This window comes from Centropristis striata, chromosome 17 (genome assembly GCF_030273125.1).
Source record: "Centropristis striata isolate RG_2023a ecotype Rhode Island chromosome 17, C.striata_1.0, whole genome shotgun sequence".
NCBI lineage: Eukaryota > Metazoa > Chordata > Actinopteri > Perciformes > Serranidae > Centropristis > Centropristis striata.
Genome location: NC_081533.1, coordinates 6,602,600 through 6,673,485, shown reverse-complemented (window position 1 = coordinate 6,673,485; position 70,886 = coordinate 6,602,600). Strand labels below are relative to the sequence as shown.

The 70,886-nt window shown below is 40.9% G+C and overlaps 3 protein-coding genes across 3 annotated transcripts in view; 2 read left to right on the top strand and 1 right to left on the bottom strand.

Moving 5' to 3' along the window:
• Positions 1 to 11,437: 11,437 nt before the first annotated feature.
• LOC131989822 (uncharacterized) lies at positions 11,438 to 17,892 on the bottom strand. Its single transcript, XM_059355158.1, has 9 exons — positions 17,626 to 17,892; positions 17,469 to 17,516; positions 17,310 to 17,357; positions 16,958 to 17,136; positions 16,497 to 16,593; positions 15,756 to 16,103; positions 15,503 to 15,653; positions 15,071 to 15,198; positions 11,438 to 14,542 (listed from the first exon to the last, which is right to left on the bottom strand). Exons 1-9 carry the CDS (start codon positions 17,818 to 17,820, stop codon positions 14,192 to 14,194), a joined length of 1,545 nt encoding a protein of 514 aa, XP_059211141.1. The 5' UTR covers positions 17,821 to 17,892; the 3' UTR covers positions 11,438 to 14,191.
• Positions 17,893 to 30,751: 12,859 nt separating this feature from the next.
• Positions 30,752 to 37,595, top strand: eif4e2rs1 (eukaryotic translation initiation factor 4E family member 2 related sequence 1). Its single transcript, XM_059355627.1, has 7 exons — positions 30,752 to 30,906; positions 31,150 to 31,243; positions 31,332 to 31,466; positions 31,623 to 31,727; positions 31,841 to 31,993; positions 35,232 to 35,368; positions 36,592 to 37,595. The coding sequence occupies exons 1-7, from the start codon at positions 30,890 to 30,892 to the stop codon at positions 36,629 to 36,631; spliced, it is 681 nt and encodes a 226-aa protein (XP_059211610.1). The 5' UTR covers positions 30,752 to 30,889; the 3' UTR covers positions 36,632 to 37,595.
• Positions 37,596 to 50,064: 12,469 nt separating this feature from the next.
• The window catches only part of LOC131990212 (retinal guanylyl cyclase 2-like), a 72,175-nt gene continuing 51,353 nt past the window's right edge, over positions 50,065 to 70,886 (top strand). Inside the window, exons 1-5 of the mRNA XM_059355616.1 lie at positions 50,065 to 50,308; positions 50,401 to 50,631; positions 54,382 to 54,537; positions 54,616 to 54,758; positions 56,016 to 56,171. Of these exons, the coding sequence (XP_059211599.1) occupies positions 50,065 to 50,308; positions 50,401 to 50,631; positions 54,382 to 54,537; positions 54,616 to 54,758; positions 56,016 to 56,171 (930 nt within the window). The remainder of the gene's footprint in view (positions 50,309 to 50,400; positions 50,632 to 54,381; positions 54,538 to 54,615; positions 54,759 to 56,015; positions 56,172 to 70,886) is intronic.

Genomic DNA, 70,886 nt, shown 5'->3' with positions numbered 1-70,886 from the left:
ACCACAGATGAGAGAGAGGCTGCCTTCGCCTTGTGAAGCTGTTCAGTCACAGCGAGAAGGGCAGTCTCTGTTGAGTGGCCCTTCTATTTATGGGTAATTTTGTGTCTTTTTTGTCATTTTTTGTCTTTTTGTGTATTTTTTGGTCATTTTATATCTTTTTTTAGTCATTTTGTGTCTTTTTGTCATTTTGTGTCTTTTTTGGTCATTTTGTGTCTTTTTAGTCATTTTGTTTCTTTTTTGGTCATTTTATGTCTGTTTTTAGTCATTTTGTGTATTTTTTTTGTCATTTTCTGTCTTTTTTAGTCCTTTAGTTCAACATAAAATGTGATTTTGAATCTTTTTTTTACTTTCAAAACACTATCATGCTCAATAAAGAATTTTAAATGTTGCAAATGTGAACAACGATGTCAAATACAACATATAAGTTACATCCAGTTCTATCACTTTATACTAAATCTATTTGACCTTGTCTCCAGTTTTACTTGGTATATCATCATCAAACTGAAACTGGCCTCATGGAAATATTGTTATGTAGAACTGTTCAGTGAAGGACCATCATCATGCTTGACAGGTTTGAGGCGGATTGGACAATGTATTAAGTTATACATTCTCATGTTTTATGCCAAAGCGCCATATTTTGCCGGCATGCCACGCCCACCCACACACATATAGTGTGACGACTGCAAAGCTTTTAATAACTTTTGATCTCAAAAGCCTTTTGATGGTACTGAACAAGTCCGAAGTCGATCTGATTAAATCTGTAGGAGGAGCTTGTTAAAGTAAGCAGCGTTGAAATTGCGAAAAACGCATAAAGCGCCATTTTTGATCCAAGATGGCCGACTTCCTGTACGTTTTTGGGTATTGGTTCTTCTTACATTTTGGTGCGTCTTCCCATGATACATGTATGTACCAAATTTTGTGTCTCTGTGACAAACCTGTTTAAGGGGCTCAATTATAGTGGGTGCTAGCAGGTCAATTTGCCACGCCCATTTCTGAAACTAATGAAATACGTCAATTTTCGAAGGGATTCAATTTTGTCCCAAGTTTGGTGGGCCCTAAAAATGGACCCTAAAAATGTGAAATTATATATCAATGTGTTGGTCTTGACGTGTCATAAAAGGTGAAAAAAATAGTTAATACATTTTTCTACATGTCCTGAAACCAGTCTGATGCCACAGGGTCCTTTCTGACCCCTGAGGACCATGGGTGTGTAGTCGACGGGTTAGTTAGACGAACAAGGGTTAAAGGGGATGAAAACGTATGCAATCATTTATTTTACCTTATATATTTTTAATTCATTGACATTATTTTGTAAAAATCTGTTTTCACTCAGCACACCGTCTTCATGACGTCACGACGTAAAAATGTTCAGCAGCATGTTTCCCTGCTGTCAGCTGAACTCTAAAGCTTTGGCTTTTCCACAAGTTTACATGTCCAATTTAATGCATCAACTCTTTTTCACCAAAGGTAAAAAAAAAAAAAAAACACCTCGACCTAGTGTAAAGTGTTATTTTTTTTCCTTTTTTTGCAGATATTTTCAAATTCTGCAGTGTTCACTCAGCATTTTTAATGTTATCTTTTGTGTTTAAGGTTTTTTTTTGTGATTTTTGTGTGTGTTTTATGTGTGTTTTTATGTGCGTTTTTTAAAATTTTTGTGTGCTTTTGTGTTTTGTGTGTGTTTTTTGTCATTTTTTTGTGTGTTTTTTGTAAAAACAAAATTATATGTTTTTCGGTGAATTTTTGTGTGTCTTTTTAAGTGTCTTTTTTGTGTGGTTTTTGTAAAAAAAGTATATGTTTTACAGTGTGTTGTTTGTGTTTTTAATGTGTTTTCTGTGTTTTCTATATGTGTTTTTTTGTCATATTTTGTGTGTTTTTGTGTGTTTTATGTGTCTTTTTTGTATTTTTTTGTTAAAAAAAAAAGTATATGTTTTTCGGTGTGTTTTGTGTTTTTGAATGTGTTTTTATGTCTTTTTTGTAAAAAAAAATGTTTTTGTGTGTTTTTTGTGCTTTTGTGTGTTTCTTTGTCATTTTTCTGTTATTTTGTGTTTTTTGTCATTTTTTGTATGTTTTTTCATTTTTGTGTGTTTTTTATGTGTTTTTTTATGTCTTTCTTTGTGCGTTTTTGTGAGTGTTTCTTGTAATTTTTTGTGTGTTTTTTTTGTCAGTTTTTATGTCATTTTTTATGTGTTTTTTGTCTTCAAAATGTTGATCCAGTAAGTCAAAATGAAAAAATGATCAGGTCATAAAGGTTGTGCTGGGAAAAAAACGATGAGTGGTTTATAGAGGCAGAATGAAAAGGAGTCAAAAAAGACCCAAACTCCAAAAGGTTAAAGAGTTGTTATTTTCTTAATTCTTTTAATTAGACCAAATGATATTGACCATGATTTCATGTGGAAAAGCAACAAAAGGGTGAAACATCCAAAGGATCAATCCTGTTCTCTGATTATATTTCATATATTTAGTCATTCATGTTCACACTTCATGCAACAACCTGCTTCACCTGTTTAACATGCTGATATATTTTCTCTAATGTGCAACATCTGCAGCAATCGGGAAAACAAACAAACACAAAAATAAATATATAACTACAAAATTTCTAAAGAAATTTTGATTGTGTGCTTGCCTCTGGACCGTCATTCTCGTGGCTTAAATCAGCAGTTAAACAGGGACTCTGTACTGAGTTCACAGACACCTCAAAGAAGTATCTAGGACAAACGGTTCATTAGTTAATAAAGGGGGCGCGGCTAATCAAAAGGGGCGGGACTTTATGAAATATTGTTATGTAGAACTGGTCAGTGATGAACCATCATCATGCATGACAAGTTTGAGGCAGATTGGACAATGTATGGTCAAGTTATAAGTTCTCATGTTTTATGAAAAAACGCCATGTCTGTTGAGTTAGAGCAGTATGGCGTCATACTTGAGTCAAAAGTCGCGCGATCGATAACACATCTGCACACGCATTTATTTCGTGTCACGCGCGCAGATTTCAACTGCCGCGCGCACTTTTTTGATCTTCGCGCAGCAACTGAGTGAAGCAGATTCTCCCCGTGCTCGCTCGCGGCGGAGCTCTGCTCGCGCTGAGCGAGGACTTTTTACACATTGGGGGCGTGGCCAAGGATGACCCAAGGCCTCTTATGATTGGTCATTTTCCAGCCCTCCACGTGGGTGCCTTTTCAGTTTACTGCTGACAGCTGGTAGCGGCGGCATCATCTAAACAACAACAACAAGGGTTATTTCATGACGTTCACGACCACAACTCTACGCTTCATCACTGATAATAAAAAGGTAAAAAAAATGCTGTTTCTTGTTTCTAAATGATGATACAGTAGTTAAAGTGTCACGCCTGGATTCCACTGGATGCGTAACGGCTGCAGATCCGTCGTCGGAGCCGTTACGCACCCATTATAATCAATGTGTGAGATTCCACCGACTGCAGATCCACTGCGTAATGAGTCCGACGACGCATGGCCATCCGACAGCCCTCGCAACACTTGCGCAGAGCTTCTATTTTTGTCGGACGACGGAGCACGACGCATAAATTCAGCACAGAACAGATCGTTCGGGACAGGAAATCTTGCACAGACACAAAATAAAACACCGGTATATTTTCAAAATAAAATACCTCGGGTTCGCTAATGAGGTCGGCCGGCTCGTTAACAAGCCGGCCGACCTCGTTAGCGCTCGTTAAGACGGAGTCGCTGGATTTGTCTCCAGTCATTAACGAGGAGATGTTGATTATCTTCCAGTTATATCAATTGATTAGGCGTGAATTCGCGAGATCTCGTGCGTCCTCGGGACTCTGCTGTCCGCAACAGCTCTGACACAGACGGATCTGGTTGGTGTTGACGGACTACGTAGATACGCAGCCGTTGCGGACAGACCCCTGTCGGAGTCGTTACGCATCCAGTGGAATCCCGGCGTGACCTGGACCATACCATTAGGGATGGGTACCGAATTCTGTACTTTTATAGGTACCGACCGAATTCCGTCGGTACTACTGAGTACCGATTCATGTCAAATCAAACGGTACCATGTTTCGGTACCTAAACGGCTTCCTTTAAATTGATCATTGATTTCAACCTATTTTCATTGGAGTTCTTTGATTAACAAACGCATCCTTGTCACCGTGAACGCAGCATTGCACGCACAAGAGCGTCATGACGTCAGTAGTCGGGGGTTCAGTCAACAAAGCAAGCATGGCTGAGAGAAAGCGCTCGAAAGTATGGCTCAACTTTTCAAAATGCGATGCAGATTACGCTCGCTGCAATATTTGTGACGCAAAGTGCAAGGCCAGCAGCGGGAATACTTGTAATCTGAGGAAGCACCTGGTTAAGCACAAGATTTTTCTCAATGCTGAAGAGTGCACAATTTTCGACAGCCTCAGATCAACGGCTACAGCTCCTGCTTTCGGCACCGTTAGCACGCTTGCATCCGTTAGCAACTCGTCATCTGCAGCCAGCAACATGGGAGAAGAAACATTTGGTGATGGCAACAGCGACAATGACGATGCAAGTGAGGCATCATCATCTTCGTCTGCTCCAGGTAAATAAGCCTAGTGTTTAAGATTATGTTAGCTTGGCATTTTAACTTGCATTAGTTATCATCATCAGCTCAGTTCCTCGTACTTTGTAATGTTAATGTAAATGCTTGTATTCATATACAGGTCCGTTGGACACATTGTCAACCCGCCCTAAAGTTAAAGTGAGAGCTGCAACGGTGACGCCCTTTACAAAAGCCAAGGAGACAGCTTTTTCCCGTCAGCGGGCAGATGTTTGTCACAGGGCTGTGACTGCATTTGTGGTAAAAGGAATGTTGCCCTTTACAACAGTGGACACCCCATGGACATCCATTTTAGGTAAATTATTACTCTGCATAAAATTAGTGTTCATGTGTGTGTGATGGAGCAAGCCCCCCAACAGAAGGGATATTTGCAACACATTAATACCAGCTTGGTATAATGTTGAAAAGCTTAATGTGAAGGAGGAGCTGAAAGCTGTAGATCATGTTGCAGTGACTGCAGATGCATGGAGTAGTGTGGCTCAAGATCACTACATCACAGTCACTGTCCACTATGTAGTGGAAGCTGAGCTGAGAGAGAAAGTCCTCCATACAACAGCAGTATATGTCTCCCAGACAGGGTCTGCTGTAGCTGAAGAGATAGACAGCATCCTAGATGACTTTGAGGTGAAGTCCAAAGTGGTAGCTATTACCGTTGACAACGCTGCCAACATGGATGTAGCCGTTAAAAAAATGCACGTTATGAAGATGGGGTGTTTTGCTCATACCCTGAACATAGCAGCCCAAAAGCTGTACAGTGTGAAAAGCATTGCTAACTGGTCAGGAAGGATACGGGCTGTTGTGCTTTGGCTAAGAAGAAATAGTCTTGCCAAGCCTGTCCTTAAAGAAAAACAGAAACTCCTAGGTAGGTAGAAGGTTAATAAAACACATGGAGTGTTCCTGTCTTTACTATTTCAGACATGTAAATGATTTTAAATAATTCCACCGATTTCTACATTATTAATATTCTTACAACTATGTTACACTGGGGCAATTGTATTTGTATGTAATGTAATTTTTTTCTGTCTTGTCAAAGGCCTTGATGATCATTCCCTCATACTGGATGTGAGAACCAGATGGAATAGCCTCTTCCTGATGGTGGAGAGGTTCATAGAACAATACCCTGCCATCCAGGCTGCTTCGAGGGACCCACGCATCAAGAAGGCTATGGACAGAGACAGGTATAGAAAATTGATCTAAAAAGTTGTGATATAACCAGTGAAAAAAATGAATTACACTTCTGCTGACATAAAACATTCTGTATCATGTTGCACTTTGGATTTCATTCCCAGATTAGAGAGTGTCAGATGATGACATTAGCAAATGTGAGGACTTTGTGGACACCATGAGGGTCCTTTACACGTCCACAATTTACACAGCCACTGCTGGGCAGATCCTCCCCATCCTGGACAAACTGAAGGCCAAGTTTGAGGTGAAAGATGATGATTCTGCATTCAAGAGAGCCATCAAGGAGAAGGTCTGGGCAGACCTCTCCCATCGTTACTCAGTATGTACTTAATTGATACTTTCAATTGATTGATCATTTTGTTAATCGTCAACTTATTGGCGCAATTACTCATACTTAAAATGCATTATACAATTTTTTTATGTTTAATGTTGATAGAGGGAAACAAACAAAGAGCTTCAAGAGTTCCTTGAGGAGGCTACTGCTCTTGATCCTCGTTTCAAAGTCAAGGTTCATGATGAGGCTGTTTGGACCCGCCTAGAGAATGCAGCTGTAGCCCTCTTAAGTGGAGACAAGGTTTGTTCATTGTGATTTTAATGTGGACAACTGGACATATGTGTTCTGTTCTAATACAATCATATTATTTTAATTACTTGTTGTATATGCTTTATTTAAAGGTTGGAGAGGTGACCCAGCAGGAGGAAGAAAGAAGAAATGAGCAGCAGGAGGAAGAGGAGGATATGTTTGAAGGAGAAGAAATGGTAGCAGCACCTGTAAAGAGTAAGAAAAAACTTTCAGCTCTTGGGGAGCTCTTTGAGGATGAAGACCAGGCAGTGCTACTACAGACTGAGGCAGACATCAGTGCACCTTCGTTGGCTGAAAAGGCCAAGAACGAGCTGCAGATCTACCAGAGCTTTCCAGCAGTCCTCAGCTCAGTGCATCCCCTCTTGTGGTGGTGGAACAAGAGGGATCAGATGCCTATGTTGGCCAGCTTGGCCAAAAGATATCTTTGCGTTCAAGCCTCTTCCACTCCTTCAGAGCGAGTTTTCTCCACAGCAGGGGATACAGTCAGTGTGGAGCGGGCTCGGCTCTTGCCCGAGAAAGTTGACCATGTTAGTGTTCTTGAAAAAGAACTGCACAAGAAATGAAGATAAGCAGTAAATGTAGTTCACAGCAAAGAAGTCTGCTTCACTTTCATTTTTAGTTTGTAATACTTTTTTTGTAAAAACAAAATTTGTAAAATATATTTTCCTTTATTTATTTTTTTAATCCATCCTCTTTTGCTCATTTGTTTTAAACTTATTTGCCCTCCAAACAGTTGGATGTTGTTTTGATATATTTTTTAAAGTTTATATTGTTTATATTTTAAGTTTATATTTATATATGAGAAATAAATATGTTGAATTGAAAATGTTTGAGATTTTATTATTAAACAAATTAACATTTATTATCACATAAACAAAGGCAAAAGTACCGAAAATTGGTACCGTTGAGTACCGGTACCGATTCCCGGGTACCGAGTATCGGTACCGTATCGGTTCAAATGTGAAAGGTACCCATCCCTACATACCATGCGTGGTGAAGCATGTGTAACAATTGTTCGCACATTTGGAGTACTGTGCCGGGAGGAGGACGTGCTGTCCCTGAAGGATGTCCGAGCTGAAGGATGTCCGAGCAGAGACACCGGAGCGTCCTGTCAACAGCAGGTAACTAGGTCAAGCTAACTAACGTCAGTAATCGCCGGTGGTTTAACGTAAAATATAATAAATAAACGCTATAGTGAGACGGGAATATGATGGAGAAGATGCGAACAATGATTCCATTTTCAGTAGTTATCAGACGAAAACGTTTTGGTTCATGTCGCTCCATGCTAACGGTAAAAGCTAATTACTAGCTAACATTAGCGTTAGCTAACAATGACATCAAATGGCCGGCTAGGTTGAAAGAACACGTTTTCTTGTGGACAAAAGAGTGTGATGCAAAACATGTCTGAGAAGTCTGGGTGACAACATGATGGCACATGATGCATTGTTTGGCTTGTTTGTTTATCTTGTATGGGCCAGCACGTTATGAGGAGGGGAGGGGGCAGGAACATTTGTGGTAACAGCACCAGCTAATGTTAGGTACAGAGCACCATATACAGGGACTGTCACCCTATAAATTAACCTTATATTAGCTATTTGCACAACTACACACAACTATTTTATGAATGTAATAATTTGAGACAGCATGACTAGTTCTGGAGTTGATATGTATGAATACATGTGGTAAAACTAAATCTAACCAATTACATATTTTTATCAGCCTCTTTAGGTTGACTGCATCCAGGCAGTTAACTCTTTGGGCCAGGGGGCATTTGGGGAAGAAGAACAGGATCCTGATTCCAGCCTGTCATCAACTCCATAAGAGCGGTTTCCCCCTGGTATATCATGGGTTTGAGTATACTTATGATGATTTATGAATGTTGCATGAAATTGATTGGCATTCTGAGGGATGTTGAACATAATGATATTAATGTCACATTCTTTTAGAAGCCAGGGTATTATTCTTCTGTGACTATCAAAAGTATCAATATGCAGTTACTTCTAACATTTATGGACAATCATGCACCTTACTATATTAGCAATAACCACCTGACTTCACTTATGTACAGTGCATAACATATTAACATCATTGTGCACTGTACACAGCACATAGTGTAGCATAGTTATGGTTATATCCAATTATTTTTCAAAACATTTTCCATTTGCATCAAGTACTGTATAATGTGTTATTAATGGTTTGTATTCTGCTCTTCACTTTGTTTTCTTTTTTTACTAAGTGATGTAAAAGTTGCTAGTAATAGTTATAGAAACTGATTATGATAGAATCTCAAATACAAAAGCTGGAGTAGGCTCAAATACTGAAAATTCGCCATGTTGATTAATATAATATACTTGGTATACTGACGCTACTATTGGTTCATGTTGTTGAGCTGTCAGAGCCAGAGCCAATCAGAGGCAGGATAGGGCGGGTCTTAATGGAACACGGGGTTCAAAGGTCAAAGGAACCCATGTGACCTAAGGTCAGCCTTTTTTTTTTTAGCTAGCTACTGTCAATACTTCTGTTGAGTAAAATATTTTTCCAAAAGTAAATGATTGTGCATTGTTTTTGTTCGTGTTGGCAAAGCTTTTTTTTTATTTTTAAAATCTGCCACTACACATGGATTTGAAGCAGTTAGGCCAAGTAAAGGAATAGCGCATGCTAAACTGCACGCATCACAAGAATATAGCCTGCAAAATGTGGTGAGGGAGGTCGCAGAATTTAGGATAACCTGACTGACTGACGTGGAGAACGTGGAGTCACGGTAAGAAATAATAAGTAAAAATAATCATTTCTTTAGAGGTTTGCATCAGCTGTGAGGAGCTCCACTGGCCAAGGAATTAAATTATGTTGATATGGAATTATTTGGGTTTTAAGACAGGTGTTTTTTTTTATATTATTGTGGTTACTTTTTGACAGTCATTTCAGACCAATCCTGAGCTGCAGATATGTTCATGTTTAGGCTCAGAGTGGTGAGGGTATTTATGAGGGCTGCTGTTTGAGGTGAAAGGTGTGTTTAATAAGAGGCTCACAGAGGGAGAGTCGGACAGCTACGTTTCAATTATTGTGTTTGTGTATACGGTTTGTTTTGGAGTATGGACATAGTTGATGACTTAATACCTGCTGACTTAACTTGACCTGTCTTACTGCTCTCCGAAGTTTGTGAAAATGGACTGTTTTGTCCTCGGCCTTAACTCTGTAAAACTCATTTTACACCCCAGTACAATACAGTAGTGTCCTCCTTTCTTTCTTCTCATCTCCTTTGGCTCACCAGTCTCCATCGTTCCCTCTGTTATCCCTGGATAACAGAGTCCCTGGATTTGTCTCCAGTCATTAATGAGATGTTGATTCTCTTCCGGTTATATCACTTGATTACGCGTGAATTCGCGAGATTCACTGATACACTGCACTCTGTTGGAAGAGCATTTAATTGTTCTGCCTCTCACTTCACGCCGCTCACTTAAGAGTACCGCGGAACAGCGGTTGGGAATCACTGGATTGGAGCACAGTTATGGGGCGAATCTGATTGGCTCCTTGTGTTTTGGCTTGATGTAAATCCTGTCCGCTGGCGGGACTCGGCCTCTCTGGCTTTTCGTCTGAGGTAAGAAGACGTGTTTTGCTAGCATACTACCGTTACAATTGTGCCTTACAATGTTAACATTTTCATATTTGAACTTTTAAACTACTGTCGAAAATTTTGTGAAATGTAGTTGCAAGTTATGAGTTTCAATTGGACGATGTTTGTCATTTTATTTTGCTAATTTATTCGCGGCTACTGGTCTTAGGTCTGAGCTAGCACTCTCCAGCGAGCTAGCTTTAGCATCATGTCGAAGCAATTTATAAATGGTCCGTCGAGGCAGAATATCTTTACAGTTACTCCATGTTACAGTTACCATGATGCTAACAGTTGTTATAACAGTAGATGTTTCCGGTGTTAGCAAACACTATTGATTCTAAGAGTGCATTGCATAGTTTGACTGATTTGATGCTACTGACAGACGGCCTATAATGCATTGTGGGTTGATAATCTAGGCCACAACAGTTTATGATTGCTGTGTTTTGTCTTGTGTCTATCTGGGAAGGTGTCATTATGCTAATAATAATATAATAATGCTAAAAAATTACTATCTTATGCTATTTTCCTTGATTAATGTTGTCTAAATGCCATTTTTAATGTAGGGTTTGTGTACAATGTTGGCCTGACTAATTTTTTTTTTAACTTTGATATGTAGCTAATTGTATGTGGATTTTGATGGTAGCTTCTTGATAATAGTCCTGTTTTTTTGTGAGGATGTTTTGGTATTCTTATGTAATAAGGTGTAATAGTAATACCAATGTCATACCCATCAATGGCTAAATTTGAACATTCGGTGTATTTGGACAATATGAAACTGAAACTCATGTCACTTGGTAATGAGAGGTTAAAAAGAAAAGATAATCATGGGGATATACATTTAACCATGGAGTCAGGGCTGTAAAAAAAATACTGTAATGATGAACTGGTAGTTTACTACACCATTTAAGATTTACATTGTGTCAATGTCAATGTTACTCACTACTGTTAGCAGACTATTACCCAAACTATTACCATTTCTTTTTTCCAATTTGTCATGTCAACTGGTACCTGAAGTATGTGCTCCAGTGACTAATATTAATGTACTCTGTGTGTGTGTGTGTGTGTGTGTGAGAGAGAGAGATTTATTGGAAGTTGAAAATGTAGGCTTAAACAGCTTTGGATAAATTCATGTATGTGTGTGTGTGTGTGTGTGTGTGTGTCCTCAAGTGGTGCTGTGAAGCATTTTCGTTGTAGGCTTTAATCCTGTTTTCTTCTGATATTTCAGAACAGATGTGTTAAAAATAACACATCATGTGTTCATTTTTAACACATCAGCGTGTCTAGTTAAGGACAACACATTTTGTGTTGCTTTTAACACAATCAGTGTGTAAGCACATTGAACACATATTGTGTGTTCAAAATGTCAACACAAAGATGTGTTAAAAATAACACAAAGATGTGTTGTTTATACTTTTTTTCTAAAATAGGATTTATATGCTTGAAACCCACTAAACCACTCATATTTTCATTCATTTACAGTGACTTTTATTCAAAATTCTGTCACAGCAGAAAATTTAAGGAAAAACAGCTCATGGCAAACATTCAAATTCCATTAAAAAAAAATCATCAACATTCAAACAATTAATCAACAATGGGATAACCTGTAAATGATCGCTGCAGGGGACATCAGGTCACACCGTCATTAACTGCATGACCACAAAGCAGGATAAACCATTAACTATTCTTTACACGCAAGTGACTGACTCAGGTGTGTCTCAGGTAAAGCTTTTCACAGTAATGCAAATTTAAACAATCAGTTTGTATCTTGGATTTACATATAGTGCATTTCCACTGAAAGATGACAGCAAGTCTAGTGGTCTGATGTCTGCTACATCTTTTACATTCATCATTTCATACTCTTCAGTCCGCTCCACCACATATGAAAACAGATGGTCATTAAAATATTTCACAGTTAAAATTTTGAGAAAAAATAGCACCTCCTCCTTTTCACAATTGGGAACCATGTGTACAATCTCTCCAAATAGACGCTCACCTCTTGCATCACAGTTTAAAGCAAGAACACAACCAGTTTTATATGTCTGACCAAGCCAACAGACAGAGTGAGCCACATGAATTGTGTTGCAAGTACCAATATCATACCCATGTGCTTTCAGATTTTCAATTAACAGATTACTTTTTTCCAAAGATCCAACCATCACTGACAAGGCGTTTGGGACAGTCATTTTTTTCATCAGTGGGTCACTAAATTTCCAGTTATACATACTTTGAACTTGATTCTTGTAAGCTAAAGTCTTAGAAATATTTATGAAATTACACACAACATGGGCATGTCTTTTCAGGGGACCATGCTTACTCTCAAATCTCATGCACCATAACTTCAAAAGTGGGCCAAACTTTATCATAATGCGCCAATAGTGAGTCATAAAATGATGTTTCGGGGTAAGTGGTCTGTCTGGATAAACAATCTTGAACAAATTATGGTGATCTATAACCAACTGCTTTAAAAAGACAGAAAGTCCAATGCTGACAACTGGGGCAAATATTATGCTACAGATTTCTCTGAGGAGAAGGAACAATTTCCAATGTTGATCATGTTCACTTACAAAATCTCCAATTAGAAAGGGTAAAAAGAGCAAAAGACACCACATCTGACTTGCTGTTTGTTTTATGGGATTATCTGATGTTCTCAAGTTAAGAATGACAGTTGGTTTGTTTTTTTCATTTGCAAAACCGTAATCGAATCTTACCAATCTGTCATTAAACTGCTCTAATGTGAACAACTTTTCATCGTAGATGAAATGTTTTAACATCAGTTTTAATTCAACCAAGGCAACACCCTCTAAAATGTCGTGCATAATGTCTACACAAATATTTTCAGTCACGTGAAAGTAATTCAGTGAGTTTAAACAGGAATCCCCTTTTATACCTGTTAAAGTTGGATCGTTATGCACAACATGTTCTTTATAGTTTACTTTGTTACGAAATTCCTGGTGATCATCATCAAACACATACTGGGCCGCTTGTTTGTCAGTTAGACAAAAATGGCAAAATCTGTTTGCTGAAAAGCTTTCTAAAAACCCTCCAAGTGAATGGCATGCAAGATTATCTGCAGTCAAAAGGCAGACAGTACCATGGAGAAGAGAAATCTGACCCTCAATTTCAACGTTTATCCCATCCGTTTCAAGAGATCGAATGTCATCCAGCAAAGGTGCAAATATTTTGTCAAAGCCATACACTTCCCTGTCTATAGAATTAAAAAGTAGACAGAGATGGATGTTCGCAAGGGAGGAGTTGAATTCCACAGGCAAGTTTCTCAAGCAAAAGTAAACAGCTCCCATTTTGTGAACTTTAGTTTTTGACCCCAAAGGATTAGTCGTTTCCAAGTCATCAAAATATAATTGCATTTGTAGGGCATTGGGATACCTGCTATATAATGTATGATTTGCAAACTGTGTGCCATCACAATAATCGCGCATTTTACCATCAACACTTTTGTTTGATTGCTTATAGAGTTTCTGCATCTTTTCACTGCCAAAGAGAAACTTTATAGTATCAACAATAGAGATATACTGGCAAGTGTCTGCAGCCAGTACTTGAGTCAATTTACCCTGCTTTCTTGCTGTGTCACCTCTGTATCCTAAGAAAATTTCTGTAGGCTTGACAAGGGAGTGTTTTTCAGAAAAATATTTGCACATTTTGTAGGGCGTGTCTACCTCTGAAAACATATTTTGTGCATTTTCAAAATCCTGCATCAAAAATTGGACAGCTTCATCATCAATTGAAATGGTGTAGCTATTAAACACAGATGCAGTTTTCTCCTTTAAAGAGTCCAACGTCTTCTCTAGTAGCTCTTTGGTGCATGTAATGCTTTTCTGTACATCAGTTAAGGTGGAATTTGATGAGGAATACATTTTGGCAACATACGATGCTGCACAGTCACGCTGGTCTGAAAAATGAACACCCATAGGGGTGTCCAAATCAGTGTCCAAATTACTTTTAGAAGGATCCATAGCATGAGAGCAAGATGGCATAGAAACATCCTCCAATACATCACTGAAACTGCCTTGTTCAAAATGTTGTGGATTAGCAACTGGAATGTGTCCCCTGTTGAGATGTCTGGTGTAAGAATTTAAGTTATGGTATGTTCTTTGACAGTGGTTTTGACTACATACAATTGTAAAGTCCTGTCCATCAGAAATGGCATGAACTTGCCTAAGATGTCTGATTAGTGTCCTTACTCTGTTTGAAATTGACTTCTTGCACTTGGGACACGTGTACATCCTAACTTATACAACTGCTTGAAGCTTGGCAATTAACTCCAAAACCTTTGACCTCTTTACACACGAGATTGGTAAGTCATAAACATGCTCAAAAAAAGAATACACTGAGTCAAGTTGGGCAGGATAGGCTATGTTACAAACCCACAACATTTTGAACAACTTGTCCAGTGCGCATGTCAATCCTTCGTCTTCAAGGGGAATGGCGACTTTGTCATTCTTTGCCACAAGTATGTACTGAGCTGTTGTTGCACTGGGATGTCCTAAACACACAAGCCTGGGCTGGTGGACTCCCATTTCTGCTCCTCTGGCTGCTGCCACCAATGGTCTTTGTAGAAGGCTGGGGATGCTTGTTCCAGTCTGAGAAAACACAAATGTCACATGTTATTATGAAAACGTAAAAAGTATTTTAGTATGTAAATAGTTATTTATTCTGACAGGTTCATCAAAAAGTATTATGTCTGTGTAAACTAATATGTAAATAGTAATTTATTTATTGAGATAATTATTGTATTTATTTATATATTATTTATTAATTAATTTATTAATCCATCCATCCATCAAACATTGTATGTCACACATTACACCACCAAAGTAAATACTCAGTCTGTTGGGGAAGGACTGAGTACTGTAGCATTAATCTCCTTACCACGGACTCAAGTATGAATTAAATCAATCAATATCAAAATGTGGTTTTCCAAAACAAAGCAGATACTACTGTATCCTTTGTATCATACTACCACTATATTTCATGATTTATATTCAAATAGTTATGTTGAACTAAAACACATTACTGAATTATGTGACGTTTCATTTTTATTATGTGTGAACAAAGATGATGACAGAGAAGGTCAAGGTGCAAAATCAGAGAAGAAAGACAAAACCTACTGGTTTCACTTCCAATATGTAGGACAGGGCTGATTTGACACTGCATTTTGTCCACCCTTTGTTCCTCCCTGATGCAGTTGGAGGTAGATAACGGGTGAGTAACTTCAGGGCTCTGAAGCAAACTGACTCTGCAAAGAGCACAAAAACAAACAGACAGACATATAATTAGTACTTACAACTCTTGACATAGGTTGTCCAACAAACTGCCATGACAGAAAAAGCAGTGCCCACAAGGGTGTGCTGGACAAAATCAGACAAAAATAATTACAATTTAATTTTCTTTTCTTTTTTAAACCATTCAGCCCTAGTGGGAATATGATAATATGATAAGCCTAATAGGTCATGAGGCCCTAGGATTCCCCTCAGACACAAAAAAAGGACATAGGCCTAATAGATTGACATCGTATCTTGTATACAGGGTAACTAACTTACCATCGCTCTCCTCACTAGCTGGCAGATCACTAAGATCATTTTCATTTTCAAGTGTAGCCACTTTCAGGAGTTTTGGAACAATCTGTCCTTCCCATTTCCGAAGGAAGAGATCTTCCTTGCCCGGAAACATTCTCGCAAACTCTGCATCAAGCTGAAGAGTAACAATTCATAGTAGCTTATGTTCACATATAGTGTACTATCTATTTTCTAGACTCTTGATGTACATCTATAATACAATATGCTGAATACTTACCAAATATGGCATGTCTACAAAGCGTGGGTACTCCTGGAAAATCTCTGCTACTGTTGGTGACTGGCTTGAGATCCAGAATCTGCGGTTGTTGAAGGTTTTCTCCATGCCCATTTTGATAGATGCGAGGTTCTCAGGAGATGGTCTCATCCTTTTGGTGGCTGTTATCCAATCCCTTGTGGACTCTTCTTCCCCTTCTGCAATCACTTGTAGAGTTACAGTTGCTCCAGAAGGCTCACTGGATCTCCTGCGCTTGTGATACCTTCTCTGATCCTCACAAAGGTTTCTCCGCAGGTTCCTCAGTTTCATCTCAATGAACCCACAGTGGGACACCGGATCATAAAAGTGCTCCTGGAACACATTTAAACAAATCGATTGATCGATTAATAAAGGGCATTTTCACCATTTTTATGGGAGTCACATGGTACCGTTTCCATTATGAGCTCATTTCAGATAATATGTTTTCCAGGACCAATTATATCAGTGAGTAATTTGCTTGATATTGTACACTTGACTGCTATTGGATTTGTCTAAAATTGTGTGTGTGGGGGGGGGAATATGCATGCACAGACAGTTACATTAATAACTTTGAATCTAATCCCAAAGTCTCTGGCCCATTCCAGCTCACAGGAATTTTAGCTCAAGCGGCAGAAGGAGAAAAAAAAAAAAAAAAAAAATATATATATATATATATATATATATATATTTATAGACACAAACACACACACATCTGTTCTCACTTACAAATCCTTCATTCTCTTCTTGCATCTTGATCTTTAGTGAGGGGAAGACTGTTGTTATGCTTTTGGCCAACATCAGTTTGTCACCACTGGAAGGGTAACTGAAAGCAAAATGGAGAATTTTGAGCCCAGAAAAAAAGGAAACTGCAAGGCTTACAACAGGCAGCTTTAAAGTATAATTGACAGAATAAAAAAAATAAATAATTTGGTTACTTATTAAATGAAAACCTCAATTGTGCGTTCATAACCTTATAATATATCATTATATGTAAGTATGTTAACTATTCAGTAACTTTTGCATTTTCTCCAGAACTGCACAAGGTTACGGGACCTCTTGCTCAATCTAAAAAAAAAAAAATCCACATTACTGGACTGAGCTTTTTTTATGCATCAATTTTCAGCTTGGAGCACATGTACTTGGAAAAAAAGAGAAAAGTCTAGATGAATGACTTTGAATCAACTCACAATCCCTTTCGCTCAACCAGATCGCTGACACCTGTTCTCACAAGGACTTTTCTGGATGCCAGTGAGAGCGTTCCAGATTTTTCATATTCTGAAAGTACACTTGGGGCTTTGTTCTTAATTAGCGCCACCAGACTGGCTGCATCAAATCTGTGCATGCTATCAATTTGTTCATGACATTTCTGTGAAAATAGATGACAAAGCACATATTCCATTATACATGCCCCCCCCATGCATAATAAAAACATTAGGTCAGTAGTGGAAGTGGAATCAGTTAACAGGAAATCATGAGAGATGATATGATGAATTTATGGTGAATTTATGAATTTATGTAACCAATGGAAATTGTAAATACCTCCAGTGGGCCACTTTGACAAACTTCACCAGCACTCAATGGTTCAGTCTTTAAAAGAAAATAATGAAATATGAATATGAAATTATTTTATGCAATATCATTTTGCACTAAAATCAGCCCATTATCTGATACTGGTATATGCATCTCTCAGACACGTACCTCCCAGTGAACACTTGGACCACCTGCATCTTCAGTGTGTGGTTGATCCTTAAAGATAACATAATGTTACTAACTGACCTGGATGGGCCGGGTTCCTAAAGAACATGCACAGGCTCAGGTTTTGGGCCGTCCTTGGAAATGGAGTAATAAAGTGTACCTGATTTTGATTTTCCTCCAAATGTTCAACCCAAGTCCCTTGCGTTGATAGGAAGATGTGATATTTATCCAAATCCTTCAGTTCCTCCTCATTCATGTCAACATCAATATATTCCATAAAATCACTACTATACTTTAACAACCTGTCAAGCACGCAGCCAGTTTGCTTGGCTAGGCTTTGATCAATTATGTCCATGACACTGTTAACATGGAGAATTTTTTTGGCAATCTCTTTGTCATTTTTAAAAGTGGTTACAAGGACTCTGGATCTGCTGGATTGCAGGTTATCCTGTGTGTTCTGAAAAAGAGGAAGACATAGCTACAATGATTACAACTATCAATACATGAAAAGCAGTAGTAAAACTCTTAAAAACCCACCACCAGCCCCACTCTCCCCGACAACGCGACGGGGGAAAATAACGGTAATCAAATCAAATCAAATTTTATTTTTATGGCACTTTTCATACTTAAAGCAACACAAAGTGCCTCACAGAGGCTAAAAACAACAGTGACAAAAGAGAAAAGAAGAAAGACCCAACCCTCCCACCCCACATAAATACCCAGAGAGACACAGACACACGCGCACACGCACACACACACACGCTCAGACCCGCTGCATATACTGCATATACGGCTGCCGTGCGCGCTCCCGCGGCCAGAAATCAGATTCTGGCAGGCAATCACTTTTTGGCACGACACCGCCACAAAGACAGCCCCGACCCGGGCAGACAAGAGGCCTGTTACGCCAGGACGATAACCAGCCCCAATTCAAAACCGAACTAACCGGAGGAAAAGCGGTGAAAAAAAAACTCACCACCGCGCACTTTAACGTTAGCTCTCCCCACCGCGGTGTCGGGAGAGCTAACGCGAGGCCGGAGGTAACCGGCAGCAATTGAAACCACTACCTGGAGGAAAAGCACCGTTATAACACACAACTGCCAGCCCGACCTTAAAGTTAGCTCCCCAATGCAAAGCAAGGAATTCAAAACCAAAGTAACACAAAGTAACACACTGACCTGTGCTTGTTTAATGGATCGAAACGGTCTCTCCTTTCACAAACCACTGTGCGCGTGCACCAAAACGGCCGTTAATGGACGCACGCGCACAGATATAGCTATAGCTGCAATTTGAGATGTTGCTCGTTAAAATTCACCGGGTTTTATGCTGAGTTTAAACGAGCGACTATTTCAAGTTGTAAACTGAATTTTACGTCGCGTAAATTCGGTAAAGTGGTCTAAAGAAATAAACTTCAAAGTCACAACAGAAGTCTGCTTTGTGCTTGCTAGCTCACAAGCTCAAAACGTAAAGGGTTAGCCCTAACCACTATCATGAATTCCCGTTAAAAATACGATTTAGTTGGTGGATTACTTACATACCGAATTTACCCTGAGACTGTACAAATTGATAAGATACACTAAGGTAATATATTTATGGATACTTACCAAAGTGTAGTGGCTCAGACCAGGTGAAGCAGCCTCCATCTTCGCTGTCTGTGGCGTTAACGGCAAATAATGAAGAAGGGGCGTTCCTTCCCGCCCCAAAATAACACAGATTGTGTTATTGTCCAATACAGTAAGTGTGTTAAGCCTTTTAGGCTTTTTTAACACATCTTGTGCTGAAATCAACACAAAATGTGTTAAATATGTGACAACACATTTTTTGTGTTATTTTTTAACACATCCTTTCTGAGAGTGTGCAGTACTATTTTGATAATAGAGGTTATTATGTAATAAGGTGTATTTGTAATACCAGAGTCATAGCCATTAATGGCTTATATTTAGTATAGGGTGCATTTGGGTACTATTACACTGAAAGCTTTTGAAAGTATTCGCCACTATTATCAGATTATTACCTAGCTATTACCATGGTGTTACCGAGCTGTGGTGTCAATAGAATTATCAACCTATCCATTCATATTCATCTTCTTTGCAAGCTTTAATCCTGTTTTTCACCTCACAAATTTACAGCTTGACCATTTATTTACAGTGTTTGTCAAAGACTGTTATTAACATTACATTTTTTACATTACATTACATGTCATTTAGCAGGAGCTTTTGTCCAAAGCGACTTACAATAAGTGCATTCAACCTGATGGTACTAGACATAGACCATAGGAATCGAGTAAGTACATAACTTTAAGAGCTAACTGTCATCGCTAAAGGAGTGCTATGTGTGTATATATATATATATACTGTATATTATAATGAAAAAAAATGAAAATGAAATATAATTTTTTTTGGTCATGAGTCACCTTAAAAGGTGAAAAAAAGTTAGTAATATTTTTTTCTACATTTCCTAAAACCAGTCTAATGTCATGAGGTCCTTTTTGACCCCTGAGGACCATGGGTGCTATAAAAATGTATAAAACACGTAAAAATGTATGAAGAAAGTTAAACATTTATATTATCTATAAAGGATGCAGAGGGGCACATAGGCTGAAAATGTTGCTATGTTTCTAGAGGTGCTATGTGTGTATTTAATTCAAATGATTATATTCAGCTTCATACTGATTTTTATGAATAAGTGATACATTAATTCAGTTATTTAAAACATTAATAACACATTATTGTTACATTGCTGCAATGCTCACGGTTGTCATCCTGTTCTAGATAAACACTACTTCACCTAAGAGACTTGAGTATCCAGTTCTTCGTTGACCTTCAGTATTCAGTTGTTTGTCTTCACCTTTTCAGGTAAGCAATTTAAAAAAAATGCTTTTGTAGTGTTGAGAAACACTGAAATTATTATTCATAAAGAACTTTCAACCACTGTTCTGTGATGTCATGTATAGTGATATACAAATATATCTGAAGGAACGGTGTATTTGGGATAATCAATATTATTAGTATTATTCATGTATTTATTTATTTTTAAATCAATTAATTCACAATTGAGTATTTATAATGTATGAATAAATTTGGTATTGTGTGTCATCAGGTTCTGAAAATACAGACACCCCCACAGTCCAAGAACAGCTGGATGACCTCTGGACCCACTTGCCCCTGCTCACCAGTTGAAAAGGTAGGCTTTTTAAAAAATTCTTCAATTGTTAATTCTGCACAAAGTGATAGACAAAACATTGTATGTATTCCATTTCAACAAACACAAACATGAAATGTATATTTAAATACATGACTTAATGCAAATCAATCATACTAAACATCTTTTTTTTTTAAACCAACCATTGCACAAACATCCATCCAAGGAGAGGTTACATCTTGATGGTAACTTTTTAGATGAACAAAACTTTTGTGAGATTTGTAATTGTTGTTTCTGGGGAGGGGGCGGAGAGGATAAGTCTAAACATTGCATGCAAGAGACCAACAGCGGCGTCTCAGGGGAAAGCTATCTGTATACACAACTATCAATCTACTTGGTTGCTTCAAAATTTTACGATAGTTTTGCAAATCCTGACCCAGAGAGAGCACATCAAACAAACAAAAAAAGCAATGGTAGATTTTCAAGGCCTTTCAATGACATCAACATTATTTTCAATGACATTCATTTTGCAATTAACATTAGTTTTATCTTCTAAAACATAACTATAATGACATTCAAATGTAGATTACCACAAACACAATAATAAACTTCAAGTCTCATTGGATAAAATAAAAAATGATGGTAACACTTTCTATGAAGACTACATCTATCGCATTATGAGCGCATTCATAGTGAATTATAATGCTCATTATAATCAATCATAATGCATTATGACTGCACTCATAAACACATATAAAGCTTCATGATGCACTATATCAACAGTTATAAATATAGCTTATAATGACTTATAAATCCAAGTGTCTTATGAGTGCTCTTGACTGGTTATAAACTACAGGCTGACTGATGAGGCTTATAATACATTACAACTACTCATACCCCTCTATACACACACCTCAACAATCAATTGTTATAAGGACTCATAGGATGCCATAAGTATAAATAAATGATCAATGTATGCTTTAAGTAAAGTGAGGTTCATATAGACGCATCTATAATGCAGTATAGCTAATCATGATGTTTCATTGTTGGCGTTAAGTAAAGTGTAACACATTTTCATGCATTTAAAAGAAGCTATGCGGCATCATAAGTCATTTCGTCAGATACCAAATATAGAGAATTACACTAAGATTAGGAATGTAACGGTAAAGCTCAGTTTCAACCTGTAGGGGGCAATCCACGTGCATATTTTGTCCACAAAATGTATATTTTTAAGATTCACAGATTTGGAGCTCAATCAATCACCAACACTACTTAATACATAGATATAAGGGTTTACATATGAAAACTTTGGTTTTGGGATTTAATTACAGTTTAAGGAATAAAACAAAAAAAAGAGAGAAAAAGACAGTACATTTTTCAAGCTTTATTTTAATAGTCAATCAATTAAAACAGTCTTAATCAACATTATATTGATATTTGAAAATATACATTTTTGTGGACAAAATATGCACGTGGATTGCCCCCTACAGGTTGAAACTGAGCTTTACCATTACATTCCTAATCTTAGTGTAATTCTCTATATTTGGTATCTGACGAAATTACTTATGATGCAGCATAGCTTCTTTTAAACGCATGAAAATGTGTTACACTTTACTTAACGCCAACAATGAAACATCATGATTAGCTATACTGCATTATAGATGCGTCTATATGAACCTCACTTTACTTAAAGCATACATTGATTATTTATTTATACTTATGGCATCCTATGAGTCCTTATAACAATTGATTGTTGAGGTGTGTGTATAGAGGGGTATGAGTAGTTGTAATGTATTATAAGCCTCATCAGTCAGCCTGTAGTTTATAACCAGTCAAGAGCACTCATAAGACACTTGGATTTATAAGTCATTATAAGCTATATTTATAACTGTTGATATAGTGCATCATGAAGCTTTATATGTGTTTATGAATGCAGTCATAATGCATTATGATTGATTATAATGAGCATTATAATTCACTATGAATGCGCTCATAATGCACTATAGATGTAGTCTTCATAGAAAGTGTTACCAAATATTTCATAAAGCCCCGCCCCTTATGCTTTATCCATGCCCCCTTTTACAAAATGACCACGTTGCGTATTTTACATAACTCCTCCAACAAATTTCGTACCATTGACTTCAAACTTGGTCAGTACCATCACAAGGCCTTTGGGATCAATAGTTATTGAAAGCTTTACGGACGGTCACACTATGTGGGCGTGGCATGGCGGCAAAATATGGCGTCTCGCCATGAAACACGAGACTGTATAACTTCACCATACATTGTCTCATCTGGCCCAAAATTCTTACACGTGATAAGGGTCCACCTCTGAACACACCCACATGTCAATATTGACACACAGTCATAGCGCCCCGAGCTGGCAACAGGAAGTAACAACTTTCACGCCTAGCCCCAGCAGTAGGTTTCACGTACAGACACGCAATTTGGTACACACATTAATCATGTGGAGACGCACCAAAAAGCCTCTTGGACCCATACCTCAAACCCAACAGGAAGTCCGCCATCTTGGTTTGAATATCGCACTTGTCATCGTTTTTGGCCATTTCCAGGTCGCATACTTTAACAAATTCCTCCTACAGATTTCAGCCCATGGACTTCAAACTTGGTCAGTACCATCACAAGGCCTTTGGGATCAAAAGTTATTGAAAGCTTTACCGACGGTCACACTATGTGGGCGTGGCATGCCGCCAAAATATGGCATCTCGCTATAACACACGAGACTGCATAACTTGACCATACATTGTCCAATCTGTCCCAAATTTCACACACGTGATTAGGGTCCAGCCCGGGACACACCCACGTGTCAATACTTACACACAGTCATAGCGCCCCCTGCTGGCTACAGCAAGTATTATGTTTTACACCTACCCCGAGCACAGTGGTAGGAGACACGCCATTTGGGACGCATAGGGACTGAGCCCACATCGCCGCGCCTGACGTGCCCTCCCCCGACGGCTCCACTCTGCTCGGTCCCGTTCAGTCCAGTCCAGTCCTAGTATTCTTATTGTGTCTGTGTGTGTGTGTGTGTGTGTGTGTGTGTCTGGAGCTGCTGTGATGACTAAACTTCGCCGCTCTGGATAAATAGTTATAGCTGATCTGTAACCATGGTAACCAGGCTAACTGACCAGCTAACTTTAGCTTTTTAACATTTTGTATTATATGAAATATATATTATGATCAGATGGAGCGTGTAGATGGAGCAGACCTGCTCAAACAGAAACTGATGTTATTTAATGTGTGTGTTGGTTCTGTTCCAGCTGTTAACTCGATGGAGTCTGGCTCTATTTTATCTTTGTAAGTCATTTTGTCTTTTTTCGGTCCTTTTGTGTCTTTTTTTTCGTTATATTGTGTCATTTTGTGTCTTTTTCTGGTCACTTTGTGTCTTTTTTTTGGTCATGTGTGTCTTCTTTTAGTCCAACATAAATATATTATATTATTAAGACCTATTTTATACAGTCTATGATTAAGACACTATATTATATTTTCCCTCTCGGTTCGGATCCGGACGGACTTAGTTCTTTATTAATATCCAGGTACTTTAAAAACATCCGGGTACTTTATAAATATCCTGGTACTTTAATAATATCCAGGTACTTTATAAATATCCTGGTACTTTATAATTATCCAGACAGGATGAAGAGCCTTGTCAAGACTGGAATCCAGCTAACACCTCGCCAAAATCCCTTATTTACCCCCCTTAACCTCCCACATCCAGCCCCTCCCACTCCACCACCTCGGAAAGAACGCTCAACCAAAAGTCACCGCCCTCCCCAACCCCCTCTGAATTACCATACCTGGGAATCCCTGAATGACCCTATCTGTGAGTCTGACTGATATGTGCCGGGTCCAGGCTCTGATATCAATATCAAGATTGCTCTGTTCCAGCAACAGTCAGGGCCCCATGGAGTTCAGTCAGCTTTCTCAATCCCTGTGATGATAGGTAACAGAAAAGGGATCAAACTGGTGAGAAATAAAAAGAGTTCAATTAACTCTGCCAATCTACTGAGTATAGCATGTCATCCTCGAAACTCACCAGCGTCTCCTGTTAAGGATTTACATTTAGCTCTTTTAAATATCAGATCTCTGGTTGGCAAATCTTTCTTAATCAATGATTTTATTCACAAGCACAACCTTGATTTTATGTTTTTAGCTGAAACTTGGTTAAGTCAGGATAATAGTGCAGCAGTTCTTATTGAGTCAACCCCCCCAAATTTTAGTTTCTTCAGTGAAGCAAGAATACATAAGAGAGGAGGTGGAGTTGCCACCCTGTTCAACGACAGCTTCCAATGCAAAAACATGTCTTATGGCCAGTTTGACTCCTTTGAATATGTTGCCATTCAGTTAAAATCACCCTATAGAGCAATCTATTTGACCATCTACAGACCCCCCAAATATGATGCAAGGTTTTTTGATGACTTTGCCAAACTACTGTCTGTTGTATGCATAGATTTTGACTGTGTTGTTTTAGTAGGTGATTTTAACATTCATGTTGATAATCCTGAAGATGGGTGTGCTAAAGAACTTTTAAATATTCTGGATAACTTTGGGCTTTCTCAGCATGTCACAGATCCAACACATAACAGAGGACACATATTAGATTTAATTGTAGCAGGATGATGCCTGCTGCAGTGGCCTTCTCCTTTAACTACCTGGCTCTCAGCAGCCAATCATTGCCAGGAGTCTGCTATAAAGGCAGATGGCAGGCAGAGTTACGGCCTCTGACTCTGAGGACCGAGACACGCCCACTTCCTGGCCGTCTCACTTCCGGTCGTCCCGTTCCTACCGGCTGCAGGTATGGTGGCGGTCGCCACATTGTGTCTGTCTAAACGTCTTTCTCGCTGTTTTTTTTTTACAAAGACTGTTGTGTCATAGGCTTGCTCCGGTGCTGGTCCCGCAACGGCACTTTCCGGCCGCAACAGTTGTCCCGGTGGCTCCGGTTGCACTGGCTCGCTCGCTCGGTCTCTCTCTCTCTGTGATCTCCTCCCGTGCGGCGCACGCACTGATTCGGCCTGATCGGTAGGTGGACGCTCACATCGCTTTCTCTTTCTGTCATGAGGTTTGATCAGTTAGTAAAGTGTGTGTATTTATTGCAGGGCCTCGGTGTAACACTATGAGAGCGGTGGCTACTAAACATTAGCCCTTGCAGAAAACACTGCTGCTTTGCTTCTACCAGTTTTGCTTCCACTGGCTTTGCATCTACTGCTTGCTCTACTGTTTGCCTCTGCGGTTTTGGCCGCCGGTTGTTTTGCCTCCTTCTGCTGTCCACGCTTTGCCCAACTCTGACTTGCCACCAGTTGCTGCATTGTGGACTTATAAAAAATACTAACTCCTACGTTTTTAAAGTGGGCAGTCTTAATATTGTTGTGTGGCGCAAGGGGTTATTTTCCTTTTTTTTGTTTGATTAATCTTTGTTCCCATATTTTTCAGTACTGTTGGTTGATTAGTTCGCTTATTTGTTTGTTAATTGTTAATTTAAGTTGTCATTTGGTTTGATTTGTTAACAACTATACTTATTTCAGTTTTGTCTGTTGTTAACTACCTCAGTGAAATTTGATTTAATTACCTTATCCTTCTTTTTTTGTGTTTGGTTGATGTATCATTTCTTCTGATTGATTGATTTATTTTCATTGAAGCTATTTTTGGTGGATTAGCTTACTTACTGTATTTCTTTTCTGACAGTTAAGTTATTTTGTGTAGTTTAGGTTATTTTGATGTTGAGTATATTGTGTACCCAATATTGTGTTTTGTCAATTAAGTCAATTAACCTTTGTGATTCTGTAGTTTATTTGAATTTCCTTTAGTAATTCAAATATTGTTTTGTTTTGAGAGTTCTTACCCTAATTTTCATTTCTTGTCTCAGCAGCTGAAGGCCGTAGGTGGTGGGACGGGTGACGTCGGTGGTGGGGACCCCCCTTCTTGTGTGCTGTGCTGTTCACCCCCCCGGTTTTGATTGGTGCACTGACATGAGAGTGTGTGTGTGTCTGTGTGTGCGTTGCATCACATGTGAGTGGGGTGACTCTTCCAGGGCTCCCTGGCTGTCCGTGCGGGCCATTCCCCCCTGGTAAGCCTCAGCTTTGAGTTGGCCCCTATTTCCCCTTATGCCAGTATTATGTATTTTTAAAAGTGCTTTTGAATCTTAAACTTGTGAAATAAAAATAATATTTTTGTACCTGGAACACTGTCTTTTGCTTATCGGTTAACGAACCTGAGTGCCTTGATTTATATATTCTATTCTATTTCAATTCCCTGGGTGAAATTCCCAGGGTGGCGTTGTCTGGCTTCTTTGTACTCACGACTGATTGACTTACACCGAGAGCTCCGCTCGCCACATAATTATTACCAAAGGTCTTAATGTCTCTGAGGTTGTGGTGAACGATGTTGCTCTTTCTGATCACTACTGTGTTTTGTTTAAAATGACCACCCTTGCCAATCCTACAAAAGGGGAAGCAGAGGTAATCAGGAAGCGCTATATAAATGAAAACACTTGTGCATTATTCACCCAGGATTTTACACCATCACCAACCCTGCCCTCAGCTCTAGTTGATGACCTTGTTAACAGTTTTAGTTCCAATGTTATGACTGTTATCGACTATCAATTAAGACCAAAGTTCTGTCGGGGAGGAAAAAGTCACCCTGGAGAAACGCCAAACTGGTTAAAGCACAGAAAAAAGTATGTAGACAAGCAGAACGCAGGTGGCGAAAGAACAAACTCCAGGTATATTACGATATTTATAAAGAGGGTCTTCGCAACTATAATCAGGAACTGAAGAATGCAAGGCAGTCATATTTTTCAGAGATTATCAATAGAAACAGTAATAATGCCCGCACACTTTTTTCTGTAATAGACAGACTGACAAATCCCACAGCATCAGTCCCTCCTGAACTGCTGTCTAACAAGTCATGCAATGACTTTGCAGCCTTCTTCACAAACAAAATATTACAGATAAGACAAGCAGTGTGCAGCTCCAGCTCAGGAATGATAACACTGGTGCCTTCCCATCCTCTAGTCAAGCTAGGACATTTTAGCCTCCTAGATTACACAACACTAATAGCCTGGGTATACCCAGACTGCCTTGCGCGCTCGAATTTGATTTCGAACCTCCAGGCGGTCTGGAAACTAAGCGATTTCCCTAGCCCTGTTTTAGGGATCCAATCACAGAGCGGGGAGGGACGGTGAGACGATGACGCGTACTACTCGGCACTTGGAAGCTTTCCGGATCCAACATGGCTGCTGCAGACGCGAAACTCTCTTTAGCTGTAGATGGTGTTTTAAATAGTTTAGAGCGAAAGTTGAAAGGCGAAAGGTCTCTCGGCAGCTCCGCTGTCCCCCGGCTCGTAGCGAGATCACCGGTAGCGGGGCTATTAGCGCCGCACGGGCGGTTTCTGCGGCTCGTTGCGCCGAGCCGGTGAGACCGCCGGTCACCGCCGGTGATCTCGCTACGAGCCGGGGGACAGCGGAGCCCCCAGAGACCCGCAGCAGCTTGTTTGTTGCCCATAAAATCAGTGGATGTGTGTGGCAGAATGACATGAGGGGGAATAAAGCGTGAAAATAAATAATCTTGCAGAAAGCGAGAACTGGAGAAGCAAAGCAGCAAGCAACACTCTCTCACAGACACACACACAACAAACATACATTTCTGTTGCTCTACTACGTCATCTGGTATAACTGATCTGATTGGCTAAGAGCTACCTACAGACGCTTTTGATAGACATTCTAAGCTCCCAATAAACGGCTCCGGAGGATCGTAAACCACACCTCCTCTACGGAGAAAAGCATTGAAGGTGTCCAGACCTAATCTCCAATGAGATTTGGTCTGGTGTTAGCCAGGCTACAACACTAACGGAAACGGTTTCAAAATTAAAGCCCACAACCTGCTGCCTTGATATTCTGCCTTCAAACTTTTTTAAAACTGTTTTCAACTGCATAGCTCCGGATGTACTGCAGATAATAAATTCTTCTCTCCAAGCAGGACAGTTTCCACAGACTTTGAACTGCAGTAATAAAACCTCTCCTAAAAAAATCTAATCTGGATTCCACAACAATTAGTAACTAATATCAAATCTGCCATTTCTGGGGGAAATCATTGAAAAGGTTGTTTTTGAGCAAATTCATGCTTTTATGATGCAAAACAATCTTTTTAACACATTTCAGTCTGAATTTCGGCGACACCACAGCACTGAGACTGTACTTATCAAAGTCTTAAATTATATTCATCTGAACACTGATGCAGGCAAATCCTCTGTCCTGGTTTAACTGGATCTCAGTGCTGCATTTGACACAGTTGATCATAACATACTAGTCAGCAGACTGGAACAGTGGGTGGGGCTCACCGGCACTGTGCTACAATGGTTCAAATCTTACAAGATAGGGACTTTTTTGTGTCAATTGGAAACCATGAGTCTGAGCGAACTAAGATCACATGTGGGGTTCCTCAAGGGTCCATTCTCGGGCCGCTTCTATTCAACATCTATATGCTACCGCTAGCTCAGATTATGGAACATCACAACATCTCCTACCATACTTATGCCGATGACACAACTCTACATTTCAGTGTCCTCACACGATTACAGTCCCTTACTCTCATTGAGTAACTGTATTCATCAAATCAATGAGTGGATGTGCCAGAACTTTCTCCAGCTAAATGCAGAGAAGACAGAGGTGATCATTTTCGGCCCTAAAAATGAAAGATCTAAGATCAGCGCTCACCTTGGCTCTATGTCATTGACGGCTACAAATCAAGCCAGAAATCTTGGTGTAATTATTGACTCAGACCTGAACTTCAACAGCCATCTAAAGCTTATCACTAAATCTGCCTATTACCACCTGAAAAACATAGTTAGAATTAAGGGGCTTCTGTCCAAACAAGACATGGAAAAACTTATCCATGCATTTATTTTTAGTAGGTTGGATTATTGCAATGGCATCTTCACAGGTCTTAACAAAAAATCAATCGGGCAGCTGCAGCTGATCCAGAACGCTGCCGCCAGAGTCCTCACAAACACCAGGAAACTGGACCATATTACACCGGTCCTTAAATCACTACACTGGCTTCCTGTGAGTCAGAGGATAGATTTTAAAATCTTACTGCTGGTCTACAAAGCACTGAATGGTCTCGGACCAAATTACATGCTTGATCTGCTCCCTCTCTAAGAAGCATCCAGACCCCTTAGGTCATCTGGAACTGGCTTGTTGCGTGTCCCAAGAACAAGAACTAAGCGGGGTGAGGCAGCTTTCAGTTATTATGCTCCTCACCTGTGGACCAAACTACCTGTAGATCTGAGGTCTGCCCAAACGGTCAGCTCCTTTAAATCAGGACTAAAAACACTATTGTTTACTGCAGCGTACTCTTAACTTTAACACTTATCTGCTCTACTCTACTGCCCTTACTTTTTAACTACACAATGTTTGACTTGTGCTTTTTATTATTTTATCTTTTTTTTATCCTGCTGTATCTTATTTTATCCTATTTATATTTTTATTTCTATTTCCCTGTTTTAATTGACTGTTTTTACTGTTTTCAATTGTGTCTTGCTGTTTTTAATGTGTATGTACAGCACTTTGAATTACCTTGTGTTGAATTGTGCTATACAAATAAACTTGCCTTGCCTTGCCTTGCCTGGAAATGTAATAACATCCAAGTACGTTATAATTATCCGGGAAATGTAATAACATCCAGGTACTTCATAATTATCCTGGAAATGTAATAACATCCAGGTACTTTAATAACATCCAGGTTCTTTAATAACGTCCAGGTACTTTAATAACATCCATGTACTATAATAACATCCAGGTACTTTAATAACATCCTGGTACTTTAATAACATCCAGGTACTTAAATAAAATCCAGGTACTATAATAAAATCCAGGTACTATAATAACATCCAGGTACTATATAAAACATCCAGGTACTTTAACAACATCCAGGTACTATATTAAACATCCAGGTACTATAATAAAATCCAGGTACTATATAAAACATCCAGGTACTTTAACAACATCCAGGTACTATATTAAACATGCAGGTACTATAATAACATCCAGGTCATTTTCCTGTCAGAGAAACATTTCAAAGCGAGAACCGTCTCTTAAAATGTCCCTCCTCGGCTCCCGTCTGATGCTCCTGCACATGCGCAGTGATAGTGAGTGGCTGCATCAACACGAGGAGATTTAGAGATAAAAAAAAAGTGGATAAAAAACTAAAATATTAAGAAGAGAGTGACTAAAGGAGATAATAAAGGGAGGAGAGTCTGCTGCAGCGGAGATGAACCAGCTGGAGCGGTAAGAGCACAAAAATACCCCCAAAGTACGCGGAACTGACCCGGAGCTAACGGCTAACATTAGCATCCGGCTACAGTTCGAAGGGAGTTAAACATATTATAAATATTACTATTGTTAAAATAGAGGACAGAGAGAGAGAGAGGACATAGAGAGAGAGGACAGAGTTAGTACGTTCAGGCAGAAAAACTCATATCTCTTAAATCATTTATATTTAACATATTTATGTTCATTTTTGTGTTTCAGTCCAATATACGACGACGACGACCTGGAAGAGACGGAGTGTCACCATGACAACAGCGATGGGACAAATAACAACAACAACAACAACCGACGGAAGGTGAGACATCCTGTCTGTCTGTAACCTGTCAGTCTGCAGGTGGTGTGTCCAGCAGCAGGTGAACATTAATCTGTCTGTCTGTCTGCAGGCGGTGTGTCCAGCAGCAGGTGAACACCCTCTCCAGTATAACTACACGTTCTGGTTCAGCAGAAGAACTCCGAGTCGTCCTGCGAGTTCTCAGAGTTACGAACAAAACATCAGACAGATTGGCAGCGTAGCATCGGTACACACGCGCACACACACACACACACACACACACACACACACACACACGTCTGAGTAAACATCTCTCCTCTGTGGGGCTGAAAACAGTTTACTAATCAATCAACGTCTCTGTCTGTCTGTCTACCTGTCTGTCTCTCTGTCGGTCTGTGTGCAGGTGGAGCAGTTCTGGAGGTTCTACAGTCACCTGGTCAGACCAGGTGATCTGAGTGGACACAGTGACTTCCATCTGTTTAAAGAGGGAATCAAACCGATGTGGGAGGTAACAACAGTACCTGCTTTATGTTGTTATAGAGTTCATACAGTCATCCTGTCTGATTCATCATCCCTCACCTGTCTCTCTTTCTCCTGTCTGTCTCACCTGTCTGTCTTCAGGATGAGTCTAACCGCAGTGGGGGGAAGTGGATCATCCGTCTACGTAAAGGTCTGGCCAGCAGGTTCTGGGAGAACATGGTGCTGGCTATGGTGGGAGAGCAGTTCATGGTGGGAGAGGAGATCTGTGGAGCCGTCGTCTCTGTTCGCTTCCAGGTAAAACCACAAGGTCTCTTTCAGGAACTGGGACCTCTGTCTGCAGAGGGACATCTCTGTCTGCAGAGGGACATCTGTGTGTGCAGAGGGACATCTCTGTCTGCAAAGAGACATCTCTGTCTGCAGAGGGGCATCTCTGTGTGCAGAGGACATCTTGGTCTGCAGAGGGACATGTCTGTCTGCAGAGAGACGCCTCTCTGTGCAAAGAGACGTCTCTGTCTGCAGAGGGACATCTCTGTCTGCATCTCTTTTTTTTTTTTTTATCCCACGATTTTGTAACCCATTTTATTATCACCCAGTTTTTCCTATCATGATCCTGGGCGCTACCTCGTCCCTGTCGGTCTGGGGAGAGCCCTGAACTGGCCACATGCTTCCTCCGAGACATGCGGAGTTAGCAGACCGCTTCTTGTCACCTGAAGGGGAGATTCCCCGGTAGGACGTTGTACGTGGGAGGATCACGTTATTCCCACCTCTTCCCCCCCCCCATCAGGCGCCCCGACCGACCAAAGGGAGGCACTATAGCGACCAGGATCAATGCATGTTTTTGTGAGAGGGACATCTCTGTCTGCAGAGGGACGCCTCTGTCTGCAAAGAGACATCTCTGTCTGCAGAGGGACACCTCTGTCTGCAGAGGGACATATCTGTCTGCAGAGGACATCTCTGACTGCAGAGGACATCTCTGTCTGCAAAAGACATCTCTGTGTGCAGATGGACATCGCTGTCTGCAGAGAGACATCTCTGTCTGCAGGGGGACATCTCTGTCTGCAGAGGACATCTCTGTCTGCAGAGGGACGCGTCTGTCTGCAGAGGGACATATCTGTCTGCAGATGTCCTCTGCAGACAGAGATGTCCTGTCTGCAGAGAGACATATCTGTCTGCAGAGGGACATCTCTGTCTGCAGAGGGACATCTCTGTCTGCAGAGGGATGACTCTGTCTGCAGAGAGACATCGTTGTCTGCAGAGGGACATCGCTGTCTGCAGAGGGACATCTCTGTCTGCAGAGAGAAAATATAAACTTTAAAAAATATATCAAAACAATATAAAATCCAGGATGAGCAGTGCTTTATTGTTGAGTGAACGTGCATTTTGTAACATGAAGGTTGCAGTGATATCAAAGAATGCATAGGAGCGGTTTAAGGTTGCAAGTGCACGGAGGAGAAAAAAAAAAACAGGTTGCAAGTGCACGTGTGATTTGTTGTGATGACGACGTAGGTGTGCGGCGGAGCACCGGTCAGACCGTATGGTTGGAATAAACAAAGTTGAGTCGTGCTGCTCTGTGCACATATCGAGGAGTCCGAGGGATTTAATTTCAGCGAGGCAGTTTAGAGTAAAGTGGCAGGTAATATTCCTGAGTTGATGATCGGAGTTTTGGCGGAGTATTAGCGGAGGACCAGAGATGCAGCAGCTAGCTGCGAGCTGTTAATGACTGGTCTACAGAAGAATGGAGAGAGCAAACAGAGTAAGAAAGGTCCAATCTCAAGGCAGACGGAGGCCAAGTCCGGGTAGAGACATTGGAGAGATAGCAGCTGGCGGCTAGCAGGCCTCGAGCCGGCTGTTCGTCTCTGCACCGGGGTGGAAGACGGCAGCAGCTAGTGGCCACGGTGAGCAGACAGGACCAGACGAGGAGGATTCTGACCAGCTGCATCACCGTGTGGTACGGCGCCTGCACCATGTCCTGCCGGAAGTCCCTGCAGCGTGTCGTGAGAGCAGCCGAGAGGATCATCGGTGTCTCTCTCCCCCCGCTGCAGGACATTTACAGCACCCGCCTCACCAGCAGAGCCAGCAGAATTGCAGGCGACCCCACCCACCCATCTCACAGCCTCTTCAACCTTCTGCCGTCGGGGAGGAGACTGCGGAGTCTCCGGGCCAGAACTAGCAGACTCAGAGACAGTTTTTTCCACCAGGCAGTCCAGAGGCTCAACTCCCTCCCTGCTCTGCCCTTCTTAATAAAAAATAGTGCGATAGTGAGCACGCTTGTTAATCAAAGACGTCAAATGAAAACAGGTTGAAATCAATGATCAGTTTAAAGGTAACGCCGTTTAGGTACCGAAACACGGTACCGTTTGATTTTACTTGAATCGGTACTCTGTAGTACCAACGGAATTCGGTCGGTACCTATAAAAGTACCGAATTCGGTACCCATCCCTAGTCTGCAGAGGGACATATCTGTGTGCAGAGGGACATATCTGTGTGCAGAGGGACATATGTCTGCAGAGGGACATCTCTGTCTGCAGAGGGACATCTCTGTGTGCAGAGGGACGCCTCTGTGTGCAGAGGGACATCTTGGTCTGCAGAGGGACGCCTCTCTCTCTCTCTCTCTCTCTCTCTCTCTGCCACTGCAGCCTCAGTCAGCCTGAGACAGAGCTACACTTCCTCACCAAATGTAAAAAATATAAACTAATTAGAGAAACATATTTCCAAGAATTTGAATCTGTCAAAAAAGTTTTATTTAAATGGTCAGATGAGGAAAAAGTGCCGCTTCTCCTCGGGGAAGAGTCACAGAGCTGTAGATTAGCAGCAGTCTATGTTTCTGCCTGTCACACACTGAGAGACAGCGAGTGACACACAGCTGTTTGTTTTGTTTTTATATTTTTATTTTTTCTTCTTCTTTGCTGGAACGGTTAGATTGAATGTATGATAGATTGATTGTAAATATTGCTTTCTTTTATTATTAGTTTTTCTTCTCTTTTAAAATGAATGATAGAATTATAATTTATTGTAAATATTGCTTTCCTTACTGTTATCTTTTTTTTTCTGACGCTTGCTTTGGCAATATGTACAGTGCTACGTCATGCCAATAAAGCCAATTGAATTTTATATATATATATATATATATATAATATTAAACAATGCTTTTCATGAAAAGCTGATGAGTCTCATTACTGCAGTAATTACAGACGAGCCATTTTACAGGGACGGTTCAAGAAATCAAAGTATATTTTGTATTTATTGTTATATATTCTGATATGTTAGGCTGTTTACTTTGGAGCACAGACGTAAAGTTTTCACAGCTTCAATAAAACAATCTTTACAGTTAGAATTCTAAAGGAAGAGAACAAAATGAAACTGTTCCTGCTGACTCAGACACACCAGATCTGATAAACACCTGTCTGTCTGTCTCTCGACCTGTCTGTCTGTGTCTCTCTGTCTGTCTCTCTACCTGTCTGTCTGTCTCCCTACCTGTCTGTCTTTACCCATCTGACTCTATCGTCTGTCTCTCTACCTGTCTGTCTGTCAGGAGGACATCTTGTCCATCTGGAACAGAACATCCAACGACCAAATGACGACTTCTAGAATCCGAGACACTTTGAGACGAATCCTCAACCTTCCAGCCAACACCATCATGGAGTACAAGACCCACAACGACAGCCTCAGGTACTGCTGCTGCTGCTGTAGTACTACTGTAGTATTACTTCAGTAGTACTGTAGTACTACAGTAGTACTGCTGCTGCTGTACGAATCTTCTACCACAGTAGTATTACTGTAGTATTACAGTAGTACTGCTGCTGCTACTGCTGTAGTATTCATCTACTACTGTAGTACTAATCTACTACTATAGTAATAATCTACTACTGCAGTACTAATCTACTACTGTGGTACTACTGTAGTACTAATATACTACTTGAGTACTAATATAGTACTGCATTACTAATCTACTACTTTAGTAATAATCTACTAATGCAGTACTAATCTACTACTGCAGTACTACTGGAGTACTAATCTACTGGAGTACTAATATGTTACTGCAGTACTAATCTACTACTGTAGTAATAATCTAATACTGCAGCTCTAGGTCAAGTTAATTTTATTTTCTATGTTGCGCCAGATCACAACAGAAGTCATGAAGGTTCCAGTCTACCTGGAAAGTATACCTTCCCTATAGAACAGTCTATATCAGTCATCTTATGAACCAAACCAGGCTTTATGTTGTGTATATACCTTTCCTATAGAACAGTCTATACAAGTGATTTATGAACCAAACCAAGCCATATCTTGCGTCTATACCTTTACTATAGAAAAGTCTATACCAGTCATCTTATGAACCAAACCAAGCCTTATGTTGTGTATATACCTTTCCTATAGAACCGTCTATACCAGTCATCTTATGAACCAAGCCAAGCCTTATGTTGTGTCTATACCTTTCCTATAGAACAGCCTATAGCTGTCATCTACGACTACAGTACTACTGTGGTACTAAGCTACTACTGTAGTACTACTGCAGTATTACTGTAGTATTACTGTAGTACCGCAGTACCTTCAGGTAAATGCACGTTGCCCTGATGCTCGGACAGCCGCTTCCTGTTTCTGCTGGTTATAAACGTTGTTTGGTTTTGTGTTATGTTCAGCTCATTTTATACACTGAGCTCAAGTTTCACTCACTAATATCATCACACACGCACGCACGCACGCGCACACACACACAGACACACACAAGAACATTGGGCTCATTGAATCCACAAGAGTCTGAGCTTTACTCTCACACATTTATGCAGCTCACAGACTGTTTAGGGACCCCAGGATGCACAAAGACTCACACAGAAGAGGACACAATAACACATTTACTGCAGGTTATAAGTGTGTGTTTGTTTGTGTTTCAGGGACAACTCAAGCTTCAGAAACACAAAGATCTCCCTCTGAAGACATCAGCCGACCAATCAGGACACAGAGCATCAGCTGTGTGTGTGTGTGTGTGTGTGTGCGTGTGCGTGTGCGTGTGCGTGTGTGTGTTCGAAGCATATGTATGTATGTGTGAGGAATTAAACTGAATTTTCTGTTAATTTCTCTTTTCTGTGTTTTTCATCTGAAAATAAATCAAGGCGCCTCTAGTGGTCACAGCTGAAAGTCACACATTCATTTTTAATCATAGACTGTATATAAATAATGGATGTAGTCACCGTGACGTCACCCATTGGCTTGTGGTCCGTTGGAAGCATCGAGTTCAGCGTTACACTCGTCGCCATCTTGTTTCCAATGTGGGGAGCAGACCATATCTGGACTGTGGAGGAGCGAGAGGGATCTGATCACTGACTACAGACTTTCTACACCTCAACCTGACTGAGAGAAGTCACTGCTAATTCATGTTAGCATTAACTGGAGCATTAACTGGGATGTTAGTTTTAGCAAAAAACAAAAACAAAATGTATGTTACTTGCCTCAGAAAACTGAGCAGCGACTCCTTGGAGTGTCTGTTAGTCCAACCAAACACTGAACAAGACATTTTTACTGAACAAAATGTTCAAATAAACTGTCATTAAGTGAAAATACAGTGTGAAAGGGTCAAAGTTATGAGACCAAATTGGTAAAAGTCCTTTTTTATATCTATATAACGTTATAAATAACTTTATTGACTTGTTGCTGTGGATATGCATTGTTCTGCTTCTCTCCTGATGATGGCTCTCCTTGTTAATGACCTGTCAATCAAAGGTAGCCACGCCCCAAATCATACGATTCTTTATCTTCTAATTTCTTCTAAATGGGGCCATTATTAGAACTATTGACAACAAATTGTCATGAAGATGATTTTTTACTCGTGATTGAGACCATAGTGTTGTCCTGAAAAAAATTTCTGAGGTAATAAATCAAGTGAGAAGTTTTCAAATTTTGCACTGAAATGAATGGACAGATTTTTTTTGCAGCCAAACTTCGCGGTCCCTGCTGGAATTTTCGGTTGATTGCAGGCTTAAGGCACTTCCTGGTTGGCCTCCATGCTCAGACACGGTGGTTGCCGCCTGAATTTAATGTCTTCAGAGTCTATGACGGCCTCCACCTGTCCACAGACCCGTCAGAGTCTCTGAGGGCCTCCACTGGTCCAGACTGTTCCAGGCAGATGGTGCAGGTCTAATCCTGCATCTATTCCTGGAGCAGAGCAGCTGTGATCTCTGAGAGCTACTGAGGATTAACAGATCACACTCAGAACACTCTGAACACAGACACCACTACAACACAACATGTTACTGACTTATTATACTTTATTAGTTATTATACATTGTTAGTTTAGTTATTATACTTTATTAGTTATTATACATTATGTTAGTTTAGTTATTGTACTTTATTAGTTATTATACATTATGTTAGTTTAGTTATTATACTTTATTAGTTATTATACATTATGTTAGTTTAGTTATTATACTTTATTAGTTATTATACATTATGTTAGTTTAGTTATTGTACTTTATTAGTTATTATACATTGTTAGTTTAGTTATTATACTTTATTAGTTATTATACATTATGTTAGTTAAGTTATACTTTATTAGGTATTATACATTATGTTAGTTTAGTTATTATACTTTATTAGTTATTATACATTATGTTAGTTAAGTTATACTTTATAAGGTATTATACATTGTTAGTTTAGTTATTATACTTTATTAGTTATTATACATTGTTAGTTAAGTTATACTTTATCAGTTATTATACATTATGTTAGTTTAGTGATAATGTATTAGTTATTATACATTGTTAGTTAAGTTATAATTTATTAGTTATTATACTTTATTAGTTATTATACATTATGTTTGTTTAGTGATAATGTATTAGTAATTATACTTTATTAGTTATTATACATTGTTAGTTTAGTTATTATACTTTATTAGTTATTATACATTGTTAGTTTAGTTATTATACTTTATTAGTTATTATACATTGTTAGTGAAGTTATACTTTATTAGTTATTTTTCATTATGTTAGTTAAGTTATACTTTATTATTTATTGTACTTTATTAGTTATTATACATTGTTAGTTTAGTTATACTTTATTAATTATTATACTTTGTTATAAAAGTTTAGATTAGTTTGTTTATAATGTTTTGATTTGTTCGATCTTAAAGTTTGTTACGTATCATAACTAGTTTCAGTTATTGTAGCATATTAAATATAGTTTTTTTGGATATGTTCTGGTGTCTCCAGCTGACTGAACTGATCGACTGATTCTGGATCTGATCTAACAGGAAGTCAATGTTTCTGTGACATCACTTCCTGTCCTCTGATCTCAAACTAAATCCCTTTAAATCCCAGTCATTCAAATCCAAACATCTAGTAGATCTGTGTGTATATAATATATAATATTTATACAATATATATAATCACACTTATGTGTCACATCAGATCCATGATGTCATGAGTGAAGAAATAATGTTTAGTCTGAGGAAATGACCTCCGAGAGATTCAACCGGTAAGAAGGTCTCACACACACACACACACACACACACACACACACACACACACACACACACACACAGGAAGTCATCCTCTCATTAGAGACTCTAAACTGAAGACAAACTTCCTCCTGAACTCTAAACGAGATTAGTTGTGTGTGTGTGTGTGTGTGTGTCGCTCTCGTTCAGCATTTCCAGCAGCTCAACAGTCGCTTTGTTCGTTTGAAGATTTTTGTTCCTAAGCGACCAAAGTTGTTTTTTTCTTTGGACAGATGAATATGTGAGACAAAGGTAAACCCTGTGTGTGTGTGTATTACTGTGTGTTGTTGTGTTTGTGTGACTGTCTCAGCCTGTTTAAAGGTGAGTTCATGTCAAACACTGTTGTCATGAATGAGGTTTATTAATTTAGTTGGTTATTGTGAGCAGTATATGATATGGGAGATATATAATATACGCTGAGCTATTAGACTGAATTTGATCTCATAGAATTAGTTTTAATGTAATTTTAATGATCACTGGGATTATTAATGCACAATAGTGGACTGCAGTCAGAACTTTAGGTTTAGGTTTATTTTTAGTTTATTAGCACAGTTAGAATGACATAAAATTACAAAGATAATTGTGTATAGTGTAAAGTGCAGGGAGAGGCAGAAATCCCAGATGGGCTTATTTAAAGCCTCCACCTAAAATGTTATAGTTATAAGAAAGTAATAAACTGATAATAGAAAAAAAATATGTATAACTTAATCAAGGTATAATGACAATAACAAAAATAATATATAAAAAACAAAAATGAACATTTTTAAAACAGCAGTTAAATGAGCTTTTAAACATCTTTTGAAACATATTATAGAGATGGAGTTCTTTGCCAGATGGGAAAAGGTATTCCATAATTTAGTCCTTAAATTTAACAATAAATTGACCTCTGCATGTCAGAAATCTTGGAGGATGAAGATCTAAAGATTGATGTCTTGGATAAGAGTGAGCCTGAGAATTAAATTTAAAATAAGTCCTACAGTGCTTTGGAAAGTTTTCATGATCTGAATATACCTTAAATATAAAACACATATTAGAGAGATATTGATGTGATGAACAGTAAGTACTTGGATCTGGTTGCCATCCTAACAAAACGTTTCCGAAGAGCCAAACCTCTGTGGAGTGTTGTAGGAAAGGTGCATGCCCAATCAGTATTACAATTTAAAAAGATATGAATAAATAAAACTATAGTAAAGTGTAGAAAGACAGTTTGTAGTTACCAGATTACTAATCCTCCTAATTATACCAATAGATTTACTTATTGTTTGCTAAGCCAGTGTATTTGTACTTTCCAACTCAAACTCTCATTAACAAAGATTCCCAGGAATCTTGCTGTTGACACTTGAGGCATCTCAACAGACTGAATTATGACTTTAAAAGAATCTCTAGAGTATGATTTTTTTGCCACAGAATATTATATAGTTAGATTTTTTATATTCAGAGATAATTTAATTTGAACCATGTAGCATAAGTAGTTAAACCAACATTAACATTTTTAACCAGAGAACTGAAATTTGAGTGAGAATAAACTAGACTTGTATCATCTGCAAACATTATTGGATAAGGAATATTTGAGACATTTGATAAATCATTAATATAAATAAGAAATAATAATGGTCTGAGAATGGATCCCCGTGGGACCCCACAAAGTAGTGAAGCTTTCTTGGAATAGCATCCATTAATACAAACAAACTGTCTTCAGAGATCGCTAAGTGAACAACTCCTACAGCAGCAGCACATACACACTGTACTGCTACAGAGCTAACTGCCGCTAGCAGAGGCTTTTCTTAACGAGCAGCAGGGTCGGAGGCTCTTCTTAACGAGCCTTTCTCTGTTTGTGCTGTTTTGAAGCATTGCAGTCTATTGATACCAGGAAGTCGATACCAGAAAGTTAGCAGCTCCACTGATCACAGAGAAAATAGCATATGTATTTAATCTTTCCAAATCAACACTTTTTTCTCATGACTTCAACTTTTTTCTTGTTAATTTGACTATTTTCTTGTTATTGTGACTTTTTTTTTGTGATTTCGACTTTTTTTTCTCATTCTCATGACTTCAACTTTTTTCTTTTCATTTTGACCTTTTATTCATGATTTAGATTTTTTTTCATTTTGACTTTTTTCTTGTGATTTTGACTTCTTTCTTGTTATTTTGACTTTTTCTTTGTAGCTTCAACTTTTTTTCTCAATTTGACTTTTTTCTTATGACTTCAACTTTTTTCTTTTGTATTACTATACTACCACTACTACTACTACTATTTTCTTGTTAGTTTGACTTCCTAGTGTTTTGAAAATGGCTCATGTTTCTCCATTATATACAGGGTTCGTACGGTCATGAAAAAACTGGAAAAGTTATGGAAATTGAAAATGCAATTTCTAGGTCCTTGAAAAGTTATTGAAAAATAAAATCCTCTGTAAGGTTTTGGAAAAGTCATTGAAATATTGCTGGATAATATTTAGAATGTGTAAAATAGGCCTATTAAAAATAATATGATAATCCCATACTGTAGTTTTAGGAGTACGTTTGTTACCTTTAATTGTCGGTGCCAGCTATTTTTAGAACGGCGGAGCAGAGCCGTGAGCTGCTCAGAGCTATGCTATCGTAGCTTAATCGCCTAGCAACAGTTTCGACCGTGATCTGTGATCACATACGCAACAAATTCAACATGGGAGACGCAACTGTGGCCACCGTCACTAACTGTGCACAAAGTCAGCAGCTGATCATAAACAAAGCAGCATGGCTAATTATAATAATCAACATAGTGATCTTGAATTAACCAACATCGCTAACTGTGCACAGAGTGTCTGGTGCTTGTTGTAAACAAACAGAGATCGCTAAGTGAACACCTCCTGCAGCAGCAGCAGCACATACACACTGTACTGCTACAGAGCTAACTGTTAGCCTGTTAGCTATTAACGGCCCGTGGCTCATTAACAAACAAAAGTACAGGAAACTGAGAGAAGATGTGAAGGTCCTCTCAGCAGTCAGAATATATAAAATGTTTACTTGAAATAATAAGGAAAATAAAAACATGTAATGAAAAGTTGTGTAGATGCTTGATTATTTTAGAGAATAAAGACAAGCTTTGCAAAAATAAAATAAAATTGAAAAGACAAAAAAAATGCAATAGGCCTAGATAACAACAGAACAGCTATTTAAAATCCTTGTCCTGTAAAACAGCATTGGGTGAGCGTTTAAATGTGATGGCTGCATTTGGTGCTGAATTCTTATGCATTAGTATTTCTTAAGCAGGTGTCAAGTAACCTGGAACATGTTTCAAAACTGACTTGGCTGTAGCGCGAATAAAATTTCAGTTAGTCATTTTTTTTTACTTTATTCCATGTAAATGTGTGTTAATAAGAAACCAATGTGTATCAAAATCTGTCTGTGGTTTAATTTAGAGACACCGACTACAGTGGTCCAACTGAAATTTTTTGGTCTTGAAAATTAATTGAAAGGTTATGGAGAAGTCATTGAAAAGTTATGGAAAACCATTTAAAAAACTCTTAAAAAAACTCCATTAAAAAAAGAAAACTCTTTTTAGGACTACTTAAGATTAATTCTACATAAATATGCTGCGTCTTAAATAGGTGACGATTCAAATAGCTGGCTAATATGGTATATTGGTGTATTTTAAGAGGGAAGCAGTTTTACAAACAGACCATATACCCGCCCCGACGGAGCGCTCAAAAAGGCGAGGGAACGCACCTAAGACGGGGCCACGATCTAGCTGTCTCCTTATTGGCTGGTGAAACACACTATTTTAAGCGCAGGGCGGGACATGGTTCAGTCTGAGCAGACACCTCAACCTGAGAGGACGTGCGTGTTCTGGGTGCGAGCACAAAAGTTTTGAGAGCGCAGAGTTGAGATCTGAGCGCGTGGACTTTAGATTTGAGCGGGCACAGGACATATTTGAGTGCGAGCGAAATGTTTGTGTCCAAGAAGAAGAACTGTGAGCACAAGCATGTGATTTTTAGGGTTAGGGTTAGAGTGCGAGCGCAAAATGTGAGCATGAGGAGAACAAATCTGAGCACGAGAAAGACAAATTATGCTCTCAAACTGAAAATCTACGCTCTTGAATAAAGATAGGATAATTCTTCCATAGCAACACACCAGAGAATTCACCTGCCAACACAAAATCTCATCATTACAACTTCAAACAGAGTGACATTCTTGACACAGCCATGATGTAAAAAGTGGTTATTAATAGGGGCTGTGTGGCTCACCTAGTGATAGGCGCTGACAGGTTTCAGAGGTCCCAAAGACTCTGGAGTCATGGACTGAGCCAGGCCATTCTGCCACAACATTGATCAGACAGTCAGCATTGCAGACCATCTGAAATCATAAGATGAGGACTTTTAAACCAATCAATGCACACCACAAGCAATGTACAGTGTTCATCAATTGACAATATCAAAAAGTTATGTTCACCTGAACATTAATGCTGTGAAAGGATTTCCTATTCACAGAATCCACCTCATGGGCCCCTGGGGGGGATTTTATGCTGAGGTGTGTGCAGTCCAGTGCACTAGTGACATTGGGGAATCCTGTAACACAAAGTAATGAGTATCCTACTATGACTGATAACAGTTGTCCTGTCATTTGTAGATTTTCTCACCAGCAGTACTATAGAACTCCTCTTTGATGTCACAGAGTCTTGTGTGGCCAGAGAAGGAGATGAAGACACATACACACTAAATATAAGAAAAGAGAAACTTTATTTATCCCCAAAGGAAATCCAATGAAGTCAGTGAGTGACAGTGGGTCCTTTGAAAGGCTCTATATAAATTAAAGTTGTTATTACTATTATTAGCTCATCTATTTATCAAAGAATAATACAGTCTGGTGGAGTTACATTTACACAACTTCACTCATATCTGCAGTCCATTTGATTAAAAATTCAACTCATTCATAATCAGAGTACAACTGCGTTTTTGGAGATGTGAATGAACTATTTGGATTGTAATTGTGATGTTTCAGTGGAGCGGTGGGTGTGTAGTTGTGCACTACTTACGCATTCAGACGGTCAGCAATACTTTGCCATGCGTTTTCTCTTTGCTTTATCACTGTGGCGGTGTTGCCTTTCTTTTTAATTATGTGTTTCACCTCCTCGTATGCCTCCATCAGGATTTCTCCCGATGGGGAAAATAAGCCACTCTACTTGCCATGGTGAATCAGTGAATCTGTGATGGGTGGCGGGTCTATCTGAGGGAGCCGCGAGCGTGCACTTATCCAGGATTGGTTTCACCTGGCTTGATGAATCCGTGTCTGCTCATCCTGGATTGGTCTTTGTGCAACCAACTAAGCCAGGACGCTCTTGTTTTGGATTCATTGAGCCCAGCTCAGTCACTTATCCTGGATGTCTTATCCTACTTTTGTGCAACGGGCCCCTGGTTACAGAATATAAATATCTTGGATTCTGGCTTGACGACAAATTCACTTTTAAATTACATAACAACTGAAGTGGCTAATCCTTTTTGTCCTTTTCGCCAGCTCAGGTTAGGTTGCAGAGGTGCTGACACACATTATAATAAGCACGCACAGAGCACATCCACTTCTGATATTTATTGAACAGAACTCCGGTTGACTTTCCTTATTTTCAACACAAAATAAACGTTTTCACTTAAGGCGATGCAAAACATTTGGTTTCTAAATGTGTTTTCTAATGCGTGTGTGCAGTCGGAAAACTGTTTACACTCCGCCTCCTAACCCTCCAAAACTTCATTCACAAAAAATAAATAGCCACCTGCCCATGGGAGGCGCATTACTACGTCACCATCCAAAGTTCCTTTAGAAGTTTTAAACTAGTTGGCTTCCTATTTTGTTCCTTTCCTTGAAAATAATTTATTTCACAAATAAAAAATAACATAATTAACTTAAAACAAGTGTTCAATATGGCTCCAACAACAACAACCTCGCCATTAAACTGAGGATAATAATTGGCTTCTCAGACAGGAATAGAACCAGCTTCCCATTAATGTGCAGGAAGAGTTTTTTCTGTCAGTCCAGGGGCCTCGTGTATCAACGCTGCGTACGCACAAAAACATTGCATACTCTGTTTTTCAGGCACACGCCACATGTATGAAAAGTAGGGTTGCCAACCGTCCCTTGATAAACGGAATCTTCCCATATTTAGAAACAGAAGCACCCGTCTCGTATTGAGGTGAAAAGGGACCCACTTTGTCCAGTATTACTGTGAGAGTTAAAAAATAGTCAGTAAATGCCAATGAAAAATTAATAACAGGGGGTTTATATGTAAACTTATGGTAAACTTGTTCCCAGGCCCCGTCCTGCTCTGTGACCAATGAGCTGACAGCATATTCACACACAAGTATGACGATACAGAAGACGCTCATTCCATTGGTCGAGGAGAAGATAGCAGAAGACAGCAAATGTGTGTAGGTTACAACTGACACAGACGCCCACACTGCTTTACAGGGAGGTACACCTTTGAGGAGCAATGCCACTAGTACTCCTCCGAGAAAAAAACAGATAAGGATGCAAAAATACTGAGGAATGGGAAAAAGGAAACACCTGTGTGGAAAAAAGTGTGTGATCAATAAAGCCACTGTATGGTGTGGCGGTGCTCTTTTTCCGTAGCCCATGGAGGACTGACTGATCTTAAACAACATGCTTCCAGTACTGCGGCCACGCCATCTGCACTTTAAATTTTAGTGCACAATTACATTGTACTTTACACGAGCCCGTTTTACAGCTGCATGACTCCAAAATAGCCATTCAATTGTATTCGTGCTGCTCCAATAAAATTAGGACATCAAATTGTTATCAGCAAACTCCAGTGCATTCTTGAAGACCAGGTCCCCATGTGTTCATGACATGAATTTCATGCCTTTTTACTGTACCAATTTGGAATTATGGAATGCCAAAATCTTCCAAAATGGCCATTCAATTGCATACATACGTTTTAAAACCAAAATTGTTATCAGCAAACTCCACTACATCTTTGAAGAACAGGGCCTAATTGTTATTTTGTATGAAAGTGAATTGCTGGATAATAATTTGTTTTCCATGTATTCATGTCACACAAAAATATGCATCTAATTCAATTCAGGTTCGAGTCAAATTGTTAAAAAATAATTTCACTCACAAAAAAGGGGCTTAAAAATTTCACCATACCAGGATACGTGAAGGCAATCGGGTTGGCCGGCCCTGCCAATGAGGTGTCCCTTATTTATTTTTCGAGGAGTTGGCAAGCCTAGTGAAAAGTGAAGAATGTGAGAATGCCGTGAGAATGTGCGGACCGCTGCGCAAACTTTTGTTTGGTGTAAACTACTGTCTTTTATGCTCTATTTAAATGTGTTTCATATCTAAACTCAAACTACACACAACTGGCATTGTGTTTACAGTTCATAGCTCTCGGACAATGGAGGAAAATGCAGTTCTCCACCCTCAATAACCCGTTCTCATTATGAGGGGATAGATGATTTTTTTCCATCTATTATTATATTTTAGATTTCACCTGCATACTGCTGCTTAGTTGTGCAATAGTAGTATGTTGAAGTCTGTATGTTTTTTAAGATTGTACATTTCCTTAAGTCTATTCATATTTTGGTATTTCCAGTATTTTTATATACATCTATACCAAATTTCCCTTCGGGGATCAATAAAGTATTTCTGAATCTGATTAATATGGAGCGGACAACTTTTTCACAGATAACACGCCTTAACCACTGTGTCAAAGTCCCGATCGCCGATTGTTTCCCCTTTGGTTTAACATGGAGATGTTAACGTTGCAGGTGCACAGCGATCCATGACTCACAGATCTCTCCGGAGAAAAAATATGTATGGGAAATCCTTTCAGAATAAGTCAGGTGTGGTGCACATTTGATCCCATATGTGTTGTTTAATTGGGACAACAAGTTACCTGTGGCTTATGAACTGATGCATAAAAATGATTCTGGCACGCAATTACGCACTGGCTGCTCTGTCTGTTCTGGAAAAAATAAACAACGGTGGAGTTTAGAAGGAGCGTGTGTTGAGGGACACTTAGACATAGTGCAGGTCTCTGATCCAGCTGCATTAAAACCCACAGTGACATCTTGTTGCTGATCCCATATCTTAGGCACAACAAGCACATTTTCTTGCCTCCACCTCAGAGATCACCACATCCACCTCATGGCAGTGGCAGTAGGTTGATTTGCCATTGTTTTTCGATAATCAGCGGGCATGCAGGTGATTAATAGTTATTTGCATGTAATCTGCGCATTCATTTGTGGGAAGAGCTGGGGCGTGGCTGGTGGCTCGTGCATGTGCGCTCAGTTCCATGCTGATTGGAAAGTATCATGGAAAGTTGCGCAGAACCAGGCGTAAGCACAGCTTGATACATGTGGAGGTGAGTTTGCATACTTTTCTAGTTTTAGGAGTATGCCATCTTTCAGTATGATCTTTGGTACATGAGGCCCCTGGACTCTGGGGATGTGATCTACAGGGTGGTGCTTCCTCTGGACTCTGTATACAATTCTGCTCTTAGATTTATTACTGGTGATGCTACAACACTCATCACTGTGTCTGATATGTTGGATTAGACTGGCCTTTTCTGGCAAACAGGCCAAAGAAACATTGGTAACTCTTTATAGAGCTGCTTTCACGACCGGGCAATACCCGGAATGAGGCGGGTCTCACTCGCCGAAACGCCCCTAATTTGAATACGAGCAGTCCTGAGCCGGCTTTTGTCGGGACTTTTTTAGTCCCTGATGAAGAGCAGGGTATTTTTTCTCCCCTGAAAACAGCCTGGTTGGATAGATCGCTAAGCGGGATGTGACGTAGTACTCTACACGACAACAACATATGTCATTTATAAAAGCTTGCAAAGCAGTGTTCCCAACTTAGCGACTTTTGTGCTAAATTTAGGGACTTTTCAGACTCTCTTAGCGACTATTTTTCAAGAGAGCGACTGGAAACAAATCCAGCGACCCCTTCTTACTCTGGACACTCTCTGCACAGTTAGCAATGTCGTTAATTCACAATCACTATGTTTATGATCAGCGGAGACTCTGTGCATAATAAACCATGCTGCTTTCAGCTGTTGACGTGCACAGTTAGCGACGGTGAAAACCATACGTCACCTCCGGAATCTCTAAATCCCTCTGGGGGCTTACTTGTAGTCGAAATACGCAGAGTGAGTGGACTTTTGAGAGGGTGCGGCCTGAGACTTTCCCAGTGGCCACTTTACCCCCCTAGTTGAAACACTGCTTATCTTTAAAGCCATTATCACAATTCTATAATTCTATAAGTCATTTATTAGATGCTTTTATCCAAAACGACATACAAATGAGAGTTAATTCAGCACTTACTGGAGAAATACCTCCATGCTGAACATGTCTTCTTGACTAGAACCATGGACACCATATGACACGATCAAACGACTGGTTCTCATTTCCACTCAGTGAGCAGACTGAACCTAGTCAGTCAGCCTTTTGTTTTAATGCCCTGAGACCTGAATGATCTTCAACACTGAGGATCAATACACCTAGATTTTTTTCAATTTTGTAGCTTGATTGCAGAGTTTCCTCTAACTGTTTTTGGCTTTGGTCATTTTGAACAGCATTTTTACTTATTCATTTATCTTGTCTGTTACCTGTATGTTGAATTTGTATTTCTGTACTGTCTGTAAATGTACTCATCGTCACTGTAAATGAGGGAAACCTCAGAGCCTTACTAGTTTAAGTAAATAAAGTATAATAATCTACATACTGAAATATTCTCAAGAATGATGTAAAAGGCAGTGCAGTTAATGTAAGAAACCCTTAAATATAGTAAATACATACTAATTATATAATTATTGTTTGTATACACCAGCAGCTGTAAGACTGACCTTATCAACTGTTTCTTTAATGCCTCAGCTGTAAATGTTCGCTATGAAAGTATTCATGCCTGATACTGATGCAACCATATGATCACTTTACTGACGTTAGCTCCTTAACATATGAATATAACCCTTTGCTGCAAACATGGGTCTAAAGTGACCTGAAATAAATGCAATACATTTTTTAATCATTCAGTATTCGAGGTTTTCCTCAAATAGCTTGTTTTTTGATCATCATACATCCTAATTTTATGTTTTCCTTTATTCATTTTTTAATAAAATCCCTTTTTGTGCCACTAAGCTTAACAAGCTACTTAGCTAAAAATGAATATGGTCATTTTTGACCCATGTTGTGCATAAGAAGAGTTTCTTATGCACAATATGGGTCAAAAATGACCCATATTCATTTTTAGCTAAGTAGCTTGCTAAGCTTACTACCTAGCCAACTTCTTGGTTAAGTATTTAAATAGGTAGCTTGCTAAGCTAACCACTTAGCTAACTTCTGGGCTAAGTATTTAAATAAGTAGCTTGCTAAGCTAACTACTTAGCTAACTTCTTGGCTAAGTAGTTAGCTTAGGTTACAAAACTTTTTTTCTTCGTAAAGTATGGGAAGCAAGATGGAAATAATGATCTGTTGTTATCAAAAACAAGATATAAAGAATACTTGGAATATTCAATCATAAAATAAGTTGATATCAAAAGATAGAGCACAGAAACACAAAGCAGCACTAAATAACAAGGGGAATTAATGTGGGTCATTTTTGACCCATGTTGTGCATTAGAAGGGGTGTCAATATGTTGTGCATCAAAGGGATAAAAGAGTTAATTCTTTCAACCAGATTCAAAGTGACAGATCAAAGTTTGACCTGATTTTCAGCCAAATCAGAGATCTGGACATTTGCTCTTTTTTTTATACCAATTCAAAGGAAACTGTGTTTGATCTGGTGGTGCCAGGTTAGAAAGAGAACGATTAATAGCATGAAAAACCTGTCTGTCTGACTGTCTCAACAGTCTGTCTGACTGTGTGTCTCTGTCTACCTGTCTATCCGCAGAATGCAGCTTGCACCCATACAGTTGCTAGGGCCGTGTCTGTGGTTGCTATGCATCTCGGGGGCATGGTCAGCGACCTTCAAGCTGGCTCTGATTGGTCCATGGTCATGCGACCCCATGTTCTCCCGAGCCATGCCCACGGCAGCGGCCAATCTGGCGTTGTCACGGTTGCGGAGTGACAGCGGCCTGAGCAGAGGATACTGGTACGACGTGAAACTATTGGACGAGGACTGCTCCGCCTCCAAAGGTCAGACAGCCAATCAGCTGCTTCTTCACCTGGCACTCTTCTTCTCTGGTGTTGTCATCACCTGTGACTCTCTTTCTTCTCTGGTGTTTCAGCTCTGACTGAGCTTGGGGACATGGAGGGTTATGGCCACGCCTACATCGGACCCTTTAACCCCGCCCTCTGTCATGCTGCCTCCTTATTGGCTCAGCACTGGGAGGCGGGGCTTGCCTCTCCTGGCTGTCTGGATGCTGATTGGCCCAACCTGCCGCCCATCACTCCACCCAGCAGAGTCCTGTTCACCGTCCTGAGATTCTTCCGCTGGGCGCACGTCGGCGTCATCTCAGGTGAGTGATGTCACGCAGGGGCGTGGCCTCTGACATGTGATCTTTAGGGGGACAGGAGGTCTTTAGGGGAACAGGTGGTCTTTAGGGGACAGGAGATCTTTAGAGGGACATGAGGGGACAGGAGGTCTTTAGGGGGACAGGAGGTCTTTAGGGGGACAGGGAGTCTGTAGGGGAAAGGAGGACTTTAGGAGGTCTTCCATTCCACGAAAAGGACATGGACCCAGCAGCAGGACGGGACCTGCTGCTGTGTCCATGTCTGTGTCTGGTGTCCTCTACTGGGAGTCAGGGTCCGGTGTCCTCTACTGGGAATCAGGGTGTTCTCTACTGGGAGTCAGGGTCTGGTGTCCTCTACAGGGAGTCAGGGCCTGGTGTCCTCTCCTGGGAGTCAGGGCCTGGTGTCCCCTACTGGGAGTCAGGGTCCGGTGTCCTCTACTTGGAATCAGGTTGTCCTCTACTGGGAGTCAGGGTCTGGTGTCCTACTGGGAGTCAGGGTCTTGTGTCCTCTACTGGGAGTCAGGGTCTGGTGTCCTCTACAGGGAGTCAGGGCCTGGTGTCCTCTACTGGGAGTCAGGGTCTGGTGTCCTCTACAGGGAGTCAGGGTCTGGTGTCCTCTACAGGGAGTCAGGGCCTGGTGTCCTCTACTGGGAGTCAGGGTCTGGTGTCCTCTACAGGGAGTCAGGGTCCGGTGTCCTCTACTTGGAATCAGGTTGTCCTCTACTGGGAGTCAGGGTCTGGTGTCCTCTACTAGGGGTCAGGGCCTGGTGTCTTCTACTGGGAGTCAGGGTCTGGTGTCCTTACTTGGAATCAGGTTGTCCTCTACTGGGAGTCAGGGTCTTGTGTCCTCTGCTGGGAGTCAGGGTGTCCTCTCCTGGGAGTCAGGGTGTCCTCTAATGGGAGCTATCGTTTGGTGTCCTCTACTGGGAGTCAGGGTGTCCTCTACTTGGAGTCAGGGTCTTGTGTCCTCTACTGGGAGTCAGGGTGTCCTCTACTGGGAGCTAGGGTCTGGTATCCTCTACTGTAGTCAGGGTGTCCTCTACTGGGAGTCAGAGTGTCCTCTACTGGGAGCTAGGGTCTTGTGTCCTCTACTGTGAGTCAGGGTGTCCTCTACTGGGAGTCAGGGCCTGGTAACCTCTACTGGGAGTCAGGGTGTCCTCTACTGGGAATCGGGGTCTTGTTTCCTCTACTGGGAGTCAGGGTGTCCTCTACTGGGAGTCAGGGCCTGGTGTCCATTAAATTACATTACATGTCATTTAGCTGACGCTTTTGTCCAAAGCAATAATAAGTGATTTAACCTGATGGTTCTTACCTCAGACCACAGGACCCAAGTAAGTACAGAACTTTAAGAGCCATCTGTAATCGCTACAGGAGTGCTGTACGTTAAAGAAGAATAGAAGAAGAGCATTTTTATATTTAGGGCCCGAGCAGGCAACGACTTGCGAGGTCCCTATTGTATTTCAAATGATTATTAGGGACCGAGCACTAACGGTGCAAGGACCCTATTGTAATTGGTCCGTTTTTTATTATTAGGGACCGAGCACCGAGGTGCGAGGACCCTATTGTAATTGGTCCGTCTATTATTATTAGGGACCGAGCACTAACGGTGCAAGGCCCCTATTGTTATTGGTCTGTCCTTCCCAGAAATGAATCGCTAATTTGGACGCTTTATCATATTCAAAAACTCACCATATTTGGAATAAACGTCAATCTCACGTGAAATTTACGTATTCTAGTGTTCGCGGGAATGGGCGTGGCAAAATTACTCACTAGCGCCCCCTAAATGTCATTATTTCACACTGGTTTGTCGTAGACACACGAAATTTGGGACATACGTGTATCATGGGAAGACGCACCAAAAAGTCTGGGTAAGCTATTCTCTAAAACGTACAGGAAGTCAGCCATCTTGGATCGAATATGCCATTTACCCCATTTCCACCCCGCATACTTTAACGAACTCCTCCTACAGATTTTATCCAATTGCCTTCAAACTTGGTCAGTAGCATTACAAGGCCTTTGGGATCAAAAGTTATTCAAATCTTTACCGACGGTCACACTATGTGGGCGTGGCATGGCGGATAACTTCACCATACATTGTCTAATCTGTACCAAATTTCACACACGTGATGACAGTCCAGCCCAGAACACACCCACATGTCAATACTGACACACACTCATAGCGCCCCCCACTGGCTACAGGAAGTAACATTTTTTAGACCTTCCCAGAGCACAGTAGTAGGACATACGCCCTTTGGTACGCATAGGGACTCGTCCTCGTCCACGTCGCATACTTTAACGAACTCCTCCTACAGATTTTATCCAATTGCCTTCAAACTTGGTCAGTACCATCACAAAGCCTTTGGGATCAAAAGTTGTATATATCTTTACACTACACGGTCACACTATGTGGGCGTGGCATGGCAACAAAATATGCCGTCTCGCCATAAAACACAAGATCGTTATAACTTCTCCATACTTTGTCCGATCTGGTCCAAACTTCTCATGCTTCATTACAGTCCTGCCCTTAAAACTTCTAAATAACAATATTTCATAAAGCCCGCCCCTTATGCTTTATCCACGCCCCTTTTCATAAATTTACCACGTTGCATACTTTAACGCACTCCTCCAACAGATTTCATCCCATTGACTTCAAACTTGGTCAGTACCATCACAAGGTCTTTGGGAACAAAAGCTATCAAAAGCTTTATTGACCGTCACACTATGTGGGCGTGGCATGGCGGCAAAATATGGCATCTCGCTATAACACACCAGACCGTATAACTTGACCATACATTGTCCAATCTGTCCCAAATTTCTTACACGTGATGAGGGTCCAGCCCTGAAAACACCCATATGTCAATATTGACACACAGTCATAGTGCCCCCCGCTGGCAACAGGAAGTCACATGTTTTAAGCCTAGCCCGAGCAGTAGGTTTCACGTAGAGACATGCCATTTGGGACACATATGAAACATGTGGAGACGCACCAAAAACTCTCAAGAACCCATACCCTAAAACGTACAGGAAGTCGGCCAGTTTCAATCAAAGATGCCGTTTCCGGCAGTTTTTGCCCATTTCCACGTCACATACTTTAACAAACTCCTCCTACAGATTTAACCCGATTGACTTCAAACTTGGTCAGTACCATCACAAGGCCTTTGGGATCAAAAGTTATTCAAATCTTTACCGACTGTCACACTATGTGGGTGTCTAAATATGTGGGTTCGAGTCCAAATGGTGGACTTCCTGTACGTTTTAGGGTATGGGTTCTTGAGACTTTTTGGTGCGTCTGGCCATGATACATGTATCTACCAAATTTCATGTCTCTACGACATTCCTGTGCGAGGGGCTTAATTTTCTTGACTTTCAAGGGGGCGTTGAGTCATTTTGCCACGCCCATTCCTGGGACTACTAGAATACGTACATTTGAGCTGAGATTTATGTATATTCCAAAAATGGGGAGTTTTTGAATATGATAAAGGCCTCAAAAAGGCGGTTTACTTTTGTGAAAAAAAAGAATAAGAATAGACGGACCAATTACAATAGGGTCCTCGCACCGTTAGTGCTCGGTCCCTAATTGTCATTAGGTCATGTAGGTGAGGTTGTGCTGAAAAAAATATACCAACATGGCATTTAAGCATTTTTTAAGTGTTTGTACAGGCAGGATGAAAAGGATTCAAACATGGACAAAATAGCCCCAGACATCATAGAGTGATTTTTAATAAAGATGCTTTTATCATCTCTCCATACCTCCAGCTCCGTCAGACCTGTGGGAGAGCACTGGACAGGAAGTGGCGTCAGCACTGCGAGCTTTCGGGCTGCCGGTTGGTCCGGTGGTCACCATGAACACAAAGAACAGAGGCGGAGCTCAGGAGGCGCTCAGAGCGGTTCGGGAGGCGGACAGGGTCAAAGGTCACACAAATCCTTTTATTCTCCCTCTGTAATCTGAGTCTGTTAACTTCCAGAGTCACAAAGGTTTTTATTTTTCAGTGGTGATAATGTGCATGAGCTCCGTCCTGATTGGTGGAGAGGACCAGAGAGAGCTCCTCTTGGCTGCTCTGGACATGGGCATGGTTTCTGACGGCTACGTCTTTATCCCGTACGATGCTCTGCTGTATGCCATGCCATACCAGGTAACACGCCCACAGATAACCATTTCATTTATAATTTTTCAATTAACATCAGATTTCTCTCTGAAACGTGTCGTTCCCCCTGTCACCTGAGGAGGCGCTGCTGCACCGACTACTGACCTAATGGATAGAAAGTTTATGTAAAGTTAATTTAAGTTTATATAAACGAAAATAAAGTTAATATAAAGGAATATAAAGTTATATAATAAAGGAATATAAAGTTTATTTAATGAAATATTAAGTTTATATAAAGGAATATAAAGCTATACAAAGTTTATATAAACGAATATAAGGTTATATAATAAAGGAATATAAAGTTCATATCAAGTTTATTTAATGAAATATAAAGTTAATATAAAGGAATATAAAGTTATATAAAGTTTATATAAAGGAATACAAGGTTATATAAAGTTCATATACATTTTATATAAAGGAATATAAAGTTCATATAAAGTTTATATAAAGGAATATAAAGGTTGTATAAACGAATATAAGGTTATATAAAGTTCATATACATTTTATATAAAGGAATATAAAGTTCATATAAAGTTTATATAAAGGAATATAAAGGTTATATAAAGGAATATAAAGGCCATATAAAGTTTTGTATAAAGGAATATAAAGTTTATATCACGTTTATATAAAGGAATATAAAGGAATATAACATTTATATAAAGGAATATAAAGTTTATATAATGTTTATATGAAGGAATCTAAAGTTTATATAAAGGAATATCACGTTTAAAGTTTGTATAAAGAAATATAAAGTTTATATTAAGGAATATAAGGTTATATAATAAAGGAATATAAAGTTATATAAAGTTCATATACATTTAATATCAAGGAATATAAAGTTTATATAAAGGTCATATAAAGGAATATAAAGTTGATATAAAGTTTATATAAAGGAATATAAAGTTCATATAAAGTTCATATGAAGGAATATAAAGTTTATATAAAGGAATATAAAGTTCATATAAAGGAATATAAAGTTCACATAAAGTTTATACAAAGGAATATAAAGTTTATATGAAATTCATATAAAGGAATATAAAGTTCATATCAAGTTGATATAAAGTTGATATAAGTTCATATTTATATAATGTTAATATAAAGGAGTATAAAGTTTACATATAACAACATAGTATATAATATTATATATAATATGTTAACCTTTGACCTCCAGCAGGAAATCGACTTAAAGTAAAGTGAATTTAATGTTGTGTGTTATGTTCCTTGTTCTCTCCTCTGTCCAATCAGGATGCAGCATTCCCTCAGCTGACCAATAGCACACAGCTGCGTCACGCCTACAGCGCGGTACTGACTGTCACCATGGCGTCTGACCAGAGTTTCTACGAAGCATTTCGCCAGGCGCAAATAAACCGCGAGATCCGTTCGGCTGTGGCTGCTACTGAGGTACTGAAAGTACTAATACCACTGATACGGTTTATACCATTGATACTACTGATACTACAATACTACTGATGCTACTTGTAGGGGTATCTGGTTGCAGATACAAATTGCCTCCAGCAGGGGCACCAAAATATTTACAGGTAAAAGCTAATTTCGGTCAATTTTGCTATTAAAATTGACTAAATTAATATTTAACACTTTAAATGAATTCCTCGGGGCACCACCTCTTTACTTCGGAAGAGGAAAGATAGCAAATCATAGTAAATCAGTCTAATAAAGTTAACAAATGATCAATTTGGAACATTGATTATTTATTATGAATGTAATTATAATCAAATTATCTTATTAATATTTAGTAACGGTTGAAGGAATTTTGGAGTCCTTTTATAGCAGAGGTTTAGCAAATCACTCATTCATGTGCAACATTAAAAGGAGAAGAATATTAATTCAAAAAGATATTCATTCTAAACAAAGCAAAGCAAACAGAACACACAATAACTAATCTAAAAGACTATTTACAGTGGAAATGTGGGTGAAAGATAATGTCTAACAAAATGGCCGACCAAGCGCGGTCATTTAAGAAAATTAAAATGGCGGAAGCCCTTTTGTTCTTGAAAAACCATAGACCATGCGGCCTTGAAAGTCTATGTGTTGTAGGAAGCCAGATTAAAAGTAGATTTTATGTGGATTGGTGTGTGAGCAAATCAAATTAGTTATAGTTAATTCACATGTACAACTTGAGGTATGTAGAGCAAGATTAATCATACAACTTCAAATGATCTAGCTACACAAAATATCACAACAAATATACTTAAACACACAACAGATCAACACCATGGATTTAAGTTAAACAAACTTGTTCTTGCTAGTACTAACTGCCCAGTACTATACCACAGAGTCCAGAGTTGAAAGGGGAAGCAGAAATCCTTTTGAAGAAGGATCAGCTCCTGGTTGGGTTTTGGTGTTTCCAGAGTTATCGGCTCCAAAAGCTTGGTGAAGGTCTCTGTGATTATATCCAGTATAGATCACAGGCAGGAAACTTCCCGGCTTTCCCTTAGAGCTGGAGAGAGAGGGAGATTGTCTGGTCTACCTCCTGGAGTGCAGACCAGGGCATCAAACGTGTTGTCCCTCAGGGAGTCGAGGAGAAGAGAGAGAAGAAATGGCTGCAGGAGACTTGTGTCTCTACCTGGGAGTTGTATTTCCTGTTAGAAATAGCCAATGAGACACCTTTAGGTATGCAGATACCTGTGGGGGTAGGGGTGGGGGTCGTTTGTCTTTGTTTGGAGGGGGACAAAGACAGACCTCCATTTTGAAGCATGGAATGAAGAAGTTGTTCCCACAATTCATAATGCATTCAGTCCATAAATCCAAATGAAACTTGTGGAATAGCTGTGACCCCTACATACTGATACTATTATCATCAAATCAAATCAAACTTTATTTATATAGCGCTTTTCATACATAGAAATGCAACACAAAGTGCTTTACAAAAAGAATAAGAATTAAAAACAGACAATAAAATGACAAAACCCACCCCTCCCCCACATACACATCTGTATGTACGCACATAGACAGGCACGCACACAAACACACACTCAGACTCACACACAGCACATATTGAATGACAGTGTAGAGACATGGCAAGGCACCGAGGATCCAGATGAGGAAAAGGCAATCTGTGGGAGCATCCACACTGAGAGCCACAGCCATGGTGCAGAACCTCCTAGTCCCCCGGGCCCAGGGAATCTCCAAGAAGACATCCCCCACGGGCATTGTAGATTGTGGATGCTCTTTTTGGGAAGACCAGAGAGCAGAGCATTACAATAGTCTAAACGACAAGAGATAAAAGCATGCATCAGCACCTCCGTGTTGGCCTGAGAGAGAAACGGGTGAACTCTGGCTATGTTCTTAAGATGGTCAAAACATCTTTGTTATATTTTTTATGTGTGGAATAAAATTGAGCTCAGAGTCGAAAATGATGCCCAGATTCTTTACACATTGTGAAGTTTTAAAATCTCGTAGTTTTGGTAAAAGTTTCTCTCTCTTGCCTTCAGGACCGATGGCTAAAACCTCTGTTTTGTCCTGGTTGAGCTGTAGAAAGTTCACTGCCATCCATGACTTGATATCTAAAATACAGTTTAAAAGGGAATCAAGTGGCTCTGTGTCATCAGGAGACATGGCGATGTACAGCTGTGTGTCATCAGCGTAGCTGTGGAAGCTGATGCCGTGTCTCCTGGGGCCGGTATTTCAAAAGTGATCAGATAGGATTATCCTGGTCGGATGGGATTAAATCTAGATCTGATCTGAAAACTGGGTATTTCAAACACGGATCCAGATAACCCTGATCCTGAAGATCAGGATTCCGCTCCGGTAATCCAATCCTCCCTTGAATCCAGATAAAAGGCTGGATTTGGGTATTTCAAAACTCAAGGCAGATATTTGGATCAACTTGATACCAAAATTCCAGGATCATTCTGATCCCACCTCAGAGGTGGATTTCACTTAGATTGACAAAGTCTCAGCTCCACTTCTCCTAGATATTTTTACTCAAGATGTTCATTACACTTAATCAAGTGTTAGTATTTTACTTTTAATAATTAAAGTAGCCTAATTGAGAGAAATATTAAGGATAGTAAAATATTTGACCCCACTTTCTGAAACTGCTGTACATATACAATGCTGCACATGCAATGCTCTTTCCAAGCATTTTCAAGGTATATTTTCATGCTTCTGATTATTGAAGACAAATTCTGTCTGCAGACTGTTTCTGTGCCGTACCAGAGATGTATGTTCTGGGGGCTTGGAAGGGTGTCATATGTGGACCTGATGAGGAAGCTAAGCCTTGCCTGTGGTATCTTCCACATGTCAGCCCATGTTATGGCTCTGGTTGTGACCGCCTCCCAGTTTGTCCACCTTCCCTGCTGCCTCTGGCTCACAGCTCTGATTGTGTAAGTTTCATTCTCCATTCTGCTGACTTCGGAGACTACCAGCTCTTTCCTTTCTTTCCTTTTGGCTTTGGACCACATCTTTGGGGCTGGCCCCCACCCCAGCCCTGTCTTTCCCTGCTGCAACCATCCTACTACCTCTTGATGTTCTAGTTGACTGATGGCCTGGTCAACTGCTTGTTCAGCCCTCCATTTGCGCCCTGTTCGGACTGATGGTCTAACTTGGCTTACAACTGGATCAGTTGAGTCTCTCAGCTCGAACGTGAGCCTCACCTTTTCCAGCTTGTAACCCAGGCTGATGGACTTCAGTAGTAGCTGGAGTGTGTTCCTACCAAATAAGGCAACATTGGAAAGGCAGCGAGGTAGACCCAGCCATTTTCGGATGTAGTTGTTGGCTTTTTGATCCATTCTCTGCACTGTTGACCCTGAGATCTCTGACAACTTCAGTGGCCACATCAGGCGATGATACAGGGTGAATTGATAGCACCAGGTCTTGAATTTTCCTGGGAGGTGGCTTTCGTCTATCTTCACTAGGCCTTCTGAGAGTTGTGTTATGACAGAGTGAGCCATGTGTTTGTCTGAGAGGTCGGCGGTGTATTCTCTCCCAAGGCTCCTCACTGACTGCTCTGTCAGCAGTGGAATCTTCTCTCCGTCGACAGCAAAGACGATGTTGTCATTTCTAGACCCTTTCCGGATTGACAGGCTCCGAGATTTGACTGGTTTGATTTTCATCCTCGCCCAGTTGAGGAGCTCCTCCAGTCTCTTTAGCAGCCTTGATGTGCAGGCAGCAGTTTGTAGGAGTGAGGTGACATCATCCATATAGCTTCTTAGGGCTGGGAGGCGCTGTCCTGACTCAGATCTTACTCCTCGGACCATCTGTCTTGCGCCGATGAGGATGACTTCAAATGCTGCTGTGAACAATATGGGTGAGATCGAACAACCCAAAGCACATCAGGGACTGCCTGCCGCCCACTCTGGACCCACATCAGTTTGCCTACAGGGCAAACCGATCCACAGAGGATGCTATATCCATAGCACTCCACACCACGCTGAGCCACCTGGAGAAACCGGGGAGCTACGTGAGGATGCTCTTCCTGGACTTCAGCTCAGCCTTCAACCACATCATCCCGGAGATCCTGGTCCAGAAGCTTTCACTCCTGGGCCTCTCCACTCCCATCTGCCTCTGGATTAAGGACTTCCTGTCAGACCGCCCACAGACTGTTAAACTTGGTCCTCACATCTCCAGAACCATCACCCTCAGCACCGGCTCCCCACAAGGATGTGTATTGAGCCCCCTCCTCTTCACTCTCTACACATACGACTGCTCCCCGACCCACCTCTCAAACCACATCATTAAGTTTGCGGACGACACCACCGTGGTCGGGCTCATCTCAGGGGGGGATGAGTCTGCCTACAGAGAAGAGGTCAACGGACTGTCTGAGTGGTGTTCAGTTAATAACCTCCAACTGAACACCACAAAGACCAAAGAACTAGTCCTGGACTTCAGAAAGGGCGGAGCGGACCCGGCACCTCTCTACATCAGAGGGGACTGTGTGGAACGGGTCCACACTACAAGATTCCTGGGCGTGCAGATTTCGGATGACCTCTCCTGGACGGCAAACACAACAGCGGTGGTAAAGAAGGCCCAGCAGCGTCTCCACTTCCTGAGAGTGCTCAGGAGATACAACCTGGAGGAGAAGCTGCTGGTGACCTTCTACAGGGCCACCATAGAGAGCATCCTGACATACTGCCTCACAGCGTGGTTCACAGGGTGCTCAGCTGCCAACAAGAAAACACTGCAGCGGGTCATCAGCACAGCCCAGAGGATCATCGGCTGCTCTCTGCCCAGCCTGGAGGACATCGCCAGCTCTCGCTACCTCAGCAGAGCTGGTAACATCATAAAGGATGCCTCACACCCCGCCCACCACCTGTTCGACCTGCTGCCCTCGGGCCGGCGCTACAGGTCACAGAAAGTGAGGACTAGCAGGTTCAGAGACAGCTTTTTCCCTAGGGCTATATCTGAACTGAACTCCACAAGGACAATTTATTGAACAATATCTAAGGACACATTTTTAAGCACAGCCCATGTAAAAAGTCTATTTTGTTTTATTTTTATTTATTTATTCTATTTTTATTTCCTATCTTTTTCCGTGTATGTATCTATATATTTTGAGTTTCTATTTTGCACCAATGGGAGTTGCACTCCAATTTCGTTGTATATATACAATGACAATAAAGGCTATTCTATTCTATTCTATTCCATTGCTATACCTTTCTGGAGCTGCTGCCAACCGGTTGTGATTTCCTGGGTTGTGTAGAAGGCATAGAAGTTATTGAAGTAGGCAGAGACAAGGTTTTTGATGCAGGTAGGTATGTGGAAAAAATTGAGAGCAAAAGTGATGAGCTGGTGTGGAACTGATCCGTATGCGTTTGCTAGGTCCAGCCAAACTACATGGAAATCTAGCTTCTTACGCTTGGCTGTCTGGATTTGCTCCCAGATCATGGCTGAGTGCTCAACACAACCAGGAAACCCTGGGACGCCTGCCTTTTGGCAGCTGGTGTCGATATAGTTGTTGGCCAGAAGATAGCTGGTCATGCGTCTAGCCATTACTGAAAAGAAAATCTTCCCTTCCACGTTGAGCAGGGAAATGCCTCGAAACTGGGTGATGTTATGGGAATCTTTTTCTTTTGGGATAAAGGTGGTTGCAGCTGTACTCCATGCTGATGGGATGGATTGAGTTTTCCAGGCAGCTCTCATTAGTTTCCAGAGTAGTTTCAGCACCATGGGGCAGTTCTTAAATACCTTGTAGGGTACGCCGTTTGGTCCCGGTGCTGATGCGGATCTTGCCTTTTGGACGACCTGGTTGATCTCTGCCCACCTGGGTGGTGTGGTGTCGAATTTGGTGTCAGGCTCTGGTGGGCAGGGCACATGACCTGGTGAGCCAAGGGGAGTGTTTTGGTTGTTGTCGCCAAGCTGTTCCTTGATGTGACTTTTTAGCTCCTCTGCGGTGGTTTCAAGCTTTCCAGACTTCTTGTCTTCGAGCAAATCTCGGGCATACTTGAAGGGGTCTCGGAAGAAGCTAGTGCGTGCTTTCTCCTTCCTGCTCCTGCGTTTCCGAATCCGCTCTGCTCTCCTCGTCAGCTGGGAGCCACCCTTCACAGATGTTTCGCCCCTTTGATCTCAGAACACCTCTGGGTGGTGGGGCAGTGATAGGGACGTCTCCCTACCATTCCCTGCGACTGGCCTTAAGATCCCTGGTTCCCCCACTTGGGGTCTTTTCTTCTGAGCAAAAGCCAAAAGCTCCCTTTCTCTGCTTCCTCAGCCAGTTCTTTTCTTCTTTCTATATAAGGGAGACAAATTAGGATGAAAAAATGTTTCTTATTGTGTCACTGACCAAGCTATATAGCATGAAAGTAATGCAATTACAATTTCAAGTAGTTTCAAGCACTTTATTCAGAATCCAATCACTTAAACATTGAATGGATCAATATAATTAAAGCGTTTCCAAGGATTTCCAGCACTCAGGGACCCGGTTGTCCTTAATAGCTGAGAGGTCCATGGCTGTGTGTGACTCTGAAAGTAGAAGAAAGAGAAGGTGTATGAGTATATATTTATGTACTCAAAGCATGACAACATGACCAACTGGGACATTCTGACACTTGTGAATGAACAATATAGTTAATACTCGTACCGTGTAACGTTACGTTACTGCAGTACTGCAGCAGTCTGCTCTGTACACATGGAGCAGATTTTTTGTCTGCCGTGTTGCCAATGATGTAACGCTAATAAACTCTAAACAAGTTGGTGTTAGTTTAAAGAGTTAAGGTATGATGTACGTCCGATTAGTTCATTTATAAGTTAAACCATAGACTAATATTAATCAACAAAGCAGCTACCTCGCTAGCCCGCTAGCTGCGGAGTTAGCTACCATTAGCACGGTCGCGTCTCAATTAGCGATCGATGCGGCCTGGTTTTAATTAGGTGACAATTCAGGAAGTTGGCTAGCGGGATATGTTGGTTGGTGTTCGTATGGCTTTAAAACCGCTACACATTAGATGACGGTAAACTTACACTTTTTTTTTTTTTTAAAGATATTTTTTTGGGCATTGTGTAGCTTTATTGAGAGAGAGAGATATTGAGAGTGAAAGGGGGAGACAGAGGGGAAGACATGCAGGAAAGGGCTCCGAGCCGGACTCGAACCCGGGCCGCCCGCTTACGAGGACTGGGCCTCTGTGGTACGCGCTCTACCAGGTGCGCCACCGGGAACGCCCCATAAACTTACACTTTTGACGTGAAAATGGTGCTCCCTACTCCTTTCGTCAGGTAGTCCGCCATGTTTCGATACCAGAGGCTGAGACACGACAAGATTTGGAAATCCAGATCCGCCCACATCGACGTCACGGTGATCCACTCTGCCAGTGTTTTGAAATACTCAGATAAAGTCAGCAGGATCACCTTGATCCATGACTGAGAAAAGGAGGATTTCGTTATCCGGATTATCCTGATCCAGATTACAAATTTTGAAATACCGGCCCCTGATGACGTCCCCAAGGGGAAGCAAAATAGAGATTAAAAAGAATTGGACTTAAAATTGACCCTTGGGGAACCACACACTTGATTTCATGTGTTCTGGAGGAGCATGTATCCATACTTACAACGAAACTTCGATCTGAGAGATAAGAACTGAATCAGTTAAAACCAGTACCAGAGAGGCCGACCAGGGTTCGGAGTCTGTTTAATAAAATATGATGGTCTACTGTTTCAAAGGCGGTGCTGAGATCCAGTAGAACCAAGACTGTTAATTTTTGTGAATCTACATTACACCTGAAGTCATTTAAAATATTTAAAAGAGCTGTCTCGGTACTGTGGTTCATTCTAAAACCAGATTGCTATTTCTCTAAACTGTTGTTTCTATTTAAAAAATAATTTAACTGGTTAAAAACCAGTTTTTCTAAAATTTTACTTAAAAATGGTAAGTTGGATACATTTTAAAATTAACATTTATTTAAAATGTTGGGGTCTAAATTACTCTGCTTCAGAAGGGGCTTCACCACTGCCGTTTTGTAGGCAGCGGGGAAGACACCCGTCTGAAGAGAGCAATTCACAACATTTAAAATCTGTTCCTCAAAGAAAGCATAAAATGGTTTTAAGAGCGATGTGGGAATAGGATCTAAAAGGCAGGTTGTTGGGTTTACTTGGGAGAAAACTCGACCAAGTGTCCTTGCATCAACCAGGGCAAAACTCTCCAGTGTTTCCTCAGATAAGAGCGATGGTTCAGGTGTGTAAAAAGTTACATTCTGGGATAAAAGACTGGATCTGATACCATCGCTCTTACTTCTGAAGTGGTCTGCAAAGCCCTCGCAGAGGGCCTCTGATGATGTAATGCGAGCTTTATTAAAACTGGTGTTGGTTAAATGATCGAAGGTGGAGAAAAGAAACCTGGGGTTGTTTTTATTGTCTGTGATGAGTTTCGAGAAATGGGAAATTCTTGCCTGTTTGACTGCGTTGTTTTGAGTTGTTCACGTAATATTTCATGATGAACTGTCAATTTCGTTTTTCTCCACCTTCTCTCTGCACTCCTGCAATTTATTTTTAGTTTCTTGACATTAGCGGTTCTCCAGGGTAGTACATGTTTTGTTTTTACAGTTTTAGTTAAAAGTGGAGCCACTAAGTCCAGTGTTGATTTTAGTTAGGGCCACGGGGCAATCGCACCGAGCACTGGTCCCATACAGCAATAGTTGTAGGGACCAGTGCTTCCTCTTCCGGACGCAATTTCGTTCCGCTACTTGTCCTACAACTTGAAGAGTTGCAGGACAAATTGTATATCAAAACGTGCGGTTTGATCAGGGTCGGTGTGCTATTACTTTTCTCTACAGAATATGAAAAACTGCCCAAAACTGCCCAAAATTTTGCATTGAAATGAATGGGACGGCCGGAAAAAAAAGAGCAAAAAAGAACAATAATTGGAGATTTTTAAACGTCTACTTCTCCGGCATAATTTCACCTAGAGACTCCATTTAAACTTAAACAGTAGACACAAGGCTTGTGTATCGGTGTATTAATCCACGTTTCGATAGGTAATATAGTTTTTTATCAATCCCTGTTCAATGACCATGATCATTTTTGGAGAAATTCTGAGATTTTAATGGGTGTGTATTGATTGTTCGTGTCACAGTGTGTGACATCATCGGCAGAGTGTAGAGGGAGAGAAGAAATTGTCAAAAAATAAATTTGAAAACTGCGCTCCAGGCCGCAAATGTCACTCTACAGAGATAATTTATACATAGAAACGTAGGAAAATTTGTCTTCTCCCTCACAATCCTCTGGTAAAGCTGTCAGAGTTATAGTTTGGGCGTAGGATGCACAGATGCGCCACCAACACGCATCAACAGCCTCATTGGCTCCTCACACATGCATACATATGCTTCAAACACATTATTTATTTTTCTTACACTGTTTCTTTATATAAGGCCAATATAACAAATAGTTTCTTGTACCTGATAAGTTTCAGCTACCTTGCCTTGGGGGGGGGGGGGGGGGGGGGGGGGGGGGGCGGGTGCCCTCTGCTGTCTGGTGGTTTTTCATACAGCCGGGGGCGACCCTGCAGGACTGTGGTGTGCCTTGATGTGTGGCTTCACTGGTGTGGTGATGTGGTGTTTTCTCATCGCTCGCTGCATGCTTTCTGTGACCCCCCTGACGTATGGGAGGGTGACCATGCCTAGGTTCTCAGGCCTAGAACCTTTTTTCTTTTTCTCCTCCTTGTTGTTCCTCTGGACCTCTCTCTTGCCTTTGTTGATGGCCCAAGTTGGGTAGTTGCAGGCTTTGAGTGCCTGTTTTATATGGTTCTCCTCCTCCTCTCTGTCATGATTGTCAGTGATGACCTTTGTGCAATGGCGGTGCGTGTACATGCTGCGGCTCAGCACTCAACGTATTGGTACTCTCTAGTTAGTTTATTAGCGGTGTACTGTTTTCTAAATGTCTCGTATGCTCGGCCTAATGTAAGATACAGCCGAAACGAATTACTCGTCATCGGTTTGATGCAAGACAGTTGCATCTCGAAGCAAACGTACACCGGCAACAATATCCCAACGGAGCTCAGCAGACCAGCGGGTTCTCCGTGGATTACCATCCCCGGCAAGAAGCGGCGGAGGCGGCGTCGAGAGCGCAGGCAGAAGAGGGGCTGTCGATCCGGAGTACGAGCTAGGCTAAGCAGACAACCGCACAAGCCTTCATTGCCGAGCCTCTTCGTCACGAATGCAAGATCACTTCCTAACAAGATTGAAGAGCTGGAACTTGTCATATCCACACAGAAAAACATCCAGGACTGCTGTGTTATGGTGATCACGGAGACATGGCTCACTCCGACCATTCCGGCCGAGGCTATCAAGCTCGCGGGCCGCATAACACACCGAGCCGACAGGACACCTGACTCCGGTAAGAGCAGAGGAGGGGGGCTTTGTGTTTACACAAACACCAACTGGTGCACAAACGCTTTGACAACGGACACATACTGCTCGCCAGACGTGGAGTATTTATCTGTGAGATGTCGCCCCTTCTATCTGCCACGTGAATTCACAGCTATCATTATCACTGCTGTTTACATACCTCCCGATGCTAACACCAAAACAGCTTTGGACTCCTTGCTAACTGCCATTAGCAATCAACAGCGCGACCACCCTGATGGAGTCTATGTAATAGCAGGTGATTTTAACAAAGCCAACCTAAAGACTGTTCTCCCAAAATTCCACCAACATGTACACTGTCCAACAAGAGGGCGAAACACACTTGATCACGTTTACAGCAACATCAAGCACGGGCTCAAAGCATCACCCCTACCCCACCTTGGGCAGTCTGACCACATCTCACTGTTCCTGACTCCAGCATACAGACCACGCATCTGCACAAGCCGACCCACGATCAAAGTCATACAAGTGTGGCCAGAGGGGGCTTCTGAACAACTGAGGGATTGCTTCAGTGATACAGACTGGACCATATTTGAAGAGGACAACATTGACACCTACTCATCCTCTGTACTGTTTTACATCAAATGCTGCATGGAAAACATCACTACCACAAAACAGATCCGTGTGTTCCCTAACAACAATCCGTGGATGACCAGGGGCGTCCGACTGCTGCTAAAGACACGCAACACAGCTTTCCAATCCGGTGATGCGCAACAGTACAAGGCTGCAAGGGCAAACCTGAAGAGGGGAATCAAGGATGCGAAAGCAGCATACAAACAGAAGATTGAGGACCACTTCAGCAGCTCTGACCCCCGCCGGGCATGGCAGGGGATACATCACATCACCAAGCAAAACAACACCAGCAGCACTACCAGTGGAAGTGTATTGGAAGCAGAGCAGCTGAACCGGTTCTTCGCCCGCTTTGAGGCAGAGGGATTGACAACCACCAGTCAGGCTCCAGACACCAACAGCCAGACCCTTGTCCTTCAGCCTGCCGACGTCACCCGCACTCTCCGCAGGATCAACACACGAAAGGCAGCCGGCCCAGATGGCGTCCCAGGACGGGTCTTCAGAGACTGTGCCGCAGAGTTAGGTGAAGTATTCACAAATATCTTCAATCTCTCTCTATCACAGTGCACTGTCCCCACCTGCTTGAAGACATCCACCATAGTTCCAGTTCCCAAACAGACTTCAATAACATCTTTCAATGACTACAGGCCTGTAGCATTGACACCCATAATCATGAAGTGTTTTGAAAGGCTGGTTCAACAACACATCAAAGCTGCCCTGCCACCCACTCTGGATCCCCATCAATATGCATATCGAGCCAACAGGTCAACAGATGACGCCGTCTCCACGACCCTCCACTCCGTTCTGCGCCACCTGGAGCTGCAGGGGACATATGCACGGCTACGGTTTGTGGACTACAGCTCTGCCTTCAATACCATCCTCACCAGCAGACTGTTCTCCAAGATGTCCTGCCTGGGTATACCACTCAACCTTTGCCTTTGGATTAAGGACTTTTTAACAAACAGACCACAGGCGGTCAGAATGGGCCCGCATCTTTCCCCCACCCTGACACTCAGCACAGGAGCCCCACAGGGTTGCGTGCTGAGCCCTTTGCTCTACTCTCTGTACACACATGACTGCACTCCATCTCACACTACTAACAACATAGTGAAATTCGCAGATGACACAACTGTGGTGGGACTGATCACCAAAGGTGATGAGTCTGCATACAGAGAGGAGGTTCAGAGGCTGACAGAATGGTGCTCGGAAAACAACTTGAGCCTCAACATCAAAAAACAAAAGAACTGATCATAGACTACAGGAAGAAACAGGACACACACACACCACTACACATCAACGGAGAGAGGGTGGAGAGAGTGTCCAGCTTCAAATTCTTGGGCATACACATCTCAGAAAACCTATCATGGACAACAAACACCACAGCAATAGTAAAGAAAGCACAGCAGCGGTTATACTTTCTCCGCACACCAATCTCTCACAACAACACCTGAGGTCCTTCTATCACTGCTCCATAGAAAGTGTGCTCACATACGGCATCCTGTCGTGGTATGGTAGCAGTTCTGCTGCAGACAGGAAGTCACTGCAGAGGACCATAAAACTGCCCAAAACATTATCAAACAACAGCTACCTACCATGGACACCATCTTCAACTCCCGATGCTTGCAGAAGACACTCAACATTCTGAAGGACTCATTCCACCCTGCTAATCATCTGTTTGAACTGCTGCCCTCAGGGAAACGTTACAGGTCCATCAGAACACGCACCACAAGATTCATGAACAGTTTCTATCCCGCAGCTATCACCATACTCAACTCAGACCTGAAAACAAACTCACTGGTCAAACAGCACTAATCAAGGACACCCACACCTAACACAATGCTCTGCACTTTATGTATTTATATAATTACAGTATTGTTTTAATTAAATTGACGGTACAGTGAATGAATGACATGAATATACTAAGTGCTGAGAGAATGAGAATGTATCTTTTCTATTTACTATTTATTGAGATGAGATGATAAGAATGTATCTTGTTATTTACTATTTATTATGCTATTTTTATATGAGTCCAGTACCTGAGTGCATTGAATTTCGTTGTATTTCTGTGCAATGACAAATAAAATCTAATCTAATCTAATCTAATAAAGTGCGGACCACTGATAGCTTGTGTGCTGTGGGGTGCTCTGATGTCCATAGTAAATACTGGTCTGTGTGTGTGGGTTTTCTGTATATTTTTATCTTGATGCTGCCATCCTCAATGTGATGTATTTTCATGTCCAGGAAGGCAATGGATCTGTGTTCTTCCTCCTCATGGGTGAATTTTATGTTCCCAGTTTCGTCTATGGTGTTCAGGTGGTCTGTGAGTCTTTGTGTGTGGCCGGTCTTAACCTTCTCCAGGATATCATCCACATAACGTCTCCAGAGGGATAACCTGCATTCTTTGGGAGCGGTGGCGATGGCTTTGGCCTCTAGGTCCTCCATGAAAAACCCACTCATTATGGCTGAGAGGGGGTCCCCCATGGCAAAGCCCTCCTTTTGCCTGTAGATGGTCCCTCTGAACAGGAAGTATGTGGACTTGGCTACAAAGGTTAGCAGCTGGACTGTGTCTTCTACTGTTAGGTTTGTTCGTTGACGGAGTCACGTGACACCTCTGATGAAGGCTACAGAGGCAAGGTAGCCGAAACTTGTCAGGTACAAGAAACTATTTGCTACATTGGCCTTATATAAAGAAACAGTGTAAAAAAGTATATTAGTAGGCCTAATGAACCTCTTCAAGATGCTTCAAAACACATGCGCACACACGCACACACACACACACACACACACACACACACACACACACACAGGTAACTTTATGTGATTTTAATTACACACACACACACACACACACACACACACACACACACACACACACACACACACACAGACAGAGAGGTAACTTTATGTGATTTTTATCAGGGGTATTTTATGCCAGCACACTATACTTAAACGCCTAAAACGCGTCGCCTGTGCCAGCATAAAGTCTGATTAATAGGCGTGCTTACAGACACGCGTATTGCGAGTACACCAGATAACATGGGTGACGGGTGAAAAGTGCCACCAGCGAACGTAGCGGACGCCTGTGTGTGTGTGTAACGCTTGTACGCCTATAACAGTTCAGCTGTTACACAGAGTCTCAGCTTCATACGGGATTGTGAAAGCAGAATTTATAGATGAACTCCAAGCCCCAACAGAGCTGTCAGGATATTTCTATCATTTTCAGGCCCGTTTTTATTTTCTTGATGATATTTAATGATAGCAAGGGTGAAAGGGATAATTAAAATAATTTCAGCTACTTAAAAATAGTTATAGTAAAGTGCGACGCTCACAGCCAGTTCCCAGTTCGCTCTTGGACATACAGTTCATTACGCATCAGCTGTAATGTACAAATTGAATATTAAGTAGCCATGCGGACCTGTCCAATGAATAAGGATGCTTCTTGAGTAATTTTATGCGCTTGGACATACAGTTCATTAAGCATCAGCCGAGTCGTGTACTTAAATTGCATTTAGGTAGACTGAAACAGCCTAAACTGTGTAATAGGTCTGTCTTGGTAAAACATGGATTGCTTTAATTGTGAAGCGAAGCGGCTGTTAAACTCAAAATTCGCCATCATAGTTTGATAAAAACATATTTTGTTACAAAAAGTAAGAAAGGAAATAAATGTATAATTGCATTTGTAACTCTGCCCTTGTGACCACCCTGGAACTCTTCGTTGACGGGTGGTCGTTATATTTGC

Excerpts from the sequence above, each read along its gene's own strand:
- LOC131989822 (XM_059355158.1), bottom strand. The coding sequence starts at position 17,820 with ATGGACATAATTGATCAAAGCCTAGCCAAGCAAACTGGCTGCGTGCTT. Across the intron at positions 17,137-17,309 it reads GTCAAAGTGGCCCACTGGAG|AAATGTCATGAACAAATTGA; the intron begins GTATTTACAATT and ends CTATTTTCACAG. Across the intron at positions 16,104-16,496 it reads AAGAAGAGAATGAAGGATTT|GAGCACTTTTATGATCCGGT; the intron begins GTAAGTGAGAAC and ends AATGTGTTCCAG.
- eif4e2rs1 (XM_059355627.1), top strand. Across the intron at positions 31,994-35,231 it reads TCGTCTCTGTTCGCTTCCAG|GAGGACATCTTGTCCATCTG; the intron begins GTAAAACCACAA and ends TCTGTCTGTCAG. Across the intron at positions 35,369-36,591 it reads ACCCACAACGACAGCCTCAG|GGACAACTCAAGCTTCAGAA; the intron begins GTACTGCTGCTG and ends TTTGTGTTTCAG.